The following is a 72,089-nucleotide window of genomic DNA, read 5'->3' as shown; positions in this document are numbered from 1 at the left end:
GGGCCAGATACGACTGCAGAACTAAACAGAGATTTATAAGAGTTAAATGTGCTCACACACCCCACAGTTTTCTACCATGTTAGCACCATTTTTAGTGGGCACTAATTTAAGGTTCAGTAGGTGGCGTGGCTTTATACAACTCCTCAGGAACTGCACTGATGACAAAAGTTACTTATCTTTTAAAAGTGTAACTTTTAAAGGAGTCAGGAAACATGAAAGAGCAATTGATTGTCAAGAAATGAATATGTTTGAAATGCCACCTATGTCATTGAAGATATGCACTTACTGTCATCTTGGTGGAATATCACGCCAAGGGCCCAGCAATGAAAGTCTCATGATGGCCTATTTGGAGTGGAATACCAGAGGACTTCATCTAGGAGGGGTGACGGCTGATTATACGCTGCAATTCCTAGTTATTATTTTTATACAGTTCAATTCCTAGATCTATCTATCTATCTATCTATCTATCTATCTATCTATCTATCTATCTATCTATCTATCTATCTATCTATCTATCTATCTATCTATCTATCTATCTATCTATCTATCTATCTATCTATCTATCTATCTATCTATACCAAAATATTTGTTTGTTGCAACTGTAGTTATCTTACTGTATGTGCTGTCTTCTTTAGGTGGAGGTGAAAGTGTCGTAAAAACAAGCAAACAAAAACTTTGCTACTCTACAGTTGGTGACTTCACCTTGTTTTGGGCAGCACTGAGACTAAATCCTCTGCCTTTACAGTATGTATTGTAGCCTGCGGTTTTACTCATTTGGTCACAATGCTTGGTTGAATGCAAATGAGAAGTCTGCTCAAGTAATGCACGCAAGATGCAAATACATTTCTTTCTGCTCTACTCAATTTTCAGGTTTATTTTATCATTTAGTGCCTTTCCTATCTATCTATTATATAGCACCCTTCATATACTATATATTTATATATATATATTATCTTTCTATCTCTGCCTCTTTATCTATATAGTATATTATGTATTTAATATCTCTCTACCATGTATTAACTGTTGCCTTTCCTATTGATCTATCATTTATTATATAGTGCCTTTTCCATTATTTATCTATATACTATATAGTACCTATGGTGGGCTGGCGCCCGGCCTGGGGATTTGTTCCTGCCTTGTGCCCTGTGCTGGCTGGGATTGGCTCCAGCAGACCCCCGTCACCCTGTGATAGGATATAGCGGGTTGGATAATGACTGACTGACTGACTATATAGTATCTTTAATATCTTTCTACCATTCATTAGACATTGCTTTTCCTTTCGATCATTTACTTTATAGTGTATTTCCTGTGTCTGTTTCAGTATCTATATTCTATATACTGCCTTTAATATATCTCTATCATTTATTACATGCTGTCTTTGCTCTCTGTTATTTCATATTTAGTGCCTTTTCTATCACTCTATATGCTATATAGCACCTTTCCTATATATTTATCTATATACTATATAGCGCATTTAATATCTCCCTACAATTTCTTACACAGTGTCTTTCCTCTCTGTCATTCATTATATAATGTATTTACTGTCTATCCCTGTACTATAGAGCACTTTTCCTAAATGGTTATCTATATACTAATCAGTGTCTTTAATAACTGGTAGCATATATTACTCAATGTCTTTACTATCTAGATGTCATTTAGTATATTATACCTTTCCTATCTATCTTTGTACTATGTAGCACCTGTCCTATATATCTCTCTATATACTATATAGTACCTTTCATATCTTATTACCATTTATTACACCATACCTTTCCTGTATATTTATCATTTATTACTAACTGAGATTAAAGTGTTTATTAAAAAAATAAAAAAAAAAAACTTTAAAAATTAAAATAAATTAACAAATTTACAAACAATGAATGCAGTGGTAGCACTGCTGCCTCGCAGTTAGGAGACCCGGGTTCACTTCCCGGGTCCTCCCTGAGTGGAGTTTGCATGTTCTCCCCGTGTCTGCGTGGGTTTCCTCCCACAGTCCAAAGACATGCAGGTTAGCTGTATTGGCGATTCTAAATTGTCCCTAGTGCGTCCTTGGTGTGTGTGTGCACGCCCTGCGGTGGGCTGGTGCCCTGCCCGGGTTTTGTTTCCTGCCTTGCAAAATGTGTTGGCTAGGATTGGCTCCAGCGGACTTCCGTGGCCCTGTGGTTGGGATGTAGCAGGTTGGATAATGGATGGATGGACAAACAATGAAGGCTCACTAATGTGTTTGTCTTGCGGTCTTGTTTGTATATTATCATCCAGTTGACACTCGTAACCGGCCAACTCTATTTAATTTCAAACAGGGGCGCGGTGGTGCTCAAACATAAAGAATGCTCTAGTCACCTTCAGTTTTCCCTCTGGTGGTCGTTCTGAGTGTCACCTGGATGATAACATGCATACAAGACAGCAACATCACCGCCCACCCTACCCAGAATGGAGTGGGTTAGGGATGATTTCACACTACAGTATTTTTAGTCGACCAATGAGAAACTTGTGTACCAAGTTTCATGAAAATCGCTCCAGCCGTTCTGAGGTGATGCTGCAACATACATACATACATACACACACACACATACATACATACATACATACATACATACATACATTGACTTTTATATATATAGATGTAGTGCATTTCCCATCTGTCTTTGTACTATACTGTATATCACCTTTCCCTTATATTTATCTATATACTATATAGTGCATTTAATATCTCTTTATAATTTATTACACAGTGCTTTTCTTATCTACCTGCCATTTATTATTTAGTGCCTTCCCTCCCCAGAGTATCTATCTATTATCTATTGCCTTTCATTATCAGTCAATCTAACCGGAAAGTGACCTGCAGAAGCATAAACAAGCACAACAAACATAAAGTTTTGTGTCGAATGATAAAGTGCAGTGATGTACTGCCAGCGGCCACTAACCAGCTTTCCGTTCTCCTCCACTTTATTTAACTTCTTTCTCTCTTTCTCTGGAAGTCCATGATGACCACATATTATCAAACTGCCATTTCTTTCAGGAAACAGATGTGATACATATAAAAGTATTTGTATCTTGTACTAAGAATATTAGACAGTTTATGGGCTGTGTAGACTGCACTCCTGTCTTGGGCTCAGTTGCCAGGGCAGGTCCTGGCCCCCAGAAAACCCAAAATTGGAGCACGTTGCTTTGAAACCTTTATGACATGTAAGGCAGAATGCAACCGAGGGCAGAACACCAACCCATCACGTTTTTTTTTATATAACTCATTTCTTTACCAGACACCATACAAACGCACTTTTAATGTATAATTGTTTCATGTTTTCTTGTTATAACTGGTGCTCATGCTAAAATAGTGGGTCACAGTTGGGGAGTGAACAAGAAGCCCTGTGGCTGAAAGTCCACACTTTTGTCATGGCGATACCACAGTTTTTCTAAATGCTTCAAGTTGTAGTGGAGCGCCATGAGTCCTGTACCGTATATTATACTGAGCTGTTGTCACATTCAGCAAATTGAGGGAATTCTAGAGAGAAATGAGTGACAGACTCAAAATGCCAGACGCCCAGATGATTTAATTATTACAGAAGTTGCGCCGGTCTATAATCATTACAGCAGGGACTTGTCAGGTTTTTATGGATGAGGATAATTGTAGATATTTCAAAATGGGCAGGAACTATGTGCTAAGCTTAGGATTGTTAAATATGTCTGTAAACACAGGTGTTAGTAACATAATGATTTAGTCTGAAAGCCCAGACGTCATGTGGACCAGCTGCTTTAATGCCATTCTGTCTGGAATAGGCATCAGAACTCATGCTCGGTAACAAGGAGTGCAGAGGAGAATGGGGGCTGTTATGAGCGACGGGACCATAAATGAGATCTGCAGTGTTAACATGAACGTGTGAAAAGAAGGTGTGAGGTGACAGGAAAAATGAAATTGTTTGCACAAACCGACGTGTGAGGGATTAATAGTACAACATCCAAAATGCAAAATTCTTTATTGGAGTACCTCATGGGACACACTATCAGGTTAACAAGCATACAGACATCTTTATACAGCAGCCTGATAGTACGCAACAGTCACACACAGAGAGGAGATTACACAATAATAGTTATATACATTATACAACATCATTTAATATGTCACACAATTCTTCACACTCATCCAAGTTTCACCATTGAGAAGTTGCAGAAAACATTTTGGGTCACCAATTTTTTTCATGCGTAACATTTCAACCAATGAAAGAAATTATTTAAAAACCCTTATGAGGAATATTTGAGCAGTCATTTCAGAGAGGAGAAATATCAGAGGACTGGAAAGTTGCAAATGTGACTCCAGTCTTCATAAATGGAGGCAAAATGAACTCGTGGTAAGTACTAACCAGTAAGTCTTAATTCTGTACCATGTAAAATTATGGAAACTAAAATAAGAAAAAAATGAGAAAAGTAACTTGCAATACATAAAAATAATATACTATTGCCCATGTGCGTCCGAGGGTCACCTTGTAGGCTCATCTCAGGTAAGCACTACCACCCTGGGACAACAGGAGGTGCAATCTCTGACTCTCTTATTTCTTTTATCACCCACAGTTCAGCGAAGCTGCCTCCTGAGGGCAATTATCCCCACCCCTTTGGGTTCAGGAGCTATAAAAGGGAGGCGCTTCCAAAAGATGGAAGAGAAGAGTTACCCGCGTTACAGAACTCCTCCTGCCCTGTGACTGGACTGCTCTCCAGAGCCTATTTATTTGAAGCCAACAGCTAAAAGATTATTTTGTTAACACATTGTGGTATCAGGCGCCTGTTGTTTTCAGTTATTTTACTTTGCGAGTGAAAGGGGAGGTCCCACTTGCACTCCAACATTTCTTTTGAGTCCTGTCCTTCCTTCAACCAATACTAAATAACATCCAGCATGGATTTCTGGGAAGAAGATCTTGCCAAACTGAGCTTTAAGACTTTTTTTTTGATTAGCCAATAGCAATAGTTAAGAAAAATAAAACATCCAACATAATTTACTTAGAATTAAATAAAAGCCTTTGACTAAGTCTCAATGAAGATTAATCCTGAAACTAGGGGCTGTGGGCATCAGAGGTAACCTACAAAACTGGATCTCAAGTTGGTTAGTGGAAATCCACAGATGACACACTAATTGGGGGAATGACAGACATTGAGGAGGCAGAAAAACAATTCAAGAAAATTGGACACGCTTCTGAACCATGTGAACACCTGAAAAATGCAGTTTAATGTCGAAAAGTGCAAAGTGCTACACATGGGGAACAGGAGCATCAATTATAAATACAAGATGGCAGACACTGTCATACAGGAAGTAATCTCTGAAAAGAATTTAAGGGTTTATGTTGATGCAACCTTTTCATCAACTAAGAAATGTGCAGAAATTATTAAAAAGGCAATTAAAATAATAGATTATTTTGCAAAAACTGTTGAATATAAATTAAGGGGTGTTATAAGATTAGATAAGATATATTTGTCGGTGCATGACACATATATTAGAACATTAGAACAATCTAGACAAGAACAGGCCATTCAGCCCAACAAAGCTTGCCAGTCCTATCCACTTAATTCTTCTAAATAAACAACAAGTTGAGTTTTGAACGTCCCTAAAGTCTTACTGTCTACCACACTACTTGGTAGCTTATTCCAAGTGTCTTTGGTTCTCTGTGTAGAGAAAAATGTCCAAATGTTGGTGTGAAATTTAACCTTAACAAGTTTCCAACTGTGTCCCCATGCTCTTGATGAGCTCATTTTAAAATAACAGTCTCGATCCACTGGACTAATTCCATTCATAATTTTAAACACTTCAGTCATGTCACCTCTTAATCTTCTTTTGTTTAAACTGTAAAGGCTGATTTCTTTTAATCTTTCCTCATAATTCATCCCTTGTAGCCCTGGAATCAGCCTAGTCGCTCTTCTCTGGACCTTTTCTAGTGCTGCTTTGTCCTTTTTGTAGCCTGGAGGCCAGTACTCCAGATGATGCCTCACCAGTGAGCAGAACCTCCAGTGACTTGTACTCCACACATCAAGGTGCTATATAACCTGACATTCTGTTAGCCTTCTTAATGGTTTCTGAACACTGTCTGGACGTTGATAGTGTAGAGTCCACTACAATAATGATATTCTGGTACACTCCCTGAAATGATGCTCAAAAATATACATTTATACAAAAAAAAAGGCTGATCCAAAAGATGAAACTGTACAATGTACTGGTATGCATGTGTGCATTTCTTGAACCTGTGCAGAAGAGAGCAACCAACTGCATCCCAGCACTTAAGGACACATCCTACTGTGACAGACTCAGAGAACTAAACCTGTTTAGTCTTGAGCAGAGGAGAATGTGTGGAAACCTAATCCATCCCGTACTCGAGGACATCAGCAGAAATTAAGAGGAAGTGCGTTTAGGACTGAAGTCAGGATGCACTTCTTTATACAAAGAGTTGTGGGAACCTGAAACAAACTATCAAGACACTGAGTTAAAGCAGAAACCTTAACATCCTTTAAGAAGAATCTGAATGAGACATTGGGGCAGCTTTGCTATTAGCGAAAAAAAAACAAGCTTGCTGGGCTGAAAGGACTTCTTGTTTGTCAAACTTCATGTTCTTTCACTTACGCTTTACGAACAGAGTATGGACTTGTCAAGATTCATTCATTTTCTGAATCTGCTTATGCCCATGAAAGACTGAAGGCATTGGTGTTACTATTCAACTCATTACTGATACACTACTACATGTGTGTATTGTTTTTTGTGTATTTTATTGAGGTCATTTCAAGTGCAGCATGGTAGCTGTTATGATTTCTGGTATTTTCAGAATTTTTTTCTGTGGGCTTTAGAAATTTGTTTGTGAAACATACCGTAAGTATTTTTTGCCAGTATTTTGAATCAGTAATATTTCAAATTTACCTTTATTTGCAACTTTGTTATTTTTTTTGGATTGAGGTGTGTGGTATTTCTTCTTCTTCTTCTTCTTCTTCTTCTTCTTCTTCTTCTTCTTCTTCTTCTTCTTCTTCTTCTTCTTCTTTCGGCTGCTCCCGTTAGGGGTTGCCACAGCAGATCATCATCTTCCATATCTTTCTGTCCTCTGCATCTTGTTCTGTTACCCCCCATCACCTGCATGTCTGCTCGCACCACATCCATAAATCTTCGTTTAGGCCTTCCTCTTTTCCTCTTCCCTGGCAGCTCTATCCTTAACATCCTTCTGCTAATATACTCAGCATCTCTCCTCTGCACATGTGCAAACCAACGCAATCTCGCCTCTCTGATTTTGTCTCCCAACCGTCCAACTTTAGCTGATCCTCTAATGTCCTCATTTCTAATCCTGTCCATCCTCGTCACACCCAATGCAAATCTTAGCATCTTTAACTCTGCTACCTCCAGCTCTGTCTCCTGCTTTCTGGTCAGTGCCACCGTCTCCAACCCATATAACATAGCTGGACTCACTACCGTCCTGTAGATTTTCCCTATCACTCTTGCTGATACCCGTCTGTCACAAATCACTCCTGACACTCCTCTCCACCCATTCCACCCTGCCTGCACTCTCTTTTTCACCTCTCTTCCACACTCTCCGTTACTCTGTACTGTTGAAGCCAAGTATTTAAACTCATCCACCTTCGTCAACTCTACTCCTTGCATCCTCACCATTCCAGTGACCTCCCTTTCATTTACACACATGTATTCTGTTTCGTTCCTACTGACCTTCATTCCTCTCCTCTCTACAGCATATCTCCACCTCTCCATGGTCCACCTCCACCTTGAATGCATCCGTCACTCCTACCACAGACCTCACCACTGTCACACTTCCCTCGTACATATTCTGTACGACTCTTACATACTTCTCTGCCACTCCCAACTTCCTCATACAATACCACAGCTCCTCTCGAGGCACCCTGTCATATGCTTTCTCCAGGTCCACAAAGACGCAATGCAACTCCTTCTGACCTTCTCTATACTTCTCCATCAACATCCTCAGAGCAAACATCATATCTGTGGTGCTCTTTCTTGGCATGAAACCATACTGCTGCTCACTAATCATCACCTCCCTTCTTAACCGAGCTTCCACTACTCTTTCCCATAACTTCATGCTGTGGCTCATCAATTGTATCCCCCTGTAGTTACTACAGCTCTGCACATCTTCTTGAATATCGGCACCAGTGCACTTCTTCGCCACTCCTCAGGCATCCTCTCAGATTCCATTAAACAATCTGGTTAAAAACTCCACTGCCATCTCTCCTAAACACCTCGTATAATTATTATGCTGACACCTTTACCTGAGGGAACTTTGGGTACCATTTGGGTACCACTGGTTCAATTTCTTTTGTTTTTCCAATTAGAGCATATGCAGGTGAAGTGACCTGCTCATGGTCACACAGTGTCAGTGGTGGGATTTGAATCCACACCCTCAATGTTTGAAGTCCAGTGTCCAAAGCCTTCACCACTACACCACACTGCCTGACATTTTTAGCAACTCCACTGCATGGCAATTCAAATCTCAACTCAGTTCATTCTTGAACAAGACAAAGAGAAAAACAATGTTCTGAGGACCATCTGTTGTGAGTCATTTTCGTGATTGCCTACTTAAAAAGAGTGCTGACTGTGTAATCCTGCACTTCTGCAGTTCTTGAGTGTGCCCACTTGCTACACCTCCAGATATTTTATAGCAAAATAGCAATCAAAACTTAATTAAAGAAAATAAAAGAGCAATGTAAATCATGCTTAGTGCGGTGGTCAGCAGAACACCACAGCGTAAAATAATTCTGTGGGAGGCCTTCATATAAGGATGTTATTCAATGTGCTGATTCACTCATAAGATCAGAATATACACTACTTACTAATAATAAGTATGAAAATGATCCACTGGAATAGATTTTATTCAATCAGTCTTCCTTTCATTATTATTTGAACCCATTTATTGTTTTGGAATGTGGCAGATGAGTCACAGCTTACGCCAACTGCATCATCCAGGAGAGGAGTGAGCCCTGAGTATGAGGCTTCATCATCACAGACCAGACTGTAAAGCTAAGCATCACATATCAGCCTAACACAATGAACATGACACATTTGACAAATGAGAGGCAACCATTAAGAACTCTAAGCTTGTTTGATTTGACCCTCGAGAAGACACATGTGAAGACAACGGCCAGAGAAACAGGGGCCCGGCTGGATTCAGAGCCTTAGTCCGTAGAGGTGCGAGGCAGAACCACTAATCATTGTGCCACTGATACAGCAAGCCTAGTGTAAATGCCATAATGGAGGGACTGGCATCTTGTCAGAGAAGGATGGGGATTTCATACCTGGAATGGAACGATGTGGATGGGCACAACTCCTAGATGACCGACCTACGGTCTTGCATTAGAACCCTGGTGGATTCACTTTTTGTTTGGGGATTGAGCATATTTTTTCATGTCCATGTGGGTTTTCATTCACATTTACATTTATGTTTATTTGCTTATCTAAAGCAACTTAACAAAAGAGGTCAACATAACTGAGTTAAACATTAGTTTAGAGTACTGTTTTCCTCATGCATTCTGATTTTTATCCCACACCCAAAATCTTTTTCTAGTGTGAATGCCATAATGGAGGGGCTGGCATCCCGCTGGAGATGGACGGTCATTCCTTGCCTGGATGGAATTCCATAATATAAGGATGTGGATGGACATACATCACAGCCAGGTTGGTTGTTGGTATCTTAACTGGCTGGGAGGCCGTAACGGAAGGACAAAGGTGAACTGTTTCCTGGGGCCGTATATTCCCTCTATACACAGTGTGGCAGCATCCCTGTGGTGGAACTCACATTTGTACACCTGCAGGTCATATTGGGAGTTGTAGTCCTAATGGGCAGTCCTGTTGGGGTACCTGGAGCTGGCACTCTGTATATAGGGGGAATATGTCGCCTTGGAAATCAATCTCCCTCTGTGTTTCCATTATGGCCTTCTGGACAGGAACAGAACCAACAACCAACCAAGCCATCTACATCCTTCCATTATGGAATCCCATTTATCTCTGGTGGGATGCCAATCCTCTCATTATGGCATTCACACTAGAAAAATGTTTTGTGGGTGGGACAAAAATCAGAATACAGTACAAGAGGAAAACGGTACCTCCTTGATTACGTTGACCTCTTTTGTTAAGTTGCTTAAGATATGCAAATAAACATAAATGTAAGTGAAACTTCACATGAACATGAAGAACATGCTCAGTTTTCAAACAGTAAGTGACCTGGCCAGGGCTCTAATGCCAGATCACAGGTCTGTAAGACAAGAATCGCTAGCCGCTGTGTCTTGGACTGAATACTAATCTTTGCTTTTGCTGCCTATGTCAGTTCAGAGAAGAATTCATTATGTCTAAAGAAATTAGCAACAACTTCTCTATGCGCTCCCAACCTCTCCTCTCTACTGGAAATATCAAGTGTCTCTACATCATATAGCACCCTTCAGAGCTCACACCATCACAAGGAGTGCACAATGATACAGTTTCACAAGGTGTAGTAATGACAGCCCACGTCAGGATGCAACCTGCAGTTAGGGTATGTATTAATTAATGCCTCACGCCAATGTCTGGCTTTACTATTAGACATTAGACGCTGGGTGTGATGTCTGCCAGATTTATCCAAGATAGTCACCTACAATTTGCAGCACAAGACAGGACTTGAGTGGCTTTGACTGCTGATTTAATTTTGTACATGTAATTTACAAATATGCTTCTAAGCAATGCAAGATGAGTAACTTCATGAGGTGACAAAGAGTTGAAATAATACTCTTTCTTTTTAACTAAAGGTTATAGAAATCAACATGACTATAAAGGAAACACAAAGTATCTAAATAAAAAAACAACATATAAGGCAAAGCCTCATAGGCCCACTGGGCCTGCCTAAACTCCTCTATGGATCATCTTTCTTCATGGCAGTAAAACTTTAATCAATTCTCACCCCTTGGCATCATGCTGGCATGGTGCAACCTTTCCATGTTCCTTAGGTTTGCTTACATTAGGGTCAAGGACATTCTCCCGGGCTGTGTAGAACAAAGTGGACATTTCCCATTATGCTAAGCTTTTAGTGACACAAAAGGCCTGTTATCTGGATGTGGCACTTGGTGCCAGTTGCTCTACTACCAGGCAGACCTCCTGCAAATGCAAAACTCATCTCAGATTAAGGAGCTTTGGAATCATGGGATGGAAATATTATCTCATCAGATTGGACAGTCCAGTACAGGACTCCACTATAGAAACCCCAAGAGCAGGTAGGCAGCCAGTTGGCCGAGGTCTCCAGAACTGTGATTTTGACTTTTGACTTTCTCTTTTCCTATTTTAATCTCCACCATTGCCAACTGGCCATAGTTCATTAATTAACTAATAGACAGATAATGCTTGTTTCCATATATGTTTAATCCATTTCTACATTGTTCTTGGCGTGTTTCAACAAATCAGTACTTTTACGTGTACCACTTCTGCATTTAGTAATTAGTATAATTTGTACATTTAATAGGGCGGCACAGTGGTGCAGTGGGTAGCGCTGCTGCCTCACAGTTAGAAGACCTGGGTTTGCTTCCTGGGTCCTCCCTGCATGGAGTTTGCATGTTCTCCCCGTGTCTGCGTGAGTTTCCTCCGGGTGCTCCGGTTTCCTCCCACAGTCCAAAGACATGCAGATTAGGTGGATTGGTGATTCTAAATTGTCCCTAGTGTGTGCTTGGTGTGTGGGTGTGTGTGTGTGTGCCCTGTGGTGGGCTGGCACCCTGCCCAGGGTTTGTTTCCTGCCTTGTGCTCTGTGTTGGCTGGGATTGGCTCCAGCAGACCCCCATGACCCTGTAATTAGGATATAGTGGGATGGATGGATAGTGAAAAGTTTAAAAAGAACAAATCGCAAAAATTCAGAAATAAGTTATTACACATGCAGAATAAAATGCGAAAACAGGAAAAAGGTTACTTCTCTGTTTCATTACAACCTTAGCTTTCTCATGTAAAACTTCAGATACTTTCTATACTTAAAAGTTGTGTTACTTTTATACAACAGACTTACATAGGCTTTACTTTGATACATTCAGTATGTTCTGTATGTACAGCACATTCAATACGGTCAATGCGGTTTGAAGACAGACCATAAACTGAACTATACCAGGTATTAAAACTCCAAGGGGTTCATATACTGAACTGACAAGTGACAGAATATCATGTCTTATAGAAGGTCTACCTTGCAGCTTTATCTGGAAGTTGAAGCTCTATTGGCAACAAATCATGGCTTAAGTCTCAGTCATTTTGTTCAATAGCTCTGCCTTCTTTGGGTTCCGACTACAAGACTGTTTTGCTGTTACTCATCCATTTGGTCAGGTGAAACCCTCTTCTGAAACACAAGGCTTGAAGATCATTTGTCAATTGGCTTGTTCTTCTGTTGCAACTGACTTTAGCCAGTCATCCTTGTAGATATTGGGAAGCAGGGTTTTAATTGCTTCATTAGAGGCTGTGTTTCATGCATCCTCAGCTGTTCTTCACAAAGCGTTCACAACTGCGACACAGAAGCTGGTATGTGAGATGTTTAAATGTATCACGTCATTACAATGGGGAATATGCCACACTTGTCTTGCCTATGCGAGAAATAGATCAAGAGCATTTCACCAGCATTTAAGTTTGATGATTTGCTTCATCACATTGAACTATTCATCAAACATCGCAGCACGCACATGGGTCATGTTGGAGCTACAGTGCGGCTTACCATGACATGTTGATAGTAAAAAAAGATGCAGACGTCACGTGCCAAAGCTTGAACACACACGTCACCCATATTTTTGCTGGTACTGCAACTCGTGCAAGCGTCACATTAATTGCTGACGACGTGCTCAGAGGACGCGTGAAAATAATGCTGAGAACGCGTGGCAGCCATGATACGTACGCATAAGCATTCTGAGTGTGAAGTATAAACCGGCCCTAAGTCTTTACTCATCTGGCCACAAGGCCAGGCTGAGTGCAAATAAGAAGAGTGCACAAGTAATGCAAGCAAGATGCAAATACATTTCTCTCTGCTCTACTTGACTTTCAGGTTTTTCTTAAAGTTAATGCAAAACCATGTTTTGGTATCAAATTGCCTTTCCCACCAGACTACCCATCTAAAATCTCTTAGCCAAGCTAAGCTAAGACAAATGAAACTTTCCGGGTAGTCCTCTCAATTCCAACACATGTTATGTGGCACCCAATTTTTAGACCTTTCTCCTAACATTATGGGCGGAGTGGTGGCTTTGAGGCTAGGGATCTGCACTGGCAATCGAAAAGTTGCTGGTTTGAATCCCGTAAATGCCAAAAGGGACTCTGCTCTGTTAGTCCCTTGAGCAAGACCCTTGACCTGCAATTGTTCCATCCTGGGTATGAAGTTAATCTGTATCCATTCTTGCATGTAGGCCCTCCAACCTGCAGGGAAATACTTGGGGGTTGGTGGCAGAATTGGCACTCCAGCCACCATAATCCCACTGTTCCACTCCATCTTAACTATTGTGGTGCTGAGGTGTTACTCGTTGCATGGCTGCACTCAGGTCCTAACCTGGATCCTGAGTTGGTTTGTTGTGTGGAGGCTGCAGCAATGTGCTGTATCAGCACAGACTCCAAACCTCTCTCTCCTAACATTGGTATGTGGGTCGCCTTTAATTCCAGCTTTACAGTCAAGGATTTTTATGTGTTATATTCCATCTATCCATCCATCAATTATCCACCACTTATCTGAGGTTGGGTTGCGGGGGCAGCAGCCTAAGCAGGGAAGCCCAGACCTCCCTCTCCCCGGCCACCTCCTCCAGCTCCTCTGGGAGCACCCCGAGGCGTTCCAAGGCCAGCCGGGAGATATAATCCCTTCAGCATGTCTTGGGTCTGCCCCGTGGCCTTCTCCCAGTGGGGCATGCCCAGAACACCCCCCCCCCCCCCCAGGGAAGCGTCCAGGGGGCATCCTAACAAGATGCCCGAACCACCTCAACTGACTCCTCTCAATGCGGAGGAGCAGTGACTCTACTCCGAGTCTCTCCTGGATAACTGAACTCCTCACCCTATCTCTAAGGGAAAGTCCAGCCAACCTGCGGAGAAAACTCATTTCGGCCGCTTGTATCCATGATCTTGCTCTTTCGGTCACTACCCAAAGCTTGTGGCCATAGGTTAGGGTAGGAACGTAGATCGACTGTTAAATCGACAGCCTCACCTTTTGGCTCAGCTCTCTCTTCACCACGATGGACTGTTGCAGATCCCGCATTACTGCGGATGCCGCACCGATCCTTCTGTCAACCTCCTTCTCCATTCTTCCCTCACTCGTGAACAAGACCCCGAGATACTTGAACTCCTCCACTTGAGGCAGTACTGTGTTCCAAACCCGGAGAGAGCATTCCACCCTTTTCCGGCTGAGAACCATGGCCTTGGATTTAGAGATGCTGACTCTCATCCCCGCTGCTTCGCACTTGGCTGCGAACCGCTCCAGCAAGAGCTGGAGGTCACTGTCCGATGAAACCAACACAACCACGTCATCCGCAAATAGCAGAGACAAGATTCTGAGGTCACCTAACCAGACCCCCTCTGCTCCTTGGCTGCACCTAGAAATTCTGTCCATATACAGTAACTTATGAACAGAATCAGTGACAAAGGGCAGCCCTGGCGGAGTCCAACCTCAACAGGAAACGAGTCTAACTTATTACTGACAATGCGGACCAAGCTCCTGCTCCTCCTGTACAGGGGCTGGATGGCTCGTAACAAAGAGTCTTGTACCCTGTACTCTTGGAGCATACCCCACAGGATGCTTCGAGGGACACAGTCGAATGACTTCTCCAAATCCAAAAAACACATGTGGACTGGTTGGGCAAACTCCCATGCCCCCTCCAGGATCCTGGCCAGGGTGTAGAGCTGATCCAGTGTTCCACTGCCAGGACGGAATCCGCATTGTTCCTCTTGAATCCGAGATTCAACCATTGACCGAACTCTCTTCTCCAGCACCCCTGAATAGACCTTACTGGGGAGGCTGAGGAGTGTGATCCCTCTATAATTGGAGCGCATCCTCCGGTCACCCTCCTTAAAAAGGGGGACCACCACCCCGGTTTGCCAATCCAGAGGTACTGCCCCCAATGTCCATGTGATTTTGCAGAGACGTGTCAACAGGACAGCCCCACAACATCCAGAGCCTTGAGGAACCCAGGGTGAACCTCGTCCACCCCTGGGGCCCTGCCACCTTGGAGCTTTTTAACTACCTCAGCGAACTCAGGCCTTGTTATGGACGGGCCCCACCCGGAGTCCTCCAGCTCTGCTTCCTCTACGGAAGACATGCTGGTGGGATTGAGAAGATCCTCGAAGTATTCCTTCCACCGGTCAATAACGTCTGCAGTTGAAGTCAGCAGGGCCCCATCTCCACTGTACACAGTGTTGGTGGAGCACCGCTTTCCCCTCCTGAGGCGCCTGATGGTTTGCCAGAACCTTCTCAGTGCTGACCAAAAGTCGTTTTCCATGGCTTCCCCAAACTCCTCCCAGAGTTTTTGCCTCTGCAACAGCCGATGCCACCACACGCTTGGCCCGCCAGTACCCCTCAGCTGCCTCTGGAGTCCCACTGGTCAACTCTTTCTTCAGCTTGATGGCCTCTTGAACCTTAGGTGTCCACCACTGGGTTCGTGGATTGCCGCCACGAGAGGCACCGACAACCTTGCGACCACAGCTCCGTTCTGCTGCTTTGATAATGGAGGCTCAGAACATGGCCCATTCAGACTCAATGTCCATCGCCTCCCTCGGAATGAGGTTGAAGTTCTGCCGGAGGTGGCAGTTAAAGATCTTTCTGACAGGTTCATCTGCCAGACGTTCCCAGCAGACCCTCATTATTCGTTTGGGTCTGCCTGGTCTGTCCGGCAGCCTCTCCGCCATTTGATCCAACTTACCACCAGGTGGTGATCAGTTGACAGCTCAGCCCCTCTCCTCATCTGAGTGCACTTATGGACACCCTTATGCTCGAACATGGTGTTCGTTATGGACAATCCATGGCCAGCACAGAAGTCCAACAACTGAACACCACTCGAGTTTAGATCAGGGAGGCCGTTCCTCCCAATCACGCCCCTCCAGGTTTCATTGTCATTGCTGACATGAGCATTTAAGTGTCCCAGTAGGACGATAGAGTCCCCAGGTAGTGCGCCTCGCAGCGCCTCTTCCAGGGACTCCAAGAAGGCTGGGTATTCTGAACTGCTGTTGGGCGCCTTAGCGCAAATAACAGTCAGAGTCCTTCCCCCAACTCAAAGGCGTAGGGAACCAACCCTCTCGTCCAACGGGGAGAACCCCAATGTACAGGCCTCGAGCCGGGGGGCCATAAGCAAGCTCACCCCTGCCCGACGCCTCTCACCCACAGCAACTCCAGAGTGGAACAAAGTCCAGCCTCTCTCAAGAGGAATGGTTCCAGAGCCCAGACCATGCGTAGAGATGAGCTCGACTATATCTAGCTGGCACCTCTCAACCTCTCGCACCAATTCAGGCTCCTTCCCCACCACAGAGGTAACATGCCATGTCCCAAAAGCCAGTTTCGGCAACCGAGGGTCGCAACGCCAGAGTTCCCGCCTTCGGCTACCACCCATATCACATTGCACCCAACCCCTATGGCCTCTCTTGCAGATGATGGGCCCAAAAGAGAGGAGAACCACATTGCTCCTTCCTTCCCCGTGGTTGAAGGTCCAGCCACCAGGCGCTCGCCAGCGAGCCCCTCCCCCAGGATGGCTCCAGGGTGGTGCCCCGGGTACCCTTTCCTGGGCAAGGGAAATGCCGATCCTTGATTTAACTCCATATGGGGTTATATTCCAAGAACACCATTCATTTAGCTTTGACACCCTTCCATTATCTTCGATGTCCTACTCAGTTGACTTTATTGAATACAAAACTTTGAAATAACCTTCCTATAAATAAGGAGGAGGCATAATTTCCTTTTGTTATTTTAACACTTTGAATGCAAGTTATAAGTTAACTCATGTATCATTGAGCCTGTCAAGATGCAACATACGAGAAAACTCGTACATCAGTAGATACAGCCAGCTTGCTGGTGATCTCTGCTGCTGCAGCTCAGTAACCTACTATGGTGCTGCCATCTAGCAGATAGCCATAATCTTTTTTTGGTAGAAACAGCTTGTAGAAAATAGTGTTATGATTTGTTGTAAATGAATATTTTGATGATAATGATCGAGATAGTAATAATCAATTGCCTGAAGGTTCTGGCATTGATGCAGAGAGCTACCCCAAAGGCTTTTCTTCATCCAAGGTGTCCGACTTCTCCTGACTGTCAGGACAGCACAGACATTGACACCCACTGCGTGCAAACAGTCACCAATTACCAAATGTATTGTGGGTAACAAGCGAGTGGACAGTGCACAGAAATGCATTATATTTGTGGCACATGTGCTTCTAAGCCTGCACTCTGTGAAGTGCCGTGCTTCTGGGACTCTCATTCAAATGGAGACTTTAAGTCGTGTTGCTGGTCAAAATAAACTAAGTTTATTTACAATTTTTAACAGAGCTACTGCTGATAATAAATCCATTGATTTCTAATACATTTCTTTACATTTTTTATGAGTTTTGATAGAGTTCATAGTTTATCATATATGCATACACCAATTCTGCCATGTCCTGGTAATAAATGGTTCAGTCCAATAAATGTTAATATACTGCCCTGCTTGAGCTTCTTATACAGCAATCATTATTAACATAACATAATGTAACATAATGTTGCACATGTGCCTTGTTAAACACATTAGTGTGGAGACTATTTTACAAAATTCTATTGGATAAATATGGGGATGGAAAAGAGTATTGACTTTTATTCCATCTGTTTCCTCAAAATGAAAGAGGAGGAGACATGGAAGACTGAAGAGGTCACATCCCTCACATAACCAAAGACACGGCCCTTCCACTCTCATCCCTGTTTAATTGCAGCCATCACCGGAAGTTGGCATTAATTAGTGGATCAATCTCTAAGGAGAATGGAGCTACGAACCTCTGAAGTTTCTTTGGCTTTCAAGTGCTTTGCCAGACCTTTTTGTTCCGCACTTTATTAAGGATTTTCCTTGTCCTTCAAACAAGAAAATGAAACAGGGCATCCTATAGAATCCCAACCTTCATTTTTGCTTCTATTCTCTCTTTCACAACCTATGAAAAATATTGACCCCCTTGAAAGTTTACACATTTTCTTGTTAAACAACACTGAATCCCAGTGGATTTAATTTGGATTTCTTAACACTGATCAACAAAAATGGATACTTTAATGTCAAAGTGAAAACAGATCACTGCAAAGTTGTCTAAATTAATTACAAATTTAAAACATAAAATAATTGATTGCATAAGTATTCACCCACTTTAGTATGACACCCCAACAATCCTCACTGGGACAGCCAATAAGTTTTAGAAGTCCCTGCATTAGTTCCAAGGAGATCACCTGTCTGGGGTTTTAATCGATTGTAGTTTAAATGCACCAGATCTGGAAGAACCAACTTGTAGTGAGTCAGTATGGTGGGCTGAGACAAAAGAACACTCCAAGTAACTGCATGATAACGGGATTGAAAAGCACAAGTCATGGGATGGAGTCAAAAAATATCCAAGTCACTCAATATCCAATTAAATCAATCATGAAGAAATGGAAAGAATATGCAAGAGCTGTAAATCTACCTAGGGCAGGCCATCCATAAAAACTGAGTGATCATGCAGGAAGAAGATGAGTGAGCAAGGCCAGCAAGAGAACTCTGAGAAGTCCAAAGCAGTTACTAGGCACAGTGATACAGAGTAGAGAGACTATGCAGACAAAAGAGAAAACATGCATAAGACATCTTGGCTAGAGTTTGCACATGGAATATGAGAGACTCTGAAGTAAGCTGGAGGAAGGTTCTCTTGTCTGATGAGACCAAAACCTGAGCCTTTTTGGCCATCAACGTAAATGTCCTGTTTGGTGTAAACCAAACACTGCAAATCATCAAAAACACTCCATCTCCGCCATGAAGAAGGTCCTGGAAGGCTTGTGAGGGTAAAATGAATGCAGCAAAATATGGGAAAATCCTGGAGGAAAACATGATGCAGTCTGCAGGACACTTGCACCTTGGGAGAAGATTTGTTTATCAGAAAGACGGCAAACTCAAACATAAAGTCAAAGATACATAGGAATGGCTTAAAAACAATTATTAGAATGTCCTAGAGTGGCCAAGTCAGAGTCCAGATCTCAATTCAATCGAGAATTTGTGGCTGGACTTGATAAAGGCTGGTCACTCACAATCAACACGCACTCATGGTAGAACTTCAGCAGCTTTGTAAACAAGAATTGGAAAAATGTCAGTGTGGAGATGTGAAAAGCTGATAGAGCGGGAGGTACAAAGTGCATCTACTAAATATTAACCTTCGAGCTCGCTAACATGGACAGGCCCGTGTGACCCCCACAGCGTTGCAAGACTCCAGCCTGAGGCTCTATGAGGATGACGTGAGGAAGACTTTTTCTCGACTCAGCATCCGCAAAGCAACTGGCCCAGACGGAGTCTCAGGTCATGTTTTAAAAACATGTTGAGAACCAGCTTGCTGCTGACTTTACGGATGTTTTTTAACACATCTCTGAGAGTTTCATCTGTCCCCATCTGTTTCAAGCACACAGCCATCATCCTTGTCCCAAAGAAAAATAAAGTAGACTGCCCTAATGATTACCGCCCAGTAGCACTTACTCCAATAGCCATGAAGTAATTTGAGAGGCTGGTGCTAGAACGCATCATGGACATCATCCCTGACAGTCCGGACCCCCTCCAGTTTGCCTACCGTTGCAACGGGTCCACTGATGATGCCATCTCCATAACACTTCATACCACCCTGTCTCATCTGGAGAACAAGAACTGTTATGCCAGGCTGCTGTTTGTGGACTACATTTAACACCGTCATTCCATCCCGGCTCATCGCTAAACTCCTGAATCTGGGGCTTACCTCTTCACTGTGCATCTGGGTATTGGACTTCCTCACCGGTAGACCTCAGCAAGTGCGTATTGGTGGAAAAACATTCTCCATCATAACCATCAACACTGGCACCCCCGCAGGCAGCGTGCTGAGCCCCCTGCTTTACTCTCTCTATACCCATGACTGCGTAGCTAAGTACAGCTCTAACAACATCCTCAAATTTGCTGATGATACCACTGTAATACGTCTGATCAGCGAGGACGATGAGACGGCCTACAGGGAAGAGGTCAGACTCCTGTCAGAATGGTGTCAGGACAGCAACTTCACCCTCAACATTAGCAAAACTAAGGAGATGATTGTGGATTTCTGCAAATAGGCAACAGATCAGCGCCCCATCTACATCGGAGGTGAGGCTGTGGAGCAGGTCAGCAGCTTTAGGTTCCTCGGAGTCGCCCTCACTGATGACCTTAAATTGTCATGTCACACTACGACAGTAGTCAAGAAAGCCCAACAACACCTCTACTTCCTCAGGAGACTGAGTAAGGCCCGGATGTCCCCCACAACCCTGTGCAGATTCTACAGGTGTACTGTGGAATCCATCCTGACAGGATGCATCACATTCTGGTACAGCAACGGCTCAGTTCAGGACTGCAGATCTCTGCAGCGTGTGGTGAACACAGCACAGCTGATCACAGGCACACAGCTCCCTGCGATCCATGACATCCACACTACACGCTGTCTCAGGAAAATGAACCGTATCAGACGGGACCCCAGCCACCCTGCACTGTCACTTTTCACCCTCCTCTCATCTGGAAAGCGACTGAAGTCCATTCTGACGCACACTTCCAGGTTCAGGAACAGTTTCTACCCAACTGCAATCAGGCTCATGAACAATCAGTAACTTTGTGTCACCTCCACTGCTACCTGCACATATACTTCTGCCACTGTCTCTATTTATTCCCAGGATTCTGGTTTTATTTATATACTTATTTATATTCATTTATTTATTGTGTGTGGTTCTTTTTGTCTATGTTCACTGTCTGCAGGGGCACATGCAAGCAAGCATTTCATTGTACATGGTACTTATACTTATATACAAGAATTGAAATTGAAATATAATTTAGTCACACTGTGCCTAAGCCTATTTAATACCATATCTTAGTTCATGCGTGTCATGGGGTACTTGTCACCTCATATTTGAGCAAATCACTTTGTCAGTCATTTTCCAACCCATGTACTACTGAGCAGGGTCGTGGGGGTCTGCTGGAGCCTATCCCAGCTAGCACAGGGCACAAGGCAGGCGAACATACACATACACCCCAAATCACACCCTAGGGCCAGTTTAGGAACACCAGTTCACCTATCCTGCATGTTGTGGGAGGAAATCCATGCAGACACGGGGAGAACATGCAAACTCCATGAGGTGAGGACATGAGACATGAACCCTTGTCTCCGTACCGTGAAGCAGCAGCGCTACCACTGTGCCACCATGCTGCCCACTTTGAGCAAAAGCCTTGGATAAATAATAAAATGTTACCACTATGAAAGTTGTGTTAAAAGACTGTTGTGTGGCATAGTCATTATGGCTCTGGACTTTACACCCTGAGATTGTGGGTTCAAATCCCACTAGACACTATGAGCAAGTCACATGACCAATTGGAAAAACAAAACAAATGTAACTAATCATATCTCAAATGTTTTAAGTTGCCTTGGACAAAGGTGTCAGCCTAATAATTTACAAAATGCATCCGTCCATTTTATAGCTTACTTGTCTAATTAAGGGTAGTGGACAGCTGGTGCCCACTTCTACAGGAATGGGTACAGTCTTGGATGGTATGCCAGTTCATTGTAGGGCACCACCTCATACCAGGCAAGTTTTAATGTTGATAATCAACCAAACCTGCACAACGTTGGTATGTAGAAAGCAACCCAGAGTATCTGGATAAGTAATCCACAGGGAAGAATTTGCGGCCTTCAAAAAGACAGTGACCAGTTTTAGTATTTGAACCCAACAACACTTAACTTTTTATGTTATAGCTACAAACAGGCTGCTGTAAAATTTAAACAATCCCATTTAAAATTTAAGACCATGCCAAAACATTTTGAACAACATCAAGTATTTCACAACCTTTGGACACACTTCTTGGCAGATATGGAGGGGAAAAACTGTGCAAACAAGCAAAAAGCAGCCAAGCCCTAAAATGTCATTTTATTTACAGCATGGAAATTAGTTATTGATGTCCAGTTTTATTCCATTGATACATATGCATGATATTTGCATAACTTATAATGTGAAATGCAAATGATACAAAATGTTCCAATCCTACTACTGTGTATCTTCTCAAGGATTGTCTATAAGAAAGATGGTAAGCTCCTGCTTCTGGCAGGACTCTGAAATGGACAATTGTTATTCTACCTGAGCTTCTAACCTGAAGCTAATTCCACCTTTAGGCTAAATATCGAAAATTTCCATGTGTGCATGAGTAAGAAACTTAGTGTGTGTATAAAGACACCCAGTGACAGACTGGCGCCATTCCAGGGTTGACTCCTGTCCAGTACTGGATCAGGACATTTTAAGGGTATGGCCAGTTAGCAAATGGGTGAAAGAGGAGGTGAACTGCTTTGTTGACCCTCAGAAACCACCAATATGGAGTCCATGACAAAACCTAGGTAAAGCTATTCAGTTGCCAATTTTTAGAGCCAGTTGTCATGTATTCAAAATGACTAGAGGGTAATTCGTGGATAGTTGATGAACATGGAGAAAAGGGCTTGAGACATCCAAAAGGTGCCACACAAGCAGGGCAGGAACTTCACTGGCATCTCTATAATAGCCACACCACTAACCAGCCCGGCCTCCAGCAACTACCCAGTTCTGCATGTCTCATTTATATTGCCACCTAGATGAAGGAGCACCATCTCCAGCTCAACCTGACAAGGTCAGACCTTCTTGTTATCCCAGCTGTCCATCTGTTCAGCACCCCATCTCTGTTCAGCTTTGTTCCTTATCATTAACACCTGCCAAATCGATGCGCAATCTTGAGGTGGTGATTGATGACCAGCCGTCCTTCAAGGACCATGATGCTGTGGTCTCTTGGTCTTGCAGATTCATTCTGTAGAATGTTCCGCAAGATCTGACCTTATTTGACAGCGTATTCAGCACCACTCCTCGTCCAAGCTCTGCTCTTGTCACGACTGGACTACTAAAACTCTCTGCTGGCTGGAGCACCTGTATGTGTCACCAAGCTGCTGCAGATGATTCAAAATGCAACACATTGTCTGGTGTACTACCAGCCAAGGCAGGCACATGTCTCTCTTTTCTTCAGGTCACCACACTGGCTTCCTGTAGTGGCACATAATAAGTTAAAATCCTTGATGATGCTTCCTATAGAGCAGATAGTGGATCTGCACCTACTATATATATATATAGTAGCGCTGCTACCTCGCAGTTGGGAGACCTGGGTTCGCTTCCTGGGTCCTCCCTGCGTGGAGTTTGCATGTTCTCCCCGTGTCTGCGTGGGTTTCCTCCGGGCGCTCCGGTTTCCTCCCACAGTCCAAAGACATGCAGGTTAGGTGGATTGGCGATTCTAAATTGGCCCTAGTGTGTGCTTGGTGTGTGGGTGTGTTTGTGTGTGTCCTGCGGTGGGTTGGCACCCTGCCCAGGATTGTTTCCTGCCTTGTGCCCTGTGTTGGCTGGGATTGGCTCCAGCAGACCCTCGTGACCCTGTGTTTGGATTCAGCGGGTTGGAAAATGGATGGATGGATATATATACTGTATATATATATATATATATATATATATATATATATATATATATATATATATATATATATATATATATATATATACACACAGAGGTCCTTTGCTCCTTCTTGACCACGCAGATCTGCTGATGAATGGCATCTGGTGGTGGACATTAAATCCTAGTCCAGACTCTTTTCATGTGTAGTTCCTGGCTATTTGGAGAAAGCTACTCACCTACATCTGAAACTCTGAGTCCCTCAAAATATTCAAGGAGTGTTTGAAGACTCTCTTCTTTGCTGAATGTCTACAGTAAGTGGTAGCTGTTAGGTTTTGTAAATCTGGGAGTTGTAACTCATTTATAGTTTGTGTTGAACTCTTCATTTGTGGTGATCAATTTTGTTATCCTGTGTCACTTCCTCCCAAACGGTCCCCAGACTTGATTCTGTTGACCTCTTTTGTAAGTTGCTTTGGATAATCTTATATATAAACGTCTACACGTGGAAGTGTGTTTCTGTCTGCCCGGCCCAGAAGTGAGAGGGGGAGTCAGGGTGAGGGCTCTGCCTCCGAGGAAACAGACACTCGCTTAGCACAAGAGAGGCCAGCATGTCAGCTAAATGAAGCCTCCAAAGAAAGAGACCCTCACTTAGCCGCTAATACACGAGCGAGGCAAGTGCATCAGCAAAATGGTATCCCTTTTACTTTTCCTCCCTCCACTAATACACAAGTGAGGTGAGCACGTTGGCAAAACAAAACTTCAGAAGAAAGACAAACTCGCTTAGCCGCTAATACACAAGCAATGCGAGCACATCTGCAAAACGAATCCTCCTAGGAGAGAGACGCCCAGAGTAGTTCCTTTCAATTACCTGACATCTCTACATTTCAATTTTTTTTTCTGACAATTTCAATAGTTTCATTTTACAGCACGGGCGTACACAGCTAGTAAATAATAAACATAAATGTAAATGTACTAGATGAATGCTTCAGCTTAAAGGAATATTACACCAAAAAATGATATGATATATGATGGCAGGAAAAAAAAAATTATCTAATTTTTTCACGTGTAAAGGAGAGAAATACGTTAATGATGTAATAGAAGCCAATAGTGACCAATGTAGTATGATGTCAAACAATGTGAAAAAGGTCTATGGAAAAAAAAAAAACTTCCACGTTAGTCTTGTTGCATGATCCGCATATCAGTTATCCACATGACATTTTTCTAAAATATTGTTAAATACTAGACAAAAAGCCCGTTTCGACAACATAAGATGAAACGGGCACGAGTTTGTGTCAGTAGTGTATGAAGAACAAATGATAAGTAAGAAATAAATAAGAAAGTGATGTAAGTAATGATGGGGTGGTACGGTGGCGCAGTGGGTAGCGCTGCTACCTCGCAGTTGGGAGACCTGGGTTCGCTTCCCGGGTCCTCCCTGCGTGGAGTTTGCATGTTCTCCCCGTGTCTGCGTGGGTTTCCTCCGGGAGCTCCGGTTTCCTCCCACAGTCCAAAGACATGCAGGTTAGGTGGATTGGCGATTCTAAATTGGCCCTAGTGTGTGCTTGGTGTGTGGGTGTGTTTGTGTGTGTCCTGCGGTGGGTTGGCACCCTGCCTGGGACTGGTTCCTGCCTTGTGCCCTGTGTTGGCTGGGATTGGCTCCAGCAGACGCCCGTGACCCTGTGTTTGGATTCAGCGGGTTGGAAAATGGATGGATGTAAGTAATGATAATTAACTAAGAGGTTTGGGATATGTATGACTTTATCGCGGCAAAAAATACAGTACACTTAAAAAAGACCTGCTATCTATGACAACGTTTTTGTTTGTATACTGGAGGCCTGTCAGCATGCAACTAAAGTTGTAAAATCTCTCTGTAGACTACATTTTTTGTGAAGACACTCTCACTGTTTGGTAGTAATTTCCTTTGATGTGGCCCATCTTTAAATTGCACCTTCACATCACTCACCCGCTGAAAGTACTTAACAATAATATGTTCTTACATATTATTTTGAGTGTGAGGGTTGGCTGTGATCGGGGCTAATATCCTACGCCTAGGCGGAAGGATTTGGGATTTCAGAATAATAATCCCGAAATGCGTAGGCTAAATCCGCCACCTGCCGCGATGAAGCAAATTTTCTCTTTAGAGGCATTTGTATAAGTTGGAAGTGAGACGAACTTTGAAATGTACCTGTTGAAGACAGTTGTATAATGCGTAGGCTAAATCCGCCGCCTGCCGCAATGTTTGGGTTGGATTTCGGTCTCGTAAGGTTTTTCTAGCAGCGGTGCAGAAGGCGACTGAGCATTCGGCTTCGGACTGACGTCAGTGAGTGCACAGAAGGCGACTGACTGCGCATTCGGCTTCGGACGGACGTGAGTAAGTGAGTGAGTGAGGAGGCAGGCGAATTATATATAAGATGTACTTCCAGAATGATCTGCATGCATCATAAACAGGAAACCTAAGTGGCAGTGTCGAAGTCCCCTTTGTCCAAGCTTTGTGTAGTGAACTACAAATTCCAAAGAATGTAATTTTTAAGTAGTTTCAAAAAGCCTTTTCAAAAATGTCCACTAGAGGGGGACATACTGCCAAACAACTTAACCTGCAATTGCTCAGTACTGGGTGTGACGTTAACCCAGGCCCGGTCTTAGGTATTATGGGGCCCTAGGTGAAAGGGGGATCCAGGGGCCCCCTGACGGGGGCAGAGCCCCCCTGGAAGCTCTGTGAAATGCGTGAAAATTAGACCAAGCAGTCGATCTGGGGCCCCCTGGACACCGGGGCCCTAGGCGGTCGCCTACTTCGCATATGCCTAAGGCCGGGCCTGATTGGGACAAATAATGCTGTAGTATATTTAAGTATATATGACAATTGCTCACTCGGACAATTTGTTTTGGGGGCCCCCAAGAAGGTGGGAGCCCTAAGCTATATTTTGTGTAGCTTATACGTAAATCCTGCACTGTGTTAACCTGCATCTGGCTTTGCAAGCAGGTCCTCCAACTTGCAAGGGAACATTTGGGGGTTTGTTGCAGGTCGGTGGCACTCCAGCCTCTGTAAATAACCTCACACTTTGCAATTCTATTCAAACTAGTGTGGGGCTGAGGTGTCACCTGTTGCACGGCTGCACTTGTGTCCCAATTTGGGGTGCTGAGGTGGTTCGTCAGGAGGTGGATGAAGTAACGCGCTGTATCAGTGCATGCTCCTAAACTCCCACTAGCTAGATAACAGGGCAAATGCAGGATCTTTATTAAAATAAAAGATTTATTAATAACAAAATAGCTCTGTAGAACAACAAGTCCCGTGGAGCACAAAAAGGAATTGCCTAAGAAGGCAAGGCAGACATAATACAGAATCCAAAATCAATGCACGGGTTCACAAAAAAAAACACAAGGCAAGCAAAACACAATAACTCACCCAATGCAGAGCACATTCGCAACTGTGGAAGATACTCCATATATATGGTGCAAAAGGGCATCTCCTGGTAGTGATTGGCAGGTGGTCCCATCTCTTGGGGAACCACCCACTAAACGCAAGGAACATAACACGGGTATTAGCATCAAAACACGTAACAAACAAAGCTAACATTAACACAGCACAAAAATGAACAAAAAAGACAAGAAACAACATTGGGGATCTACCCTGCCTGAAACATGACACTTGGCATTAGAGTCATGATTCTCAATGATGCTTCTGAAACTTCAAGATAGACAGGGAAAGGACATACACCCGAGACTTAGATTTTTGACTTTTCATTTACAATTTTGGCATTTGATGACTGATCCTGCATCAATGATGGGCACAGGAGAAGTGAATCAGGGAAGGCCAAAACACTCTGCCTAATCTGGGTTCAGAAGAGGAAGGTTGTTTTTTACCAAAATGCTGGAATTCTATGAGGAAGCAACAAAAGGATACGATCAGAGTGGAGCTCATGATATTATTTATCTTGACTTTCAGAAAGCATTTGATAAGGTGCCACATGAGAGGATGGGCATCAAACTAAAAGAAGTGGGAGTTCAGGGTGATGTGTGTAGATGGGTGCAGAATTGGCTCAGACACAGGAAGCAGAGGGTGATGGTGTGAGGAACCTCATCAAAACTGGCCGATATTAAAGAGATGCGTCCATCAGTAGTCAGTGCTGGGGCTGCTGCTATTTTTAATATCTATAAATGATTTAGATAGGAATATAAGTAACAAGCTGGTTAAGTTTGCAGATGATACCAAGATAGGTGGATTAGCAGATAATTTGAAATTCATTATATCATTACAGATGGACTTGGATAGCATACAGGCTTGGGCAGATTTGTGGCAGATGAAATTTAATTTCAGTAAATGTAAAGTATTACACATAGGAAGTAAAAATGTGAGGTTTGAATACACAATGGGCGGTCGGAAAATCGAGAGTCCACCTTGTGAGAAGGATTTAGGAGTCATAGTGAACTCAGCAATATCAACTTCCAGACAGTATTCAGAAGCCATTAGAAAGGCTAACAGAATGTCAGGTTATATAGCACCCTGATGTGTGGAGTACAAGTCCAAGGAGGTTCTGCTCCAGGTTTATAACACACTGGTGAGGCCTCATCTGGAGTACTGGGTGCAGTTTTGGTCTCCAGGCTACAAAAAGGACATAGCAGTACTAGAAAAGGTCCAGAGAAGAGCAACTAGGCTGATTCCAGGGCTAAAGGGGATAAATTATGAAGAATTATGATGAAAGATTGAAAAAGCAGAGCCTTTCCAGTTTAAGCAAAAGAAGATAAAGAGGTGACATGATTGAAGTGTTAAAATTATGAAGGGAATTAGTCCAGTGGATTGAGACGGTGACTTTAACATGAGTTCATCAAGAACACAGGGACACAGATGGAAACTTGTTAAGGGTAAATTTTGTACAAACATTAGGAAGTTTTTCTCTACACAGAGAACCACAGGCACGTGGAATAAGTGACAAAGTAGTGTGGAAGACAGTAGGACTTTAGGGACTTTCAAAACTCGACTTGATGTTTTTTAGAAGAATTAAGTGGATAGGACTGGTGAGCTTTGTTAGGCTGAATGCCCTGTTCTCGTTGAGATTGTTCTAATGTTCTAATATGAAACTGTAGTATTTTATTTATTAGTCTGATTAAGACTTTCTGAAAAAAACATCCAAAATATAGAAAGTCAATAAATTAATTTTAAGACACTTAATTTAATAAAAATTACACACCTACCCATAATAAGGAAACAAATGGACTGAAAATTAGAAATAAAAATAGTTTACATTTTACCTGAAGAAGGGGCCTGATTTGCCTGAAAAGCTTGCATATTGTAATCTTTTTAGCTAGCCAATCAAAGGTGGCATTTTGCTTGACTTTTCACTTCAAAAATATTATCAAAAGACATTTAACAAAATGAACCACAACCCTGAAAGTTACCAATCCAAAACCAAAATGTTATTAATAAGACAAAAGTCAAAATAAAGAAAATCACAAAAGAGGAGGCAAAGGGAAGCCAAAGAACACTTAAATAGAACGTGTGGCTTCATCCTCTAATTTTTACTTTTAGGGCAGGCTGCCTGCTATCACTTCTTGTAAAACACTGCTGCCATCTGCTGGTGACTTTGTACACTTACATGATTTCATTTACATATGAATTTCAAATTTTACCTTTATTCCTTTTCAAAACAAATTACATATCTCAACATATCATAAAGGACCATGATCAAATTCTTTTACCTACAATCTTTCTTAATAATATCACAGTAATTACAGAACATGAGTTTTTTGACTAAATTTGCATATTGATTCCTGTCGTTCTTTCTGAAATCTTTCACAATACATGATGAAGTGTGTGACCAGTAGGGGGCATTGCATCCGCCCATATCCCAGACACAACCTCAGTGAAATAATAGAAATTTTTATTTTGGTAAATTACCTTATAAACGGCTTCTTCGGTAAACATAAATCCAAATTCTTTCTTTCTTTCTTTCTTTCTTTCTTTCTTTCTTTCTTTCTTTCTTTCTTTCTTTCTTTCTTTCTTTCTTTCTTTCTTTCTTTCTTTCTTTCTTTCTTTCTTTCACTCCACCAGGAGAGCTTTGTCCTCTTCCACCCAATTCTACGGCTTCCTTTATGTTGGACTTGAAAGTACTTCCGGTGCTAGGGTATAGCCTGTTTGAAAGCACTTCTGAGTCAAACAGAGGCCCCACAATATAGGGATTACTAGATTGCAGCTCTCCTTGGTGGCCCCCATGAAACCCAACAGGTCTGCCCACTGGGACTACAGGTCCCAGCATGCACTGTACATTCCCATGTCCTCTTGAACATGTAGTCCTAATAGGTTGCTAACAGGGTTATGTAGAAGGGAATTTACTGAAGATTTAGTTGAGTAAAATATTTTCCCGTTTATTACTCATTAATACTTATGAAACGTAAAGCACGTTGTTAGCATAATGGAGAACTCATAATAGTGAAGCCTAACTGTCAGAGCATTTTGTTTTTCTGCTAAGTAAAACGAAGGGTACAGTACAACGAATATGCATAAATAAGAATGTTAAATAGTCTTAACACTATGAAAAATACTTAAGAGCTATGCCTAATTTGAAGATTAAAACTTTCACTAAAAGTAGTTTTTCTTTACGAATAAAAAGTGCCTGAGTAAATGTTAATAATTATTTTGCAAGTTTAGTGAATTTAAAAGTACTTTAATTGGATTAGTAACAGCATCTAATGCAATAAAATACAGTATAATGATTCGGTTTAATTTAGTATTGTTAAAATTGTATTGTGCTCCTGTTTCCTCCCACAGGCTAGGTGGACTGATGATGTTAAATTGGCCCCTGGTGTGTGTGTGTGTTCACCGTGTGATGGGCTCTCACCTTGTCCAGGGACTGTTCCTGCCTTGCATCCGTAGCGGCAAAATAGGATTAAACATAAAAATGTCAGCATTATTTTTTTTAAATGCAAATTTGAAACTTAACTAAATGTAAAGCTAATATGACAGAATCTTTCTCGATAAAACAGAAAGGCAGAATATAATAGAAAATGCAAATGTGGGAAAATAATTTTTTTTTTGTAAATGTTAGTGTTCTAAGGGGATCAGTTTAAGTACATTCATGAATAACCAAATCTTTATGAAAACGTAAAAGTTAATATTATCGTTATTACATTTGTATGTTAATTCTTTGCTACCTGGATCCTCCTAGCGTTGAGTTTGCATGTTGTCCCTATGGCTGTGTAAGTTTCCTCCCATAGTCCAAAGATGGGCAGGTTAGGTGAACTGGCAAAGGTAACTTGGCCATAGTGTGTGTTTGCCCTGAGATGGATTGGTGCCCTGTCCAGAGTTTGCTCCTGCCATGTACCCTATGGCAGCTGGGATAGGCTCCAGCACCCTCCCATAGCCCTGGTCTGGAGTAAACAGGTTAGAAAATGACATGCCATGTTCATTCTATTAATATAAATCTTGTAATAAATTTGTTACGGTGACCTTAATACTGTGTTGTAATATAAGGTAATTTAAATGCATGCTGGGGCGGCACGGTGGCGCAGTGGGTAGCGTTGCTGCCTTGCAGTTGGGAGACCTGGGGACCTGGGTTCGCTTCCCGGGTCCTCCCTGCGTGGAGTTTGCATGTTCTCCCCGTGTCTGCGTGGGTTTCCTCCCACAGTCCAAAGACATGCAGGTTAGGTGGATTGGCGATTCTAAATTGGCCCTAGTGTGTGCTTGGTGTGTGGGTGTGTTTGTGTGTGTCCTGCGGTGGGTTGGCACCCTGCCCAGGATTGGTTCCTGTCTTGTGCCCTGTGTTGGCTGGGATTGGCTCCAGCAGACCCCCGTGACCCTGTGTTCGGATTCAGCGGGTTGGAAAATGGATGGATGGATGGATGGAAATGCATGCTGGTCATATATTAGCCATTCTAAACACTATCATCATCTGAAAACAAATTCCTATGCTTGTTTAAGTAGTACTAGAGTGTTGTACCGTGTTAGCCATTATGAATGTAGAGAAAAGCCAAGCAAAATGACACCTTTTATTGGCTAACTAAAAAGATTACAATATGCAAGCTTTCGAGGCAACTCTGGCCATACTCAGTATTGGTATCAGTATCGAAAATCTGACACATAAAATACTTGCATCGGTAATGATTTCAAAAACAGTGGTATCGCCCATCCCCACCTCTCTAACTAAACATCTACACTCAACCACTCGTGATGCACGTCAAGCAAACGATTTTACTTGAGTAAGATGGCCTAAAGATGCACTATCTAGTTCGCGATGAACTCTATGGTGTCACCGCATGCGCAGTACTTGCTTCATGAGACGGAAGCGGAAACTGTCTGGAAGCACTTTCCGGTTTGATTCAAAGACACAGTTAAGTGGAATAATAGCACGTTTCCGAATTACTTTAGGACGGTAAATGCCGATTAATAATAGTGTGGAAAAAATAAACATTGCACAGTACATAATGACTGTTGGACTGTGATGTTGAATTATACTCCTGACAGTTCTGCCTGGAGAGCACGGTGAGTAACTGAGCGTAAGAAGCATGTTCAGTTGTCCATGATTGTTGGGCGAGATGAATCCGGCATCCACCCTGTCAAATTCAGGTAGAAAGATTTAGTAGTATTTTTGTTGAGAAAGATTTGCTAATGGCGTGGATGTAAAATAAAGAATTAAATTTGGTGACAGATCGGTAAGAGGATTCGTGTCATTAACGGTATATGGAAACATTTTTGACGGGCTCACACAAAGTTCAGTAGTGTCCCTATTTTAACCTACTGTCATTTAAAACAGCTCTGTGTTAGTTGAAATGAACGATACTTGAGTAGAGTATTTACGTTTGTAAAAGTAATTTTTCCCCTGACATCTTTCTTTTTGAGGTAGGAAAAATAGAATTTTTGGTTCTTATTTTTTTGTTTGCCCGTAGACTCCTCAGTCTACAGTTATTTAGTATAGAGTTACAATTCAGCATATGTTTACTGCATTGAAATTGTACTGTATTATATCAGAAGCTTAACTGTTGTGACAGAAATCACAGTTATACATGTATTAACAGTCACAGTACTGTATATGTACAGTTCTGGAGCAACAGTGACAGCCAGGGTATTTTCCCCCAATGTTAGGCTAATTAGCGATTGTAAATTGTTCTCGGTGGGAATGTGAATGTCCCTGTCATGGACTGGCACCCCATCCGAGGCGGTCCCTACCTTGCATGAAATGCTGCTGGGATGGCTTCGGCCATCTGTAACCTTGAGATGGATTAAGAGGTTATGTAATTGTTATGTCATTTCAATTCAGCAGGCTCGGTTGTGGTTTCTATATCCGCACGTCTCTCATTAGGCAGTTATATATTTTAGTAAGATATTGTGCGGTTTCATGTCCTGTTCTAAAATTCCTGTATCATTCTATTTTTTTTTTCTGAACTTTGTAAGTTGTTTACATGTTCAATTTGATTCTTTTTTTTCAATGCTAACGTGGAACTAGTCTGATTTAGCTGGCTGAGGGTTATGACCAGGTCCCTGAAGAGGGTTTTGCATGGAGAGTTTGAATATAAACTGAATTTTTTGAGAAGATCTAATTGAAGGGTAAAGATGACATTCTATTGTAAAACAATGTTTTTATTTTACCTCATTGGCATTGTATTACTCCAGACATGCTATGTGGTATTTTGCACGTCTGTTTTTGCACACAGGATGCTGCAGAGTTTTTCAAAGAAAAAGCTCTGTCTGAAATTGGCAAATCTAAACAAACAAAAAAAAGAGAACACCGAAACTGGATAGAAAATGACAGTGGTCAGCATCGTGGAATCCTCCAGACGACTCAGGTATTTAGCTTGTATTTAAGGAAGAAGCAAGTGGAGTTTCCTGTAAGGCATCTTGTTTCTCAAGCTACACACTCTGATGTTCTTACTCTCTTAAGCAGTTGTGCATCTCGGCCATCCATGTTGTTTTCTATCCAGTGTGGCCTCTTCTCTTAAGACAGTCATAGACACCCTTGTATGAAATCTTCAGTTTCTTGGTAGCCTTTCATGTGGAATAACCTTCACTAAGTAAAACAACAGTAGACTGACATGTTTCTTGAGTAAAACTGTTTCCTTTTGGCCATTTTTGAACCCAGGACTGAACTTTAGTAATGCCAGTACCTTGCCACTCAAGTGAAAATAATAACAGATTTCAGCAGTGTTAAAGCAATTAACAAAATTTTCTCTGGTAACCAGTTATCATTCATACGTGATTAATTATGAATTATCTAAGGGGGTTAACCATTAGGATGCTGACGGAATGGGTACTGAAAATGGAGCTTTGCTGCCATGTGTGAATAATAAACTAAAAATTATTTCAAGTAGTAATAGCTATTAAAAACACTAGTAATGCCTTGACCATTTTTCAAAACAATTTAATGGTATCTTGCTTAGTAAAGGTATTAGTTTCTGTCAAAAACATGAAAGTATCTGGTTGTGTTCAGACTTCTGATTGATCAGCTTTTTTGTGATTTTGAATGGTTAGCTTATCATCTTAACATTTAGAATGTACATCTACACCCCTTCACTGTAGTTTTGGAAAGATTACTCAGAACAGAAATTTTAAACACTTCCAGTGGTACGCTTAAGGTACCTTTCTGCGAGAGATCTGATGCTGTTCTAATTCACTCTTTAACATGAAATCCTTGATTTTTGTTGTCATTTATACAAATAGAGTAACTGTCCTTTTTTCCATTTATTATAATGCTTTAAATCCCACTTTAAAAAGCCTTGTCAGCGTCAGCAATGCACATCTAGCTACCTCAGCTAACACGCTGTGTCACACAGTTAATCTCTCTCTTATATCACTGCTCACTTGACCCATAACACCTGCAATTACCGTATATATTTGCGTATAAGTCGGGTCTTGGAAGTCAAAAAAATTGATCATAAAATCAGACCCTGACTTATATGCCTGTTCAAAAATGTGACCCTTATTTTTTATTTTTTTTTAACATCTTCTTGCTTCCTCCAATCTCACATCAGTTGCTCAGACACATTGAAGTTTGTTGCAGCAGTGCAGTTACCAATTTCTTTCTCTACTTCAACTATGTTTAATTTATAACCAGCTTTATATTTTCTTCTGATCGAATGATCCATCGTAGATAAGGGATGCTCTTATGTTAAAGGTGTATGGGGGTGTAAAATACAAAAAACACAAATCAGTACAAATGTTGCTTCGGAATAGTTCAGGTATTACCGTGTGGTCACGTAGGCACAATAGAGAGAGAGAGGTTAGGAGCACATGCTGATACAGCGCATTGCCGCACCCACATAGAAAAAAAGACTGTATGCTCCATGGTTATTATCTCAGCTGGGTGTTAGCATAACATAATTTCTTGGACCAATAGCGTGAGTTTTCCACATTCAACTTATACAACCGACATTATATAATACCATATATTATATTATAAAATCAAGTTCCGACTTACGGGAGAACTTATCCAAGAGTATATGCTGTAAAAAATAAATAAATAAATGAACATATATACAGGCCACATTTATTCTGTTTTCTCTGCATCTGTAAATGGGTAAAAAAAAGATTTTAATCTTGTGTGCTTTTCCTTGAAAGCGGTGTTGTGCCTGAAGCACTCAACTGGTGCCCAGTGCCACAAACTAATCGAGTCCGTCTGCACAGTGTCTGCTTGACACCAGCTGCTTTATTTATTTTCAACTAACTACATCCTACACCTCCTCTGCTGTCACCATTACCATAGTAATAAAGTATAAAAATGCAGATACATATGTTCGCCCAGAATCATTAACCTGAGTTGAATATTTTCTTTTTTAATGTGACTATTCTAACCTTATTTTTTGGTTAATTTGACAGCCATAATATTTATGGATTAGTAGAATAATACCTTGAGGATTTGCTGACAATTTTAGAGCTCTCCGGTTTGTTGTGATCCAGTGGTTGTTGGCAAAGGGTTGTTTTTCCTCATACAGTTTGCTGCTGGGCAATTCACCAGCCAAAGGATTTTCAGTTGAACATTTTACCTACATTGTATGACCAAAATAAAATGGTCTTCTACCTTCAGTGCAGCTTTTTTAAGGTTAATAGATTTTCTTTATTTTTTTTCTGCTTTATTCTAATGTTCTGATTTCTTTTGCTCATTATCTTCACTGGCATCTTTGTACTTGGTTCTATTTAAGGCACCTGAAGCTAAGCATGTTCAGGCCCTGCCAGTACTTGGATGGGAGACCAACCAGGAAAAGCTTGGGCTGCTCCTGGCAGAGGTGTTGGTGAAGCCAGCAGGGGACACTTACCCCATACTCTGAATGTGAACCCCAATGCCTCAGCGCATTGACAGGGAAAATGTGCTGCAAAAATGGTGCCATGCTTCAGATGAGACGTAAAACCAAAGTCTTGACTCTCTGTGGTTATTAAAGATCCCTGGACATCCTTCCTAAAGTGTAGGGTGTATCCCGATGCCCAGGCTAAATTGCCCACCACAGCCTAGTCATTCTGGCACCTTAATCATTCCCTGTCTCTTAATTGGCTATCTCTCCCCACTTCACCACCTAACAGCTCATGTGTGGTAAGTGTACTGCTGCAAAAATGGCTGCCGTTGCATCATCCAGGTGGATGCTGTTAAAGCACTTTATGTAGTGAGAAAAGCGCTATATGAATGTAAAGACTTGTTATTATTCCGGGCACTTACCAATGTTCTAGGACTGGCAATATGACTTTCAGTTCTCCTAATTTATTGGAGAGTTATTGTCAAAAGTATCTCCTCATTTTATGAAAATCTGAACTATCAACATAAGTGGATTAAATACTGTATGTACATTGTTTATACGTTATTAGCCACATTTCATGGGTCTGGTTTCAAATCACAACTGTTATCTGTCTATCAAATGCCCCAGGCACATTTTTCTTCATATATTCTGGCTTAGTTACCTGATATTTGCTTTCTGGTCTTAAAATCTGTCTTGTATTCTTCTCACTTCTATTCTTGTCATTACTACCAGAAATATTTCAAGATATTTCAATTATTCCCATGCAAGGCCTTTTCTGTGTGTGTTTTATGTCTCTCCTGTCATTGCCCATGCATTTCTGTATATGAAATCTCGGATGACCTTCTTTATTGGGTTGGGTTAATCTATATTGGGTTGTTGTAATGTTGGTGGGTGGAGGGCACTTCTGTTGGTATTTTTTACATGCTTTTTTGGCTTTAGAAAATACTGACTGCTTATACCTTGTTCCTTCTATGTTCTTGATTTTAAATAAATGTGATTGCAAAAAAATAATGAATTGGTGAACGTTTTACTTAATTGCAGTACAAGGGGTTGGAGAGAAATAATGTTATATTTATTAAGCCCTGTTTGAGTTTTTTTTTGTTTTTTAATTAAAAAAAATCCTCAAGATGTTTGTCTTTTAGTTTGTTGATTGGTACTTTTTACTCACTTTTTCCATTTTTATTTTGAATTTGGTGGAAAGTAGCTGAATCTGCTGACCAAAGCTGCAAACATTTTGATGTAAATGCTAGCTGTTCTGTGGCATTTTGCTTTTTATCTACGCCAGTGGATCCTAAGTTCTATCCTGGGAGATCCCTGTGGCTGTGGGTTTTTATTACAACCAATTTCACAATCAGATCATTCTTACTCCTATTTTTTTTTTTGGGGGGGGGGGGAAGACACCCCTCTTTTAATCTTTAATTCTTGTATTTTTGCTAAAATTTGAAATGCTTAGGTTTCTGTTACCTTTATAATTCACCCATTTCTGAAGAATTTGCATCTTTTAATTGTATTCCAGTGCTGTCATCACTGAATGCTAGAGGGGAGCCTTTTACTTTAGCACCCCATTTCATTTGTCAGCTCATTTGTAAGAAATGTTTCTTAATTAGCAGACAAGTGAAAAATCGCAGTGAATTAATTGATCCCCTTTAGTATTCATTTTTGTTTTCACCACTGTCTGCACTGCTCATTGCTAACCATTGGCATTTGGATACAATTAAGGGAGCAAACTCTAAAGAAAAGAACAAGATTTTCAAGTTAGTTGGGTTAGTAACCTGTAGCTTTGGGAATCCCCCAGGGCAAAAAGTTGAAAATGACTAATCTGATATTATTAATATTTTTACTAAGCTGCACCACAGCTCCAAGAGTCCTAGTACAAGTACTACAGGGGTGATTTTTATCCTCATGTCATAAGGCTACATGACAGCTGCTTGTCCATTCACATGCACGAGTATACCTACTGTGTGCATTGTAGCTCTCTTCTGAGGTTGTATAATGTTTTTTTTCCAAATTCATTTTATTGTTTTTAAAATTTCTGCTTGCATATGAAAAAGTATTCATTGTCTGCTGTTGGTTTTTTATGCATTACAATAAAATTTAACCAGCTACCAGGTAATCAATGTAAAGCTGTTTGAGGCCCAGAATATGTAGACTGTGGTTGGAGAAACTGATACAGTAGAGCACTGAAATATGTTCCTGACCATAGTATGAATACACATATTTGGATTTTTTTTTTAATTTGTGTTTCTTCTTTTAATGGAAACGTGTAAACTTTCTTGGATGACTTGCTGCTAACATTAGCACTACTGCAGAAGTACAGGTATATCCCTTTTTCTCATTTAGCTACTGTGTCCTGGCTGGCTAAGTTAATTTCTGTGTAAAGTGTACCGCTGATGTAGGTTGCAAGTGGAGAATAATGTGCATTACATGATGTTTCTTTCCCTTTTTAGTTATTTATTTGGAACCTTCATCAGTATTAGAAATTTAAACATTGTTAATCACATTTTGCGTGTGTGAAAGTTTAATTATTGTAAAATCAGTGTTGTAATTTGCTAATGATAAGTGCTAATTTATATCACAACTAGGGGGGCAAGCCCCCCTGGCACCTTTGGTGCCCAACCTCCAGTTGCGGCCAGAATATTAGTAAAATCAGTAAATGTACAAAAGAAAAATTATTATTTATTGGAGTCAAAATCACAAAATTGTATAAATATGTAAAAGAAAAATTATTATTTAATGGAGTAAAAATCATGAAATGAGAATAAAATATTGAATCTGTTACTGATTGGAGTATTCTTGTTAAACTGAGGTCCACTATGCTCGATGAGAATTTATAAGAGACTACGTAAATGATCCATTTGTTTTAACTGACATTCTTATAAACCACGACTTTCTTGATATCTTAGTTTATAATTTAAAAATGGAATAAGAATCTGAAAATCTAACAACGTCACATTAAAGTTTGACAAATTCTGAAAAGAATGATACCAAACATATATATGTAGGTTTTAAAATAAGCCCGATTTAAAGCGTGACAAAAAAACGTGACATATTGTAAAAAGTCACATAAAATCGTTGCACTTTTAGGTTTAGGATTTTATATACAGTATCTCACAAAAGTGAGTACACCCCTCACATTTTTGTAAATATTTTATTATATCTTTTCATGGGACAACACTGAAGATATGACACTTTGATACTATGTAGTCAGTGTACAGCTTATATAACAGTGTAAATTTGCTGTCCACTCAAAATAACTCAACACACAGCCATTAATGTCTAAACCGCTGGCAACAAAAGTGAGGACTTGCTTCCAAAGGTTGTAAGCATGACGTGACTTGTCCGTCTCGCACGATGTGAAAGTGTCTCTCGATCTCTCTTCCAAAGATCACGTCTCGTCGCAAGATTTTTTTTTATAATAGAGAGATATTCCAGACAGTTGATTTACATAATCCTAAGCTTTTACCTATATGGTGATCCCTCCTCCATTGCGGGGGTTGCATTCCAGAGCCCCCCGCAAAAGGTGAAAATCTGTGAAGTAAAAACCATATGTTTATATGGTTATTTTTATATTGTCACGCTTGGGTCACAGATTTGCACAGAAACACAGGAGGTTGTAGAGAGAGAGGAACTTTATTCAAACACTGCAAACAAACATTTGTCTCACAATTAAAAGAATGCAAACATATTTTCCTCTTCAAAGGAGTGCGCGTCAGGAGCAGAGAATGTCAGAGAGAGAGTGAAAAGCAAACAATCAAAAACTAATAGGTGCTGTTCGAGCTTTTAAGTATGCGAAGCACCGTGCGGGAAGCATATCACTTGAGAAAGCAGCCGCAAGTTAGCCCAGCAAGGAAGGGAACAATGTGAAGGTAGTCTTTCAGCATTTTTTAAACGAGCGTCCGTATCCTCGAGGGGTGCGAACTGACCCCCTGCTCACACCCCCTCCGTCAGGAGCAGAGAATGTCACAGCAAGAGAGAGAAAAGCAAACAATCAAAAATCAATAGGTGCTGTTTGGGCTTTTAAGTATGCGAAGCACCGTGCAGGAAGCATATCGCGCAAAAAAGCAGCCACAAGTAAGCCCAGCAAGGATGGGAGCAATGTGAAGGTAGTCTTTCAGTGTTTTTTGAGGAGCGTCCATATCCTCTAGGGGTGTGAACAGCCCCCCTGCTCACAATATATTTGAGGAGTTTTAATTAATACGTAATACGTGCTCTGATTGGGTAGCTTCTCAGCCATCTGCCAATCGCGTCCCTTGTATGAAATGAACTGGGCAAACCAACTGAGGAAGCATGTACCAGAAATTAAAAGACCCATTGTCCACTGAAACCCACGAACCAGCGAAAAATTGCTTACATATAATATCCGCGATAGAGTGAAGCCGCGAAAGTCAAAGCGCCATATAGCGAGGTATTACTGTATCTCTAATGGTTTTCTTCTTGTTTTCAGCCTCATAATGGCTTCTTGTACTTCTATTGACACAGCTTTTGTCTTCGTGTTGAAGCAAGTCTAGGTGTCTTTAGCCTGCACTAAACAAGCAGTGAAACACACATACCTGAGTAATCACAAACAACAGTGACACCAGTTGTCCCAAACATCATGTGCCCTGAAATGGAGGTGAGGTGGGGTGGGGGGTGATGAATAAAAAGTGTTGTAATTTCTACATGCTGTGACCAAATGTATTTAAATATCCGTAAACGAAAGTGTGCAATGTGCACCATAATCACATTTGAATTGTTTGATTTATAATTTTAAAGTTTGGAGCAGAGGAGTGAATCAAGGGAAAACGTGTTTTTGTCCCAAACATTATAAAGGACACTGTATATCTAACATACAAGACAATGAGTGCGGGGCTTGGTACCTTGCTGCCTGTTGCTGGCACCATCTTTACTGAATATTTTATTTTCATTCTGCAGTAACAGTGCTGCCAGGATAGACTATGCCTCCCCGAGACCCTGAACTGGATTAACAAGGCTTGTGAATGTCATTTTCATTTAGAAGGCCAGAGAACTGTATGTATTTGCAGATTTTATATACTTAAAAATAAGCAACAAATAAATTGAGAAATGTAGTTATATTAAGCTTAGACAGCTTAATAGGAGAAGAAAATATATTTTTGCTTTGTTTTTTTATGAGTGTCTTTGCTATTAACAGTACCATAGTCCCTTTTTTTGTGCCTTTTATAAGGGTTCTGCACCATTAATACATGATAGATTCTGTTTGCGAATGATAGTATGAATCTAGTAAATAATGAAGCATATCCAAAACATTCAGCTTCAGTTTTCCTTTATGTGGGTGATTTTCTGGTTACCACGGCATCCTAAAATTACATTGAAAATCACACCTCAGTTACCACGGGATTTTTTTATGTATAAGAGCCATTGCATGTTATAAGTAGTGTCAAAGAGGGTAGGACATAGAGATAGAAACATATGTATTCATCAGACTGAAATCAAAATAGCTGGTAGAGTTAGAGTGTAAAAATTGTAGTATAGGTCACAAAGTAAAGTGAGGCTGCGCTGAATGTGCAGTGACTGTGTTTTCTAGGGCAGAAAAGGCAAAAAGATATGATATATTGCAATGAAAAAGAATGCAAAGCTGAACTCTAGGGGCAAGGTGCTCCATTATTACTGTGCTTTTTGCTTAATGGAATGAATTGATTTAGTAAATGAAAGAACACAGACTTTAAAAGATTCTGAAAACTAGAATCTGCACAGAACTTTTGTCAATAAACAAAGCAAGACAGAGGAGCAGATTTAAGCCACACACAAATAAAAAAATAGTTCTTTATTTCTGTAATACTGAACTGCTTTTTAATGAATTCAGAAAAACAGTACAAAATGATGAAAATGGAAAGGTATGATAGTTAAAAAAAGAATGCCGAAGTATGCTACAGTGAATAGTGTTTATTAGAGTAAAGCAATAGCCATATAACTATGATTTAAATAGAATATTTGTTTGCTTATTTTTATTCCCATCCATCCATTTATCTAGTCACATTACCCAGTTCAGGGTTGATGTCAGTCAGAGCATTTTCTAGTAGCACTTGGTGCAAGGCTGAAATCTTGTTGGATCAGGTGCCAGTCCATTAGACAACATGACTCTGGGAAACACCTAGCCACACGTAATTCACAAAAAGCCACTTTAGTATTGCCCTTTATTTGGATTGGACCCATTGATCTAATTTCAAATGTTGAATCATTATATTAAAACATTCAGATTTTGCTTTATCTCCATGCTGTTTGATACATAACATTTAAATGCCAGAAGTCACTTAAAGCTTATGGTAAGAGCAATTGCATCATGTGAGGATATTACAGCTTGTCATTCCCTTTACTGCTTTGGTAATTGGTGCAAGTATAGGAAGATCTGCCAGAGTCAGCCATTGGAAATGCTGTATTTAGAAATGCTTTTAGCGTTTCTGGCAATTTCTGTGAATGCATTAATAAGCAATTGTATGTTGGTAGTGGTTATGTTATGGCGTGGGATGGGGTTGTGTTTTTCCCCCACAACATCTAAATGAGTTACCATCATTCAAGAAGTTCAGTTTTATAGTCTTCATGAGTAGGTTAGGTTACCATTCTATCTGCTGAAAATCTAAAGTATAACTGAGTCTTATAAAAAAAATCCCTTATTCATTTATTTTTTTTATTTATAATTTTCAGTTTTTTATGGTCAGTTTGACATTTCTCATATCTTAATTCCAAAAATCTATGATCTTTCAGACCTCAGGTTTACATTTACTGTGTATGGAAGAAAAGAGAATATAATTGAGTGTGTTTTGTCACAATTGGCATGAATTTTTTACACAAAATTAATCTTACCCAAGTGGTGTATGTTTAATACAAGCCACATAAGAGCAACCCCACAATTGGTTATATTAAAGGTTATTGTGTGGACTTGAGTTTGCAGTTAATGTCTTCTTGTCTCCCAGATTGCACCTCCATACCAGTGGAAAAAAAAAAAAATACACGCTGGACCGGCTGTTTTTAAAGAACGTATTTAATAAAGGTTTGGCATTATGTTTGTCGCTTTTATAGGCTCTTTTATTTCAAACAGGCATGGCCTGCTGCACATTTCAAATGACAGTATTCATAATGTATTGTTGCAGTCTCCGTGATCAGTTGTCTCATTACAGCAAACAGACTTAGGTGGTACTCGTACACTTTTCGGACAGCACATGTGCTTATAGACAGTACTTTAATGTGGAGAGGATGAGATTGGGCATTTTTCTGTTGATATGATACTTTTGTAAAATTCTGTGTGGTGAAATGCATAAAAAGTTTCTTCTAGCATAAGATCTGAGATCACTTGGAATGGTTGTTGTAAAATTAATTGTATTTTATGCACAAGATTTTGTTTCTTTCTGTGTGTATTACAAAGCTCTCGGTTCTCTGATTTTCATATTGCATGCAGCGTCTGCGGATTCTTTAGATGCTTTGTCAGATGGCACTACACCTTGCTTCGAAGTGTCCTTTCTCAATCCATCTATCTACATTTGAAGCTGTTTAGGGTTTTGTGAAGCCAGATCCCAGCACTGCTATCAGTGGCGTAACTGTTAATGCCTTCATGTTATCTGTGAGCTTGACAACAAAGTTTTGGTCAGATCAAATTTAAAACTATGGATAAGTAAATTTCACAGTTATTATTGTATTGAATAATCTAGTCTGTGTTTAACAACAGGTTCCTAGTATATCCTATTGCAAATGTAATGAAGTGAAATTTGAAGGTACCCAACCTAAAAAAAAATGAAGTTATAAAGAAATAAATGGAAAGAAATTTAAAAGAGAAAAAAGCTTTTATCAGTTTTTCTGCACTTTGTTTTTACTCTAACATATGGCTTACCTGTACCATGATGCACTTTTACCAGCTATTATAGAGATTCTTTATATTATGCTCAATGAAACTTCTTCAGTAAGCAAGCAAATAAACATGTACTGTGCCATATCTAAAATGTAAATACAGGGCATTAGATTGGCAATAGTCTGGTAGTCAAAGGTTTTAGGATTTCCTCTCAGGCAGTATTAATACTCTGCTGAGCTAAAAAAGAATGTCCATGCTTGGACAAAAGTCCTGTAAAAAAATCACTGCACTGTTAACGTAGTGTCTTTATACAATTCAACTTAAGAAAGGGGCGGCACGGTGGCGCAGTGGGTAGCGCTGCTGCCTCGCAGTTGGGAGACCTGGGGACCTGGGTTCGCTTCCTGGGTCCTCCCTGCGTGGAGTTTGCATGTTCTCCCCGTGTCTGCGTGGGTTTCCTCCGGGTGCTCCGGTTTCCTCCCACAGTCCAAAGACATGCAGGTTAGGTGGATCGGCGATTCTAAATTGGCCCTAGTGTTTGAGCTTGGTGTGTGAGTGTGTTTGTGTGTGTCCTGCGATGGGTTGGCACCCTGCCCAGGATTGGTTCCTGCCTTGCGCCCTGTGTTGGCTGGGATTGGCTCCAGCAGACCCCCGTGACCCTGTGTTCGGATTCAGCGGGTTGGAAAATGGATGGATGGAACTTAAGAAAGCTAAATCAGTTGAATAGGTTTCATAAGTAAACCTCACTGAGTGGAGCTAGTGGCTTAGATTTTTCTTGTACATCTACATTAGGGGCACTGTGATGCTTCTGACCATTTTAACTTCTGTGTTTGGCACTGAATATTCTCCTCAGCAGCTGCATTTAAGACTACAGCTCTTGTAGCTAGTGGTTCTCTCTCTTTTCTTTATTTTCACTTGTAAGCCTCTCCTATTACTGTTCTATCAGTGCATCTATTTTAACAAGGTGGTGTGTCTTTAAAATAAATAAATAAACTTGCTGGTAGACCACCCCTGTTAAGTCCTCAATCTTTATGACAAGATGCATGCAATTAAGAAACATAATGCTTGAATGATGGTTTAAAAAGGCATTGTTGTGTAACAGGTTTTCTTTTATTGTTCAATTAAAATGTGACTATAAATTTTTTTCCTTTTGTGCATGCCTGCACTTAAAATATTTATACCTTCACTTTGAATATAAGAAGTTCTTGTTTGAAACTCCATTGAGAATTTAATGCTTCACTTTGAATTCTAATAATTGCGTTCTGGTCTAGAATAAAATAGATTTATGTTTTCAATATAATGTTGACTAATCAGAATACGAATTGCAGATCTGTAATGTACTTCTTGATAAATTCAGCTGAGTAAGTTTTCCTTTGTCTATAATTACATTTGCAGATATGTTAAAATACAATTAAGATGGCTTTTTAGATATCCGCATTACATTGTATATATGTACTGTATGATCAGCACGTTAAATATAATATGCAATGGCAATCTCAAATAGGCAAAATGTAATTAGTTATCACTAATCAAAAGTGGGGAAAGTCTCTTAGCTTCCTCTTATAATTTAATTACAGATATGTGCATTTTGAATTCTGACTGTACCAAGTCTAATTACAGATTATGTACCTCTAATTAGAATTTTTAGTAGTGGAAAAAAATTATATAGATGCATAAAATATGAACTGGCATAGACAAAAAAATTATTGTGAGACCTTCCATCTTAACATGAATTTCCTCACACGTGTTTAATTTCAAGTTTGAAGACTTTCGCTCAATTCAGGAAATAGGTCTTGTGCTATACAGAAAAAGCTGGTAAAATTTGCTTGGACGAGTGATTCTTACATTTGTTTTTCTTCTCATGACCCAATTTTGCTTTTTGCATGTCTTCATAAATCACAATCATTGCAGAGCATCATCCAGAAGATCCATTCCCCTTGTGAAACTGCCATCTAATGTTGTCCGGGTGCAGTGTTCCCTTGGAGAATTACTGATGTTCATTGTTTTTCCCCTTTGACAGTCCCCAACATCGCAATCCATAGCATAAGAAACGCTGACTTGGTCTAAATTAGTAATCCTCATTGTCTATCAGGCTCCCAAAAATGTGGTGTTAAATTTTACCTCTGTAGCATTAAAGGAGAATGCAGCAAGCAGATATGTTTTGTAGAAGTAGCCTAAATAATGGAGGAACTTGTTGTTAAAGTCAAAGTGCATTATGGGCTTAAAAATGGTGAAAACTAAGCTCCACTAGTGCAAAGTGAAATCAGTCTAACGCATTCCATTACTGATTTGCCATCCTTGGAGAAATAACATGTTGTTGTCTTGTCAACTATTACCAATCTTTAACACTAGAATTACCAAAGCCTACAAAAAAACTCGTAGATCCGTCCCACCTTAAATCACTTCTTAAATCCGTTTGCACCTCTCCGCCATCATCTTTTGTCATCTAAATGTGCAGATAAACACGAGCTGCAAACAGCCGACTATTCCATCCCTCCACCGACTTAGAACGTGCACGAACTTCTCCAGGCTCATGCCTTGATTGATTATCTGGGAGTGAAGTGGAGTTTTAAAGTGGAAATAATAGATCGTTATTTGGAACACACGCATTTCATGTGTGTTCCATTTCTACAGTAATCTGTGTAAACACATTTTTAAAACAGAAACATTTTTCATATTCTAGTAGTAAATGACAAAATGGAGGCATAAACTATATAATGTATGAAGCCTGAAGTCTAAATATCAAAGAAACACTTTCACAAAAGGTACAAATATAACAGAACAAGTGCGCTTTTATTCAAAAATATAACTGCAGGAAAAAAAAAAGCCGCCTTAGTGTACAGTGACACTCAGTTACTACAACGGCCCCGTGGCGCAACAGTATCAGTTGCTGACTGGGAATCAAAAGGTAACGAGTTCAATCCTGCACGACTCTCTTTTGAGAAATGAACTGCTCTTATTTTTACTATTTTAGAATAAAAAGATACATTTGATTTCAGTCTGTAACAGCCGGTGTAATTTATGATATTTGTAAAAGTTAGCTTTGTTTTTTTTCTGTTTTTTTTTATTCACTTTTCATTCTCAGTCGCGTTCAGGATCCTTCCCTACCCCATCTGACACTGCTGTTTTCACATAAAGACGCGCTATAGCTCACCCAAGGAGTGCCCTTCCTACATTTACGACATGTGTACTTGTTGCATTGTACACAACTGTCTGTGCTATGGTTCCTATTGCACTGAACAAGCACCTGTAATTTGCAGCTCTATTCATTATCTCAAAACAAATATATGTGACGTTTTGAAGAAATCATTTTATGACGCGAATAGTACCAATCAGAAAACATTGTCGAAGTAATGCAATATTATTTGAAAACAAACAGCATCAGATTGGGAGTGATTTATACTGGCGCTGTTACTTAAGAGTCAGATCAGAAGCTGAATAAGCTCCTGTTCTGACTCTAAGTAAAAAAGCATGAATTAATCAACAGAAATAACCGCGATCGACATTTTAAACTTAACGATTTACAGTGCATACCAATTTATAAATTTTATGTCTGTTTGAGGTTACAAAGAAAAAAGAAAACACTTCCTACCCAGCGGGGAATCGAACTCAGGTCTCTACGGCGCGGCAGGGCTACCATGCTCTAAGTCAGCAAATCTCAGCGTTACGCCACAGAAAGTGTTGTTACATCCTTGAACCTTTTGTGAAAGTGTGTATTTGATGTTTGGCCGTCAGGCTTCACACATTCTATAGTTTATGCCTACATTTTGTAACATTTATTACTAAAATATGAAAATGTTTGTTTTAACAATGTGTTTACACAGATTACTGTAGAAACGGAACACACATGAAATGCGTGTGTTCCAAATAATGATCTATTATTTCCACTCTAAAACTCCAGTTCAGTCACTCCCAGATAATCAAACAAGGCATGAGCTGAGAAAACTTAGTGAACGTTTTGCGATGGTGGAGGATGGAATAGCCGGCTTTTTGCTGATTGTCTTAATCGGCACATTTAGAAGACAAAAGAGAGGTGAGAATGGTTTTAAGGTGTGCAGGATCTACAATTTTTTTCATAGACTCTTGTAATTCTAGTGTTAAGGAAGTATTTAATATTCCACAAAAGTCATCACGCACTCTCCACCACTAAAAAAAAGAGCAGCTGGTTAGCCTTCAAATATCTGCTTATGAATTCTAAATAAAACTGAGCAAGCATACCCATTCCTCCTGTTTATTATTTGTTTAAATCGATTTATTTTTTTTCCAAACAGATCCCAGGCCTTTGTTGGCAGGATGACTACAACAATTGTTCACGACACATCTGAAGCTGTGAAGCTCTGTGCTTCCCAGGGCCTTTATTTGAAACCCATTGCTAAACTAACAGTAAGTGTGGCCCTCCCCCAGCTAAAGCAGCCTGGCAAATCAATTTCAAACTGGGAAGTTATGGAAAGACTGAAAGCAATGGTTCATCCAGAACAGTTCTCCACCCTTCGCATCTCTAAAAGCACTATGGAATTTATTCGTTTTGAAGGGGAGGTTGAAAATAAGAGTGTGGTGAAAACCTTTTTGGCAAAGCTTGATGGAAAGACAATAAAGCTTAGTGGATTCTCTGATATTTTAAAAGTTAGAGCTGCAGAGTATAAAATGGATTTTCCTACCAGACATGACTGGGATTCGTTCTTTAGAGATGCTAAAGACATGAATGAGACTGTTCCAGGAGAGCGACCAGACACTATTCATTTAGAAGGACTACCGTGTAAGTGGTTTGCGTCAAAAGATTCCAACTCTGAAAAGCCATGTGAGGCAATACTTAAAACAGTATTTGAAACTTTTGGGAAGATTCGCAATATTGATATTCCTATGCTCGACCCATACAGGGAAGAGATGATGGACAAAAATTTCCATACATTTAGCTTTGGAGGCCACTTAAATTTTGAGGCCTATATACAATATCAGGAGTATATAGGATTTGTGAAAGCAATGGATGCCCTAAGAGGAATGAAGCTAATGTTTAAAGGAGAAGATGGAAAAGCCTTAGCTTGCAACATTAAGGTAAGTATAAGGTGGGATCTTAATCTGTAAATATGTCGATCTATACTTAGATTAAAAAAATGATGTATTCACTTTTGTGTGGTAGTCTGCATTTTGTGTTATTCCATGCAGTTTTAGATAGTAATTCACCAGGCTTTTTCACAGTGGTAATTTTGGTAATGGCCATTTCCTTTCATCTTCTGATGAGATTTGAAAGTCACACATCTGTAATGTCTTGTTTTCTGTTGCCATCATTTATTATATTACCATTAGTCTCTTCTTTGACAGGCCAACTTACAGAGGACCATACATAGAAATGAAAATTGAAGTAAAATTGACAGGTGATATTACCCGTCAGATGCTGGAGATAACTTAGGAGAAATACAACAGTAATTCTAGGAGGAAAGCAGTTTGATGATACAGATGACCTTAAAATAGCATACTAAAGTTTAAACAGCCCAACCCCTAGTCCTTTAGAGTAAAATAATAATGGTGTGTGCACTCAATTCTTGGGCAGCAATATCAGATACCATATAGTAATGCTTAAAGTTGGTGTATAAATCAAACGCTGTGTCATGGTCACTTTTATGTTATTGTAAGAGTCAGTTTGTGGCAAGTGTCTTGAAACCCCCCCACTTTAAAGACTTCAGAGGTACTTTAATGATCTTTATATCATTACTAATCAGACCATTTAACATGCAGAGTTGGTTGTTAAAAATGTATTAAAAAAATACTCAAAACTATGTTCTTGTTTGTTCTGCTGATCACTAGATGATCCTTTGTAATTCTAGTGATAGGAAGCAGACATCGCCTTTAATTTAAATTGGAAATGGTTTTAATGATAAAAGTACACCTTCTTAAATTAACAATTGTTAATCATAAGGTGATTGGAAATAATAATTGTCTATCCTAAATGTATCATAATTACAGCCCACTATTCAAATAAAATGTTCATAGGATGATTACCAAGAAGAGACAAGGCCAACTTGATTTACATGTTTAGGGGTTAAATAGACAAATTTGGCTCTTAAGCTAACAAGCTTATTGCTTACTGAGTAACAAAGTGAAATGGTTGTTTTATCTGATTTTTTTTTTTTATTATTATTAAAAATTTGCTGTAGCAAACAGTCTGTTTTAATTAACATACAGAACAAAAGGCCCTCTTTAAAAGAGCGTCTCTTTTTCAATTCTATGAACGATGAGTCTCTGTTTCCTCCATTTCAAATTCAGCTGGACAACATATTCGTCTGCCATTCCCCTCCATGTACAGAATAACTTCTCAAATTCCATTTTCTCAGTTTATTAATCTACTATCTTTAATTTAAAAGCCAATGGTCTGGTTCTCAACCTGTGTTTAGTGGATGTTCTGGCAGCCTCCTCAAGTACTGTAACACTTAGTGTAAAGTAGTACTACAACTAAATTACCATAAAGTTTAAAAAAGCTGATTCTAAGAATTGTTTTTTGAGATCTGCCAATTTACTAATTACTGATTGAGTGATTTAGAGCAAAAATTGGCAATTTTAGATTGGCAGTCGATCAATCAGAGCAGTACTTGTATCTACACTTCCTTGTCTCTTGTTTTCATCTTAGCTACATTAAGTCTGTGGAGTCAATGCAAACAATTTCGATCTTTACAAATAACAGGATCGTAGATATAAAATATTTCAACTGTAAAGTTCATATTTATATATTTACTGTATCTAGTTAAACAAGCAATAATATAGCGGGAAGCTAGCAAAACAAAGAGACGGTTGACAGCTATCATCAAGTAAAATAAAAAACTCTGGTTAAGGGTCTTTGGTGCCAGCAAATAAGTAGAGTTGTGATTCTTGTGGCCTTGGTCAGCAGGCCTCCATCTCACTTCTGGCATTCTATTGTAGCATGTTTCACTTGCTAAAGTCCATAACTAAAACATAATACGCTGGACTAATGTTGTGTCAGTAAGTTGATGCATGGTTAAATTCAGTTCTGTGCTGTTCTAGGTCACCTTTGACACCACTAAGCACCTTAGTGAAATAGCAGTAAAGAAGCGTCAACTTGAGAGGTTAAAACTTCAGCAACTTGAGCGCCAGAGAGAAGAACAGAAAAGAAGGGAGAAAGAGGAAGAAGAACGGGCAAGGGAAGAAGAAAGGTAATTGTTGTTCCTTTAAAGAAAGAACACTTAATTTACAACATTTTCTCACTTCCAGGTCGTAGCCTGCATCAGGGTAATCCCTCTTGATCAAAAAAGGAGACTAAGGAAAGGGGGGGGGGGGGCTTTAAGCCCTTTTTTTAGCTCCCTTACCTGTCACAATTTTCCCACTATTTTAGGTAGAAGACAGAAACTATAAACAAATGAAATTTTATGTTTATTTCAGAACTTCTACATAATCAAAAAATGACAACTGAATGATAAATATTAGAGGTTTATTTTCTAACAAAACTAAAATAAGCCACAATGTGAAGGAAACCAAAAAAAAAAAAAAAACGTAAGAAACATGAATGTACATATTTATACTCCATACTGTATACCACACATTAAATAGAACTGTATTTCCACCCCAGGGAAAATTTGGCTTTTTAACAGAAGCTTTTGAAATAAATAAATGTGTATGTACACACATCCAATCTGTGCTGTGAACATGAACACCATAATGAATAAAAAGGAAGAAAAATAAAAAGAAAAACTTCTGTTTAAAGTCACAGTGAGGCATTACACAGGTGTATCGCTGTTGGTGCAAAGGAGTCCCAGTAGCATTCCCTACATTCAAAAACTATGAAAACGATTTATTGACTACTTGAGTTGAAATTGTTAAATAAACAGATGAATTGAATAGAAGCTAATCACAGAATAGCATCTGAGTCTCATTGTAAAGTAAAGATCTCACCAGTTTGAAATATCTACCTCCTTTGGCCTTCCTTAGTTGACTTGGTATATACTAGTGATCTTTGCTTGACAGAATACAGCCCAGGCTTTCGGCATACCCCACTGAAATCTTCTCAGATGTTCGATGACACTCTGCACAAATATATCTGTCAATATGTTAATTAATCTAAGAAGGGATTCCCGTTCTATAAAAGCACACGGGTCCCCAGCATTTCTTTCAATCCAGCAACTGAGGCTTCTTTTTGTTCTTCTTTCTTCACCTGTGATCATTGCTGTCCTTTTTAAAAAGACTGCTAAACCAAATCTGTAGTAAAGCCATAATGAACCAAAACTGGTGCGCATTGACAATGAAAATACCACACTTAGAAGATTAATTGTGTATGAATTGATGATGCAATAATGTCCACCTGACCAAGGAGCAGCTAAGCCGTCAAATGTCCAATTATTTTTGGTTTATAAATGTGGTGGATGCATGGATAGAGATGGAAATGTACAGGGCACACAGCGACATAAGAGATGCTGCAGTTTCTGTACCATTCTCCTGTTTTATTTTTTTTTAATACCTTTAATGCAGAAAGTCTGCACTAAAAAGCTCTTATAATTTGTTTAATTTCAGTGTTTGGTCCGAGAACCACACTAATAACAATTGTATCACCATCCAAATACCTTGCTCTATAGGTAGCAGAAACACAATGCAGTTTTTAAGTAGCCTACTGCAACACCGTTTATAAGTAACCTTTCCAATGAAAATATCCACATTAGCTTCATAGGCCCAGAGTTTCAAATACAAATTGGCCAGTATTTCTTAATGGTAAATCAGAAATATCTAACATTCAACTCTGCCTTTGGTCATGCAACTCACTTTGTAAATTCTAGTATCTTTCCGTACCTTAAAAAGGAGCACATTTGTGCTGTGACTAGCGCTGTCGCCACACATTTCCAGTTTCCTAGGTTTGAATTCCCACTGTCAGTCATCTTTGTGAATTTTGCATGGAGTACCTATGTCTTTATGGGTTTTTCCTGCTGGTACTGAAGGTTACATCCACTCACCCCAGCTAAAGATGAGAACGTTATATTAATAGGTGATTCTGAATTGCAGCCACATGACTGTGAATGAGTGAGCCCTGTGATGGACTGTCCCCATCACAGTTTAAGCTTCTGGCAATTGCACTAATATTAAGTTTTCTTAAGCTAAATATTATTTATTACACTAATATGTCAAGTGTCTTATTGATTCTTCTCTAGTATTTAAATTCAGTAGAGTTACATACTTCTGTTTTTTGGTACGTTTCACATTTCAAGGTGAAGTTTCAGTCTTTAGAAATTGTTTGAATTCTTTGTGTATGTTTAAGAAATTTGAGTTTAGTTTTTGTGCCTTAAGATTAAATTAGCCCTAATTGAATTTTTTGTACTTTATTTTTTGATGCCATTAAAGTGTACCTTTAGTAATGTCTGTACACTACACCTGATGACCTTTATACGTCAGTTTCCTTTCTCTCTATATATAAAAGGAAATCCTGGAATGGAAAGCAAATGCAAGGCTACGATACCTGATAATCTCGAAAGACATTTAAAAGACCCGCGAGACCAAGGAGACTTGCCACGGTGCGTCTCGCGGGGACCGTAAACATGAGACTTGGTGCCAAGAGATTGTCCCAGGGTCGTAGCAAAAAGGACAGCGGCTGTACAGGCTTTAAAGAGATCGAAGGGCAGCGCGACAGCAGCTATAACCCACCACCCACCACCCCCTTCCGAACGCGAGCAGCGTTATACATCCTGCAAGATGTAAGGGCCAGTAATAAAAGACAGGTATTGCTTTAACAATGTCACGCGAGACCAGGCAGTGAGCCATCATTTAAAACAAGTCAACAGACCTCTAAGCTAGCAGTTGTTGGATTGCTTTTGGCAGGCAAGCATCATGTGTTCCCAGCTCTTAAAACAATGACATACAACAGGCAGAAGAGGCAGCTAGCAAGCAGCAAAAAGACAGCAAATGATAGCAAATGATCCAAAGGCATATCCTTAGCGTACGTTCAGCCGCAACACCCTTCACAACACGAGCAGTATTATACGTCTGGGAAGAAAGAGATGTAACCAGGCACGTGGCCGAAAATAAAGGACAAGTATTGTTTTTACAAAAGTTTTTAAAGTAAAAGTGAAAATAATGCATATGTAACAATTCACAAGAAAATAACAATCTCTTTAAATTGTAGATTGCCTGCCTAAGGTAAAGTCATCCCTGATGAATAGGGACGTGGGAATGAGGGGTCTTTTCATCGGATTAGTGCTATTTCAGATGTGGCATGGCAAAATGGGGGAGGCAGCTTGATGAATGAGGTCTCCAGGACTTAAAACAAATCCAAATCATATTATGGGATATCATCTAATGTGAAATTCTACTCCGTACTTCTAGAATTTTTATATTGTATTGAGGATTTATTCTGTTCTATGTATTGTACTGTAGGGCTCAGAATTAAAAGACAATGTGTAAAATGACAAAGTAGAACTTCATAATGACGTTTACAAATGTTGGCGCTAAACACATGCAGAGCAGGTTAGAGACTATGAAACCAGTGAAATTAGAAAGGCTCAAAAAAAAAAAAAGGCGCTATATACACGTGGAGAAAGTTAAAGGATATGAAAGTAGGAAAATTAGAAAATATAAAAGAAAGTAAAGATCGCAGTAGCGCAAACAAACAAACTGCCTCATTTAACTATGCACCAGTCTAACTTTGGTTTTGCACAATAATTACTACACTATTGCACCTTAACACTTAATTGTACTTTATTCACATAATTATACTTATTTATTATGTTCTACTATACTGTTATCTTTCAATCTGTGACTTTTTGTTAATCTAATTGATGTTCTTCTAACTTTGCACAGTTTGTGATAAGCGGATCAGGATGCATTTCACTGCGTGTTATCCTGTATAACTATGCATGTGACAAATAAAGAATCTTGAGAATTTCAAAAACGGAGTTTACCGCACATGCATTTATTGGTTATTTTGTTAGTGTATATATATTTATCTGTCTGCTTATTTAAAAAGCTAAATTTACCCCATGAGTCAAAAACGTTCTGTCTAGCCCTTGTACAAAAACCTAGACAAAAGCAGGGGTATCACCTTGGTAACCCCATGTACTTTTGGAACTGTGAGAGGAAAATAGCATGACTTTACAGACAGGAGTCCAATGCAGAACTCTACTTACTTTTTTACTTTGTAAATAAAAAAATATTAACTGCTGATATAGATCGTTTTGTCTGTGCTGAAATTCTAAACAGAGAAACCTGTCCTGACCTCATTAAAAAGTTTCAGCATATTGGGACTGGCATGATTACAAATATTGTTTTTACAGAAGTTCTGAAATAAAAGTGAAACTAATGAAGTAGCAACAATTCAAAGAAAAAAAAATGTTAAAAGTATGTATCTGGAAAACCAAACACGGGGGTTGGCGAGCGAAGCGCCCTAGTTTTCTTAAAACCAATGAAGGATTTTCTCTGATCCTGACACTCGGGCAGCCTCACGGTAAAAGGCCCATGTTTACCACCCAGGTGTCTTTGGGCTTCTAGTCATCCTACCATACAAAAATTTAAATGAAAATATAAAAATAATTTGGGAAGAGAGTTGGGCAATTTCTGTACATGTTCTCATGAATTTTCTCAATCTGTTCTAATGCTCATTCATATCATATTTCGCAAGAGCATTTTCTGGAGGTTTTTTTTATATATAAGCGATAAGTAAAAAATACATGTGTTTGGGAAACTGTGAGCATATGACTGAATGACTTGGCATGTGGATTACACAACAAGAGTAACATAGCATTTTTTTCATGGATATTTTTAGTAGTTTTTATTGCTGTTAAGCAGAGGTCAACATACATCACTATTATATCAGAAAATTTGTCACCTCTATTCTGTATGAAAACATGAGGTTAAACATTTTTCTCACCCGTCTATACAAACTACATACACACACAAAATGCATATATTTATAGTGGAGAATTTCTCCACCTTGGTCATCTAGGGCTTGAGTAAAATACTGTTAATTCTGTGGTTCTGCCACTAACGTCTGTGGGTATATGCTGAAGCTATTAAAAGAAATCTATTCTTATGTTTAAATTTATTCTTATATATTTTTTAAACTAGGGGCACCTGCTCGCTTCGTTCTCTCACCCCTGGGTTTGGTTTACCGGATATACAATTTAAACAGATTATTTTCATGGGAATTGTTACATATACATTATTTTCACTTTTACTTTAAACTTTAGTAAAAACAATATTTGGAATTCACTTTTCTTCAAGATCGCATTGAATTTTGATTCCGTGTTTGGACTTGCATCGTGACAATGCAACGTATAAACTGCCTGTGAGTGAATATGGTTTCTTTCTCTTTAATAAATAAAAGACTTTTTCGAATGTTTGTCCATGCTGAGAGCACAGGAACTGTATCTGACAAAAGCATTCACACTACTGAGGTTAGATGACCGTGGTCTTGTTTGAAAATAGTTGTAAGTAGGGCGTGACTTGAAAGAATCTCATGTTTAAAATCTCCGTCTCACGGGACTTGATACCACGCCAACGTTTTTGGAACCTTTTAATTCTCACTGGCAACACAAATTAGACGATCTACAAGTCTCCCACTTAAAGTTTAAATCCGAACAATATATTCAATCTCTTTTAGCTTTTCCGTTATTTCACCGAGTAATAATTTCCATTTGTTTGTGCTAATGTGATCTTTCCTATCCTTTTTTAGAGACTTTCGAATTTTCGTACTTTCATTATCTGTAACCTGCTCTGCATGTGTACCTGCCAACATTTTTTAATTCTTTACGACGTTCTACTTTGTTATCTACTCTTTGTCTTTTATTTCCGGCCCTGGGCGTGGTTAAATCTGTTTCTAGCGGGACATATAAGTGTCTCTCTGAGAAAATCACGTCTCGTCTCCTTCCAAGATATTTTTTTAGAGAAATTTTTTCCTACTTTTGTTGTTTTTGTTTAGTAATTTCTGGTCCTCATATAACCCAGCACTCATTGTTGTCTTGCTAACAGTCTTACGGTCACTCATTGTTGACTCTTCATTAATCGAATTGTTCATGGTTCCCTCCATATGTACTGTAAGCTCAGAGGACAGTGGTTTGTGCGACACATATGATGATGCAAACTTTAATGGTGAGATAGAATTGTCTGAGGTGTCATCCAGAATACAATCGGCCAAATCTGTTCTCAGCTGTGACACTACTCTTAACTGAGTAATTATTTGATTCATTGACAAAATTGTTAATTCAGTGAATTCCCATGTGTTTGAAAGTTATTGTGATGTAATGTATATTTTTTAATGCAGTGTGTGTTCTGATGTTAACTTTATTTAAACACAGCATTATATTAGCATTAAAGCACGCCAAAGATCTTTTCCATTCAATTGGGTTCAATTGTTGTGGACCCAACCTGTTTGCAGTGTGCAGTGCAAGCATTTTATTTTCATGTTGTAGAGTAAATCTAATTGATTTCAGCTATTTTAATATTTAAAATACATTTTTATCATTAATCTTTCGTTAGTGTTATGCTGTTTTTAAATAAACATGTTTATGTCTTATTGAAGGCGTCAGAAACAGCAGGAAGAGGTGGAAAAAGAGAGGAAAAGAGAGGAAAAACTGAAGAAAAGAGAGCAAAAGCAGAAAGAGCGTGAAGAGAAGAGGAGTCTTAAAAAATTCAAAAAGATTCAAGCAGAGGAGCAGAAAAAACTTCACCAAAAAATTGCACTTGAAGAAAGGAAACTTTTACTTGCTCAAAGAAATCTGGAGTCTATTCGACTTATTGCTGAATTATTAAGCAGAGCCAAGGTAAATACAAGGAATACCAATAATTTGCAATTAAACTTGCACTAACATGTTAACCTGATATGGCATAAGTGTACATTTGTATAAATTTTTTTTTTTTTTTTTTTTTGATTTTGTAATCGGGTTTTTTTTTCTTTCCTTTCCATCCTCCTGCTGTGATATGGCTTTGTGGGGCAGTCTTCAGTAACTAGCAAAATTTGTTTCATTTACTGAATAATAAAGTTCAGGGGGGGTGGGGGGAGGTTTATGGAAACATTGTGCTTTTTTCTAGTATTGTACTGTGGCAGTAAAGTTCAGTCAGCTATAGGTTGTCATATTTCTAATAGATTATGTTTTTCACAGTCATCAAAAACTTCTAGTTGGTTAGTAACATTCATAGGATGTAAAGTGGCTTACATCAAAAATAACGTGATTTAAGTGGACTGGTAAAATAAATTGTTGGCATGGATTACATTACTCATAGGATAACACAAGCCCACTTTTTGCTCACACAAAGTTATTAAAGAGTAGGGAACAGTATGTGCAACTTGCCTTGTCCTCACTAAATAACTGACCTCATCTTTGGGGAGATAAAATGTGGTGCAGTTACGACTTTGGTCAGAATTGATTTGAAACCAGTTTTTCCACATAGAGAACTTCTGAGGTCAATGGCTAAATAAGGAATTCCTGTGGTCTGCTCTAACAAGAATGATCTGGTCTGTGTAGCCATTTCCAGAGTGAACATAAGCCTAAACACAGAATATTTATTTCAGTTTTCATTGTTTACTATACAAGAAATAATTTTACTCTTTGCCCCGTAAAAATCTTATTAAAAATCTTTGAATATATTTGAAGGTTATACCTGCCATCCTTTCAATTTAGATCTGAAAAGGAAGAGCTTGTAAAGACATCGGTAAGACTTAAGTGTCAAATGTTGCCTGGTGGCTTTTTTCAAAATGTGGTTAGGTATTCAAAATCTTTAAGCAGGATATTTTATTTTATTAGTTTCCATATGTCTCCTTTTATAAATGTGTGCCTTATAACAAATAATTGAATGTGGAGATAAAATCAGTGAGAGTTTTGCAGTTTTTTTTCTTCATGCTATATTTCTGATAAAATGAATATGTCTTAATTGATATGTAAAAATGCAGTGCTTCTGTGATCATTCTATAGATATAACACATTACAAGAGTTGAAACTGCTACAGAATTACCTATACAATGCTCTCCACCTATGTTTAAGTTTAATATTTGGCGGTTATCCCGGACAAATAAAAAATATTGTTATATTGAAATAAAGTGTTACGGCACACTTCACACTAGCATTCTCTCTACTCTTTAAGTTTGTTCATGCATCACATTAGTTTGTCCATGAAATGCAACTATTTTCCTTAATATTTTATTCAGTATAAAAAAAATTCAGTATTAAATAAGGAAATGTACAGGGTGGTCCAGATCTAATTATGCAACTTTTAGTGCAATGCAGGAAGACAATGCAAGACAAAAGAATTGTTTGAAATATCTTGTAATAAACGAAAATGGACTTACATTGAATTAATTCACTGACTTTCCATGTAATGTCCCACTTGTCCTCCATTCAGTTGGATACAGGCTCGGAGTCTTCTGGCTACAGCATCACATGCTTCTCGGCACATTTGCAGAGGAACTTTCCCGAACTCCTCAACAATCGCCAGGCAAAGATCCTCCAAACTCTCAATAGGATGCGCGTGGACATTGTCCTTAAGATATTTCCAAAGAAAAAAATCTGGTGGGGTAAGGTCAGGCGACTGTGGAGGCCAATCAACAGGCCCTGTGACGTCCTAGCCACCGGTTTGGAAACAGTTGGTCAAGGAAGTTCCTAACATTTATTGCAAAGTGAGGTGGAGGCTCGTCCTGTTGCCACTACATATGGTCGAAGTTCTGTCTGTTCTGCGGTCCTGGGATGACCTCATTCACAAGCAGGTTGACATACCTGTCCCCTGTGACATTTCCTTCAAGGAAATAAGGGCCAAAAATACCATCATAAGACACACCAGCCCATACCATCACTCCCGGGGACTTGTGTTCGACTTCAGTGGTAATGTGGGGGTGGTCTGCGCACCAAAAGACACAGTTTTGTCAGTTGACTGTGCCAGATGTGTGGAAAATGGCCTCATCAGTCCACACCACATTTCAAGCCAGTTCCAGATCCCCCTCCAGTCTTGCCAGCCACGCTTCCGAAAACTCAATCCTCCTGTCGAAGTCGTCCTTGTTGAGAGCATGAAGAAGTCGTGGATGGTAGGGCGTATGTTTCATTTCATGCAACATCCTCAGCACACTGGTTTTACCAATGTTCAGCTTTGCAGACAATCGTTCTGGATGACTTTGATTTATGCGGGGACGATTACAGTTCGGCGCGAAGACGATTCTTCATGTCGTCATTTCGCACACTTCTCGATGGTCCAGGATTTTTTAGGTGTTTGGAGCTACCAGTCCGGTCAAACATTTCGTTGATTTGGGAGATCGTGTTCCTATGCACTGCAGGCGATCCAAATTCCTCCCAACATCCTGCTTTGCACCTCAGAAACATTGCCCGTTATCGAGAAAAGGCGAACACATTGCACCCGCGGTTCAAATGACAACCATCACCCCACCGTTTTGGAATGCAGGGCAGGTGCTGCCATCTATCGGCAACAAAAATAATTTTTTGTGAATTCTCTATGTAATAAAATTAAGTTATAGCGTAATGAAAATTGCATAATTAGATCTGGACCACACTTTACATGATTTAGAGGCCAAAAGAGTTGCAAATGCACATTTGTATAACGAGTTACTCAGCATTGCACGTGTAGTATAATGGAAAAATGGAAAAGTAGAAAGTAATTAGAAATTATATATCCTCTAACTTTATTACTATTAAACCCGTTGCATTTGGTACTTAATTATTATTAATTTTCAAAAGCTTCTTAACCCCTTAACCGCCCTCTGCCGGATATATCCGGCACCGTTGTTTTATTGCTAACGCCATACTGCTGGAATTATCCGGCACATTTGCCTGTGGTTATATGAATGCCTGGCAAGTAGTATAACTGACGGTTTGGCGTGGGTATTATTACTACGTTGTATTTCGACAAGTCTGTGGTTGTTTTGGCTGGTCATGTGACATGATTCGCATGTAACAGCTGTGAATATGGCGAAACGTAAACTGACTTCAAGTGAGGCTTTGCAGGCGATTTTGGACATTTCTGATCATGATTGTAGCAGTTCTGAAGAAGATTTTAGCGACAGTGATGAGCAGCAACGTGCGCTGCATGATACTGTGAATGAAGACGCATCGGATGACGGCGCTGAGTGGGTGTATCCCCAGCATCTCAGCTGGGCTGCTGCCCGTGGTGAACTACCTTTTCTGCATTCGTTTGAGGGAACGTGTGGCTTTATTGTTGATGTAAACAATTACACTGCTGAGCAGTTTTATGAGCTGTTTGTGTCACCTGATTTGATCAGACATTTTGTTCATCAGACAAATCTGTATGCAGCACAGTTTATTGAGAAAAATCCCAATTTACCTCCACATTCCCGTGTTCGTGCTTGGTTTGACACTGATGAAAACGAAATGAAAAAATTCATTGGGATTTTGATGTTGATGGGAATAATCAGAAAACCAGATATTGAGATGTACTGGTCTACAGATCCTATGTATGCAACACCTATTTTTGCAGCTGTCATGACACGTAACCGATTCTCTTTGCTGCTGAAATTCTTTCATTTGAATGACAACAGAAACGAGCCAGATAAGAAAGATCCAAACCGCAACCACTTGTTCAAGCTACGTCCTTTGATTGATCATTTATTTGAAGCATTTCAGTTGCCCTACATGCCAGGACCGTCAGTTGCAGTTGATGAAAGTTTATTGTCGTGGAAGGGCCGCTTACAGTTTCGACAGTATCTACCATTGAAAAGGGCACGGTTTGGTATCAAGATGTTTTGCTTAGCTGAGAATTCAGGTTACATTTATAGATTTCGTGTATACACTGGCAACTTGCACAACATTTAGTGGTCAATACTGCTTGAATAAATGTAAAAAATGTAAAAAAAATGTAAAAAAGTAAAAAAACGAAAATTGTTCAGATTTCGCCTCGCGTGGGGAATATTTAGGGAGTTGGCGGTTAAAGGGTTAATAGAGAGATATTATTTAAATTTTCCTTCTGGTGCACAGAACCCCAAATTGTAATTACTCTGGAGACAATGTGCCATGGAGTTTGATTAAAGAAAATGTTGAGGAATCAATTGCTGATTTCCTGAATGAAAGGCTAGCATGCTATCCATCACCTTACCATCACAACCTGTTTCACTGTAGTATTCTTCATTCATTTTAAACTGTAACTCTTATTTTATTTTTCATTCCTCTTGCTATTTTGAAACTTCAACTCTATTTTCAAGATTTAATTGTTTGAAATTGGGGAGGGGAAATGTGTTTATAATAAATGTGATTGTTCATCCCAATTGTTTTGAGTTTTGTGTCCGCTGCTTTAGTTGTGATCATTTGCTCTAACGTTATGAACGTTACTTGCCAAAAACATGACTGGTGCATCTTCAAATTAGGCAGAGAAACAGTGCTGGACAGTTTGTGATGGTGGGGTAATAATGAGATGTTAAAATTGTGACCCCAAACTATAATAAATAACTCTGAAGACAACAATATGCCCCACCCTGAGTTACGTTGGGCCATGACACAAATAGTGAGGGAAATGTTTGAGAAAAAAAAATTTATATGCAATGTCTGGTTTTTTTTTTTTTTTGCCTTCCTTCCCTTATGTAAAAATGCTACTGTTAACAGTAAATTATTCAGGCTGTGACGCATGTATAAAATATTTAAATTAACAACAGTTAAAAAAAGTAGTATACATAGTTGCAACTGAGATCTCTCTTCATCCTCCATGTGCAGTTGGATGGAAGATACCTGAATAGAAGAGAGAGTCCTAGTTTGTAGTGTGCCTCAATGCTTCAATTCCATATGGCAGTGCTTATGAATAGCAGGTTTCTTAACACTGAAAATCTAATTGAACCCAGAGACCCAAGGTAAACATAGACATAGCATTTTATCTGAGGCACCACAATGTTGGAACAAACAAACATCCTTTTTAATGCAAGGATCAATGAAAGTCATTGTCTGTACATTTCTATAAATGGTGCAAAAAGGCATTTTTATCTAAAATAGCTATTTGTATCATAATGTATATGTGAGAAAGGAGAAGCAGTGCATCTTGATATTCAAGTACACATTCCTGTAAATGGGTCGAAAAATGGCAGTACTTTACCTCTGTATGTTCTTGACAAATTGTATGACCAAATTGTTTTTCTTTTCCTTCTTCTGTATAAGTTCGCTGTTACTGTAAGGGTTGACCTTATCTGAGGATGTGTTCTGCTCTATGTTGCACCTGTGTTTTTATGTGTGTGTGTGTGTGTGTGTTTTAAGAGTTTCATTACACTTGTGTGAAATGCATGCTGTCGCATTGGAGATGTATGCCATTGCACTAATGCAAAAGGAATGGACAGTATGTCCAATTTATTTACATATTGTCCTTAAAACAATTGCCCTCTGTGGGCACACAAGTAAAAAGAATGTAATGGGGAATCCCAGCTGGCCAGGTGAATTCTCCATACTTCTAAGTGGAAGCAAGGAGTGTTAGGAAGTTATTATGTAGGCCAGGAATCTGTCAGGGATGCTGAACACCAGAAGGAGCACTAGAAAGTTAGCTCCAGGACTTGCAGAGTGGCATTCCTAAACATTGAAGTAATCATGAAGATTGCACCTACAGTAATTCTTGAGTGGGGTGTAATGGCCATTCCACACCAGTTCTAATTTGAATGACTTGATCAAAGGGTCTTTAGTAGAAAGGAGGCAAGGTAGATTTGAGAAAAAGGAAGGATGTAAAGAGAGTGCTTCCAGGTTTTGGTAAATGACTTCAAAATTAACACATCATCACAAAATGACTCAAAGTTAGACCTTTCTCATATTCTTCCAAAATCCTTGATGATTTCTTGCATTGTAATGCATTGTGGAGTATATAAAGTTGGTCTGGACAGCTAGCTTGCTGAGGGATATGGCACCCCTTTTAAAAATGAGTAAGAAGGATTAGAAAGAAAATACTGTTTGCTGAAGAACCATCATCTTGCATTGAAAAAATGAGGCACATTTTGTTTTTAATACAAACAAGTTCATTTAAAGAAAAACAAAGTCCTCATCAAGAAATAAATATTTTTAACAAAAACACATGTGCCACAATTGTTGGCACCCTTGGAAATTAATGTGAAACAATGTAACTGAAGCATGTTTCACATTTAAATTGGACATTGTTAAGTTGATTGGAGTATATAGGAACTATCCAACTCAAATCACTGACTTCCTGATTAACTGAGATATAAATGTGAGGAGATCCAGAATCAAATTTCCTTAGCCAAACCATCATCATGGCAAAGAAAAGAGACCGCACAATCCAAATGAGGGAGAAGTGTGTTGCCCTTTATAACTCCGGGAATGGTTATAAAAAAAATAGCTACTTGCCTGAAAATGGCCATTTCTACAGTTAGGGGAATAGTAAAATAGTGGTCATCAACTGGAACTGTGACAAACTTGCCTGGAAGTTTATTCGTTTTATTTTACCCCTATGTACAGTGAGAAGGATGATAAGAGAGGTAGTAATATCTCCAAGGATCACTGTTGGGGAATTGCAAGAAAAAGTAAAATCCTGGGGTTATCAAGTCTCCATAACCACCGTCAGATGGCATCTTCATGCCAACAGATTATTTGGAAGGTATGCCTGAAAGAAGCCTTTTCTGTCAGTTATCCACAAATGTAAGTGCCTGGAGTTTGTAAAACATTACTACAACTTTGCCTGGAACCGTGTTCTATGGTCTGATGAAACAAAAATTGAACTTTTTGGCAATAAACACGCAAAATTTGGTGTAAAAAGAAGAATGGCTATAATGAAAAGAACCTTGTCCCGACTGTGAAACATGGCGGAGGTTCTGTAATGTTGTGGGGCTGTTTTTCCTTCAAAGGCCCTGGAAACATTGTTAGGGTACATGGTATCGTGGATTCCATGAAATATCAGGAGATTTAAAATCAAAACCTGGCTGTCATTCACCAGGAAACTAGGGTCGTCAATTGGATCTTCCAGCAGGATAATGATCTGAAACACATGTCCAAATCAACTCAGCAATGGTTAACTGACCACAAAATCAAAGTTTTGCCATAGCCATCTTAGTCCCCTGACCTGAACCCTGTTGAAAACTTGTGGAGTGAGCTGAAGAGGAGAGGGCCTAAGACCCTCGATGATCTGGAGGGATTATGTAAAGAAGAATGGTCTCAGGTGCCATGCTGTGTATTCTCCAACCTTATAAAAGGTTACAAGAGAAGACTCCATGCTGTTCTATTGGTAAAGGAAGGTTATACAAAGTATTAAATACATGGGTGCCAACAATTGTGGCACATGTGTTTTTCTTAAAAAAATATTTATTTCTTGATGAGGGCTTTGTTTTTCTTTGAATGAAATTGATTCAATTAAAAGTGAGATGTTTCTCATTTTTTCAGTGCAAGATGACAGTTCTTCAGCAAACAATGATTTTTTTTTTTCTCTAACCGTTCTTACTAATTTTTACAAGGATCGCCAATAATAGTGGAGGACACTGTATATTTCTCTCTCTCTCTCTCTCTCTCCAAACTCCAAAGTTATTGTTATTTTTATTCTATTATAGAGTTATCTCAGAAATAAGACTCCTGCATGCTTTGAGAGTGCAATGATGTGACTGATAACATATAGTGTAAGCGCTTAATTGTAGTGGCAAAAAATTCTTACAGGAGATTAATTGATAGTGTGATAATTCGCTTTGTAATACAGTTTCATAAACCGTTTTGATAAAGGAATGGAGGCTTCACATTCCAGCTCAGATCATGATGTGTATGTCTACAGATGTCCAAACAAGCATCTATCCATTTTAATAATTCTTTGCATTTATATAGTGCTTTTCTCACTAGTCAAAGCGCTCAGCAATTGCAGGTTAAGGGCCTTGCTCAAGGGCCCAACAGAGCAGAGTCCCTTTTGGCATTTACGGGATTCGAACCAGCAACCTTCCGATTGCCAGTGCAGATCCCTAGCCTCAGAGCCACCACTCTGCCTATTTTGTAACCGACATAACACAGTTCAGGCTTGCATAAGAAATCTCACGTTCATCCAGAGTCGTGAATATAGGACTGTGGATAGTAGAGGAAACCGCACACTGGTAATGCTGCTAATAGCAGATGTAGCCAGTAAAAATCAAAGCCAGTTTTAAATCAAGCAATTATTTGGCTTGTCTATACCGGCAATTAAATAATCTGCTTCATTTACAGTGGGGCAAAAAAGCATTTAGTCAGCCACCAATTGTGCAAGTTCTCCCACTTAAAAAGATGAGAGAGGCCTGTAATTTTCATCATAGGTATACCTCAACTGTGGGAGACAAAATGAGAAAAAAAAATCCAGAAAATCACATTGTTTGATTTTTGAAGAATTTATTTGCAAATTATGGTGGAAAATAAGTATTGGGTCACCTACAAGCAAGCAAGATTTCTGGCTCTCACAGACCTGTCACTTCTTCTGTAAGAGGCTCCTCTGTCCTCCACTCGTTACCTGTATTAATGGCACCTGTTTGAACTCGTTATCAATATAAAAGACACCTGTCCACAACCTCAAACAGTCACACTCCAAACTCCACTATGGCCAAGACCAAAGAGCTGTCAAAGGACACCAGAAACAAAATTGTAGACCTGCACCAGGCTGGGAAGACTGAATCTGCAATAGGTAAGCAGCTTGGTGTGAAGAAATCAACTGTGGGAGCAATTATTAGAAAATGGGAGACATACAAGACCACTGATAATCTCCCTCGATCTGGGGCTCCACGCAAGATCTCACCCCGTGGGGTCAAAATGATCACAAGAACGGTGAGCAAAAATCCCAGAACCACACGGGGGGACCTAGTGAATGACCTGCAAAGAGCTGGAACCAAAGTAACAAAGGCTACCATCAGTAACACACTACACTGCCAGGGACTCAAATCCTGCAGTGCCAGACGTGTCCCCCTGCTTAAGCCAGTACATGTGCAGGCCTGTCTGAAGTTTGCTAGAGAGCATTTGGATGATCCAGAAGAGGATTGGGAGAATGTCATATGGTCAGATGAAACCAAAATAGAACTTTTTGGTAAAAACTCTACTCGTCGTGTTTGGAGGAGAAAGAATGCTGAGTTGCATCCAAAGAACACCATACCTACTGTAAAGCATGGGGGGGGGGGACATCATGCTTTGGGGCTGTTTTTCTGCAAAGAGACCAAGACTACTGATCCGTGTAAAGGAAAGAATGAATGGGGCCATGTATCGTCAGATTTTGAGTGAAAACCTCCTTCCATCAGCAAGGGCATTGAAGATGAAACATGGCTGGGGCTTTCAGCATGACAATGATCCCAAACACACTGCCCGGGGAATGAAGGAGTGGCTTCGTAAGAAGCATTTCAAGGTCCTGGAGTGGCCTAGCCAGTCTCCAGATCTCAACCCCATAGAAAATCTTTGGAGGGAGTTGAAAGACCGTGTTGCCCAGCGACAGCCCCAAAACATCACTGCTCTAGAGGAGATCTGCATGGAGGAATGGGCCAAAGTACCAGCAACAGTGTGTGAAAACCTTGTGAAGACTTACAGAAAACGTTTGACTTCTGTCATTGCCAACAAATGGTATATAACAAAGTATTGAGATGAACTTTTGTCATTGACCAAATACCCTAAGTTCTTGTCAATAAGCCGCGGCTTATCTAAGGAAAAAAGTTGTGAAAATGAAAAAATAGAATATCGGCTTATACATAAGTCCGGCTTATACATCCATCGCGGGGGTTGCGTTCCAGAGCCACCCGCGAAATAAGAATATCCGCGAAGTAGAAACCATATGTTTATATGGTTATTTTTATATTGTCATGCTTGGGTCACAGATTTGCGCAGAAACACAGGAGGTTGTAGAGAGACAGGAACGTTATTCAAACACTGCAAACAAACATTTGTCTCTTTTTCAAAAGTTTAAACTGTGCTCCATGACAAGACAGAGATGACAGTTCCGTCTCACAATTAAAAGAATGCAAACATATCTTCCTCTTCAAAGCAGTGAAGCAAACAAATCAATATGTCTGTTTGGCTTTTAAGTATGCGAAGCACCGCGGCACAAAGCTGTTGAAGGCGGCAGCTCACACCCCCTCCGTCAGGAGCAGACAAAGAGAGGGAGAGGGAGAGTTTGTTTTTCAGTCAAAAATCAATACGTGCCCTTCGAGCTTTTAAGTATGCGAAGCACTGTGCAGCATGTCTTTTCAGGAATCAGCTTTACAAAAGATAGCAACGTGAAGATAATCTTTCAGCATTTTTAGACGAGCGTCCGTATCGTCTAGGTGTGCAAACAGCCCCCCTGCTCAATCCCCATACGTCAGGATCAGAGAAAGTCAGCGCAAGAGAGAGAGAACAGTAAGCCGGGTAGCTTCTCAGCCATCTGCCAATAGCGTCCCTTGTATGAAATCAACTGGGCAAACCAACTGAGGAAGCATGTACCAGAAATTAAAAGACCCATTGTCCGCAGAAATCCGCGATATATATTTAAATATGCTTACATATAAAATCACAATTTAAATGCCCGCTACGCGCTCGTGTTGACTCGGCGACGCCCAGAGCAGAAAGAACGCGCTCCGGCCGCTCCAACCGCGCCATGCGGGGAGTGAGAGAGACGGCAATATCTCACACTCTCTCCCCCCTTAAAGAAATTAAATGGGCGCGAGTGAGACCACTGACCTCCCTCCCTTCTATTAGTTATAGGTTATAGTACGTTCGGCTTATCCATGAGTCCGGCTTATCTATGATACGATTTTATTTTAAAAATTCGTATGATTTTTGGTCTCCGGCTAATACATGAGTCCGGCTTATAGACAAGAACTTAGGGTACTTTTTTTCCACCATAATTTGCAAATAAATTCTTCAAAAATCAGACAATGTGATTTTCTGGATTTCTTTTTCTCATTTTGTCTCTCATAGTTGAGGTGTACCTATGATGAAAATTACAGGCCTCTCTCATCTTTTTAAGTGGGAGAACTTGCACAATTTGTGGCTGACTAAATACTTTTTTACCCCACTGTATTAATACCAAAATAAGCATTATTTCATGTTTCAGTGCTTCGAAGCACAAGGTATATCTCGCCTTTAATACAACATGTACTGATTTAATAGGAATGCTTAAGAGAGACGTGCACAGTTAGCAGGACCGCCAAAGCAGCATACTTCCTGCCTCAGTCAGAATCTAGAAATGCTAAATTTGTGTCATTCATTTGGTTTCTTAAAGACAAGCTAATGTTCATGAGTATAATTCCTAACATGTGACAAACTTGTTGAAAAAGCATGGGCCTTGTGTGTCATATATTTGAATGTCTCAGGAGTAATTGAATACAGGTAGCATCAGCCAAGTTATTTTTTTTTTAATTCTGGACTTGTACACAGACTAAAGAAGTAACAGAATTAATTTGTGTAAGGCACCTAGAAAATATCAGAACAAAGGCTGTTTTACTGGAGTTCTGAATTGGTGTAAATCTGAGACCTTTGATTTCACACAGGAATCTTTGAAGTTGGAACACATGTTTAAAAAGGAGGGAGAGATTCAGAAAACTACATCACCAGGCACTTGTATCATTTGAAAATTCAATTAATTTGATTCATTTATTTCATTTACTCATTAGTAAGTTTTTAACCAGCTAAAGAGTGATTTTTGATAAACCATATTTTAAGATTGTTACATTTAAAGAGTTACTTTCCATGAAAATACCCAGAATAAGCTTTGAATTAACAAATTCAACTGTATGTATTAATACTGGAGGGAAATCTGGATGTCTGTCTTAACCTAAATTTAAGCCCTGCAATGTATTTTGATATTCTTGAATGCCAGTGCTAGTTTACTTAAACAAAAATTGAATAGCTACTTGAAGAATGTACAATTCTAAAGCTGCTGTTATTATTAATAGTTTTTATAATGTATATTGTATTATAGAAATAGGCACAGTATTGTTTAATTGATGGATATGCATTTAATTAAATTAATGGGATTTCTATTTTAGCCTTGGTATTGAATGGGTATTGAGTATCATGAAGTTTCACTACAAATACAGACCTTCTGGTATTGTGATATCCCTAGTGATTGAAGCTCTCATCAGAGGCTCCAGTTCATGTGACCCTGAACAAGATGAAGAGTTTTAATAATTTATGGATTGTCTTTAGAAATTGAAATGTGAATTTACCTTGCAATGTAAACTATTTTACAGACACTGAAGCAGCAAGAAAAGGAACACCAAGAACTGGAAAAATTAAGGCTTTTAAAGTTGGAAGAAAAACAAAAGCAACAGGCTGCTGAACTACAGCGTGTGGAGGAAGAGAAGGCTCGGACTCTGGAACTTCAAAATAAAGAAAAAGAGCTTAGAGAGAGATTACTGTGCAACCTTTTGAAAAAGAAATCTGAGCAATTATGTACAGATTTTGAAGGGGATAATGAGTCAGGGGGACAATTAAAATCTGTTTTAAATGTCAATACTATATTGTGTTCTTCTGATCAAACTATCCCAGATGAAGTTGTCTTCCATGATCAATGTGAGGCTAGAGCCAATGGGACAGCCATCAAAGGTGGATATTCCAGCCAGTTCAATGGTCAGCTTGTAAAAGACTTGAAACCCACACCTGTGGACAAAGCAGGAACTTCAAAATCATCCTCGACTTCTTGCCATAGTACTAGTTGCCGCACTCATACTTCTGATGATGATGTGCGGTGGCATAAGAATAAATCTCACAAACATTTCAGTAGGGAACGAAGCAAACCAAGACATGCCAGTAAGGAGAGGAGGTGGCAATCTCGACATTCCAGTGCTGATAGGCATCGGCATAGGGATAGAAGAGGCACAGCTAGTCAAGAAAAGGAGCGAAAGAGGGACCGGAGCCGCCACAGCCGAGACTCCAGCAGAGAGCGGAGTCGCAATTCAGAATATGGCCACTATTATTATAAGACTGACAGGAGAAAGCAGAGGAATGAAAGAGCTAGCTCTCGCCGTGGAGCAAGCTGGGATTGAATCATGCAACAATCAGTGGGATGAAGCTAACAGTTAAAGAAAATTTATGTTACTCCTTTAGGATGGGTTATCATTTTTAGGAGGTAATAGTGAGTATTAAGTTATTCATTTGTAGGGTGTTTATATTCAAACACCTATACACTGCATGAAAGTGAAGCAGATATTTACCAACATTTGATACGTTTTCTTTAAAAAAACGCAAAAATTAAACCATCATGTCTAATTGGTAAATTTTTTTCTTATATATTTTCTCTATTTTGAGATCCATCATAGTTTTCACAATTCAAAAATTACTGGGTTTTTTTGCCAAGGCTATTCTTGCCCAGTTACTCAGTTTGGTTACACTGTTAGGAAGAGTCATGGTGGTTCAAAATGCATAGATTTTTTTTTTTTACCTTAACCTGGATTGATTTTTTTTTTTTTTTTTAAAAAAAGGTTTTATATATATATATATATATGAGCCACACAATAAAATAGTTTAACATCCTCTTTATTTATATATATATATATATATATATATATATATATATATATATATATATATATATATATAATGTGTGTGTGTGTGTGTGTAATTGGAAGTAATTATTTATAATGTCCCCCAGTGCTAATTACATATCATTATGCATTCCAGGAAATAATAAACAAAGAAAGATAGAGGCTGGATCAGAACTATGTTGAGGTAATAAGAATATCTATTAAATTTGAATAAACCAAGCCTATTAAGTATGAATGTGATAAAGACTTGAATACTTTAGACTTTTTTGTTTAGTCTGATTTAATTCCTGTCCAGGTGTATTTTTTTTTAAACTAAACGGAGAGCTTTAACACTTCAAATGTACTTTTGTCAATTCATGTTGTGAAACCCAAAACCTTTTCATACTACAGTAATTTTAGGCTTTTTTTTTTTTTTTTTTACTTAATTTAAATATTTTAAACTTTACCGGACTTTGGTTTTTGTTAAAATTTTCTCAAGTTGGCAGCTCAGGGATCTTACAAGAAATTCAGTTTTGCCAGCAGATGTTTCCATTCAAACATAACCTGTCAAGATTTAATAAAACTCTACTTCATGTTTCTAACTTTATGCAGTTTTGGTTCCCTAATCTACCAACTGTTGAGTATATAATTATTTAATTGTGTGTTACGTTGGTGCATAATGCATTGCAAGCCTTTGTTTTACACTGTTATGTTTTCATTAAATAAATATATCTATTCTACTAACAAGCTTTGTTTACCAAGTATATTCATGGTGCTTGAAACTGTAGATTATATGGTTAATTTTTCAGAATTTTTTATAACATGGAAATTGAACAAACTGGTTGTTAATTAAGCATTAAATTTCATTCCATACATTTACGTATATGTGTGGGTTTCTGAAGATTGTTTCCAATCTAACCACTTTGTGGTCTCTTTTGCTTAAAGGATCAATAACTTCTGTTTTTTATTGTCATTATTGTTTGAAAAGATGAGATCTAAACAGACACCTCTTCACATTGGACTTGAAGTAATAAAGCAGTCCGTTGCTTTTGACACAATTTCAGTTTCCTCATGTGTATTGCCAACAATCTCTTCCTTATCCATGTTTGGAAAATTAAAATCCCCATTTATTACGTCATCTTCTTT

At 39.5% G+C, this 72,089-nt stretch overlaps 1 protein-coding gene across 2 annotated transcripts; it reads left to right on the top strand.

Annotated features, from left to right (window-relative positions):
* Positions 1-31,881: 31,881 nt before the first annotated feature.
* Positions 31,882-70,782, top strand: akap17a (A kinase (PRKA) anchor protein 17A). Of its 2 annotated transcripts, XM_051927219.1 has the most exons (6): positions 31,882-32,077; positions 40,726-40,821; positions 47,881-48,661; positions 50,624-50,772; positions 57,111-57,351; positions 69,672-70,782. In XM_051927219.1, the coding sequence occupies exons 3-6, from the start codon at positions 47,903-47,905 to the stop codon at positions 70,464-70,466; spliced, it is 1,944 nt and encodes a 647-aa protein (XP_051783179.1). In that variant the 5' UTR covers positions 31,882-32,077; positions 40,726-40,821; positions 47,881-47,902; the 3' UTR covers positions 70,467-70,782. The 2 variants fall into 2 exon arrangements, with proteins under 2 accessions (XP_051783179.1, XP_028656723.1); XM_028800890.2 differs by lacking the exon at positions 40,726-40,821.
* Positions 70,783-72,089: the final 1,307 nt, after the last annotated feature.

This window comes from Erpetoichthys calabaricus, chromosome 4, assembly GCF_900747795.2.
Source record: "Erpetoichthys calabaricus chromosome 4, fErpCal1.3, whole genome shotgun sequence".
Lineage (NCBI taxonomy): Eukaryota > Metazoa > Chordata > Cladistia > Polypteriformes > Polypteridae > Erpetoichthys > Erpetoichthys calabaricus.
Note: the sequence above shows the minus strand (reverse complement) of the source record. Positions and strands in the feature narration are given on the sequence as shown.

Excerpts from the sequence above, each read along its gene's own strand:
- akap17a (XM_028800890.2), top strand. The coding sequence starts at position 32,037 with ATGTTGAATTATACTCCTGACAGTTCTGCCTGGAGAGCACG. Across the intron at positions 32,078-47,880 it reads AGTTCTGCCTGGAGAGCACG|ATCCCAGGCCTTTGTTGGCA; the intron begins GTGAGTAACTGA and ends TTTTCCAAACAG. Across the intron at positions 50,773-57,110 it reads CGGGCAAGGGAAGAAGAAAG|GCGTCAGAAACAGCAGGAAG; the intron begins GTAATTGTTGTT and ends GTCTTATTGAAG.